This window comes from Ailuropoda melanoleuca, chromosome 2, assembly GCF_002007445.2.
Source record: "Ailuropoda melanoleuca isolate Jingjing chromosome 2, ASM200744v2, whole genome shotgun sequence".
NCBI lineage: Eukaryota > Metazoa > Chordata > Mammalia > Carnivora > Ursidae > Ailuropoda > Ailuropoda melanoleuca.
The window spans coordinates 153,098,998-153,171,086 of record NC_048219.1 but is presented as its reverse complement, the minus strand read 5'-3'; the positions used below and the strand labels follow the sequence as shown (position 1 = coordinate 153,171,086).

The 72,089-nt window shown below is 37.4% G+C and overlaps 1 protein-coding gene across 1 annotated transcript; it reads right to left on the bottom strand.

The window, feature by feature from the left end:
• Positions 1–41,960: 41,960 nt before the first annotated feature.
• Positions 41,961–61,612, bottom strand: ZC3H15 (zinc finger CCCH-type containing 15). The gene is made up of 10 exons (XM_002929166.4): positions 61,384–61,612; positions 54,436–54,537; positions 49,844–49,955; positions 48,665–48,817; positions 48,142–48,233; positions 46,776–46,958; positions 45,660–45,806; positions 45,393–45,494; positions 44,516–44,639; positions 41,961–42,774 (listed from the first exon to the last, which is right to left on the bottom strand). Exons 1-10 carry the CDS (start codon positions 61,456–61,458, stop codon positions 42,584–42,586), a joined length of 1,281 nt encoding a protein of 426 aa, XP_002929212.1. The 5' UTR covers positions 61,459–61,612; the 3' UTR covers positions 41,961–42,583.
• Between the last annotated feature and the right edge of the window lie 10,477 nt (positions 61,613–72,089).

The window sequence follows — 72,089 nt, the reverse complement described above, 5'->3', positions numbered from 1 at the left end:
ATTTTCTAAATTAAAAATATTCAGATTTAGCTAATATAAATTTAGTTTCTTCTTTTACCATAGCTTTATGCGTTAGTGCTTTTGATAACAGCAAGAGGTCTTATTTAAAAATGGTGAAATGGTAGGACAGAGTGAAGGACCGAAGAACCTGACAAGCTAGGTACAAGAGTTGAAAATTAAATCACTCTGGGAGAAAGGACTGAGAATATCAGATTGCCTGTAGTTACCAAGCCTGTTGTGAGTCCGTGACAAAGGGGGGTGGCCATCCATCCACACCCGCATCTCTGTTCAGAAATGTGCTACTTGATTTGCCAACTATGTGCAGTATTGAGAAAACAGATCTAAAATGTATTCTTGGAAAGTGGCCTCGGAGGGGCTTAAATAGCAGTGATTCTCTAGAAAAATAGCAGCCTCTGAGTGCAATAGTGGAACGGACCATGAAAATGTCTTTTAATCCATTAACAGAAAATGTGATTACAAGCCCTTGCCTCTTTGCCTGCAGCCTCAAGTTGAAGTGTTTTATATATTTTACTGTATCTAACATTTGCTTTGGAATTTTTTTTCTTTTGGTTTAGACTGAAGGAAAAGTTCGCCAAGGTTTATGTCTTCCTGAGTCAGCAAGTAAATTTCCCATTACTCTCCCAGTTGGGTGAGTCACCAGCCCGGTTTAGGAAAGTCACAGAGGCCTGGCTGTCTGGGCGGGATGAGAAACGTTACAGTCAATCAGTCTAGACAGCTTAGGGGGCAGCCACTTGGCCATTTATGGTATCATTTCCTCTTTTTTACTGGGACAGCCCAGAGAGCAAAGAGACACTCCTGGGAATATATACAGCGTTACCAGATTTTGCAAATAAAAATACAGGATGCCTGTTAAATTTGGATTTCAGACAATGAATACTATTTGTAGTATACATGTGTTCCATGCAATACTTCTGACCCACTTTTACTTTAAAAAAAAATACACCAAAAACATCACTTATCTGAAATTCACGTTTAGCTAGGCATCCTGTATTCTTTCTGGCAACCCTGAACACATGCATCTCACTTCATATCCTCCACCATTTATTACTTTGCAGAATATCATAGAAATGAAAGACTGTTTCCTGAGTTTTAGAGAACAAAAGTTGAGCTATTTTTTCTTTCATGTAATTACTGCCTAACAGCAAGAAAGAAAAAGTTATCAAAGACAAGAATTCTGTAGAACAGTGATTTTCAGACTTGAATGTGCATATAAGACGAGTTGGGATCTTGGCAAAACTGAGATTCCAATTCTGCAGGTGGGGCCTGAGATTCTGCTTTCCTAACAAGCTCCCAGCTGATAGCAATGATGCTGGGCCGCGGACCCCCCTTCTCAGTAGCGAGGTTTTCCGCTGTTTCTCAAACTTGGCTGCATATTCGAATTACCTGGGGAGCTTTGAAAACTCTTAATGCCCAAACCGCATCCCATCCAAGCTGAATCCAAATCGCTAGAGGTGGGAGCCAGGTCTCAGTATTTTTAAAGCCCCCCAGTTGCCTCCAGCACACGGTTAATGGTGAGAACCACTGTCTTTGAAGAATCCACTTTGCGCAGGTTAATGTCTACTGTCACTTGACCGGGAAGAAAAGTCTTTCCAAAAAAAAAAAAAAATCAGCAGAGTGGTTATTACACATTACCTGTAATCTTGAGAAACTGAAATGTGAAGAATTGCCACCATGGTCTTTTCAATGTGCCCACTTTCAGTTATGCTTTCTAAGCAATTGAGAAAAGCAATAGATTTTATTATCTTAACTGTTAGATCACTAAATATTTTCCAAATTTGGAAATTTTATGTCTGTAGGACACATTTTTCTGTGAGTCTAAAATAATTTATTTCTCTTAATGTTTCTAATAAAAACCAAACCACCACACCTCAGAGTCAGTCTGGCTTGGAAACACTGGAATTTATCATCTGTTACTCTTTGTGAGGCTTGGCTAGAGTCAAGGAATGTGACTTAAGGAAGAAAATAAAATCTTTACATTCTTGTTTCTTAAGTAAAGACATGTCAACAAAAAGAAAAGCTGCTGATAAAAATATAGCATGTATATAACACATATTTACAGAAACTAGGGGCTAACATAAAGTTAGCTGCGGGAAGTTTCTACAAAAGCCTTCCTAGCCAAATACCTCCCTTTTTTGTCGTCTAGTTTGTCACATTTATGTCATCCACTTTTATCCCATCTTCCCTTAAATCACAATATTTTCTGCAGTATTGCTAAGCCTGAAGAATGCTTTTGGGTTTTCCTGAACTTCACACTGGAGTGTTATCCCACAGGCTTTTGTTTTTTGTTTTTTTGCTTTTTTTTACTTTTTCCTTTCTGTTTTGTTCCGTTTTTGTCCATGTCATTCCTCACGCATTTTTCTTTCTGTTCATGCCCACCTACACCCTCCATCACTACTCTGCTCAATTTCCTACCTTGTGTCCAAACATTCTAGAGTCTATGACTAGAATTTTCACTTTACCAGCCTCCCTCACCATGCCCTGGGAAACAACCTTAAGAAGCTCACATGTCCCTGACCCTGGGTGGCCTGAGCAGCCGGTTGAAAGGCTGCCAGCATGAACAGTTGGCTCAGAAGAGGCACAACAAGACCATTAGGGGGTGGATGGCAAATTGTTCTGCAAACATTTAGCTGTGGGTTCTCTCCTTAGTGTGCCCTTTCAGAGAACCTAGGAGAGCAGCTCTTAGGCAACAGAAGTCTCCCATGAGGAGGAAGTTAATCTGATCTGTCCAGCATACAAAGTAGCCATCTAAAAATATTTTTGTTCTGAGTAATGGTAGTTTACTCTTCCTGTCACGAGAGGCTTATACACATTTTCTTAAAACTTAGTCTATCGTATAGCAGTGTACAATATAAAAAAACAGGAACTGAGCTAATGTTTATAAAGCACTATATGTTTTTATATGCATTAGTCCTTTTTCTTTTGAGAAGCAGGGAGAGAGGGGCAAAGGGAGAGGGAGAGAGAATCTTAAGCAGGATCCATGCCCAGTGAAGAGCCCACTCCATTTCACAACCCTGAGATCACGACCTGAGCCGAAATCAAGAGTCAGACACTTAATTGACTGAACTACCCAGGTGCCCCTGCATTAGGCCTTTAATTCTTTGTAACCAACCCCAACTCTGATTTTAAAGATGAAGAAATTGAAGGGGTGCTTGACCGGCTCTTGATCTCAGGGTTGTGAGTTCAAGCCCCATGTTGGGCATGGAGCCTACTTTAAATAAATAAATAGATATGGAACCACAAAAGACTCCAAATAGCCAAAGCAATCCTGAAAAAGAAAGCAAAGCTGAAGGCATCACAATTCTGGACTTCAAGCTATAGTACAAAGCTGTAGTCATTAAGACAATATGGTACTGGCACAAAAACAGACACATAGATCAATAGAACAAAATAGAAAACCCAGAAATGAACATACCACGATATGGGCAATTAATCTTTGACAAAGCAGGAAAGAATATCCAGTGGGAAAAAGACAGTCTCTTCAACAAATGGTGTTGGGAAACCTGGATAACAACATGCGAAAGAATGAAATTGGACCACTTTCTTACACCACACACAAAAATAAATTCAAAATGGATGAGAAACCTAACTGTGAGACAGGAAACCATAAAAATCCTAGAGGAGAACACAGGCAGTAACCTCTTTGACATTGGCTGTAGCAACTTCTTACTGGATATGTCTCCTGAGACAAGGGAAACGAAAGTAAAAATGAACAACTGGGACTTCACCAAAATAAAAACTTCTTCACAGCAAAGGACACAATCAACAAAACTAAAAGGCAACCTATGGGATGGGGAAGATATTTGCAAATGACACATCTGATAAAGGGTTAGTATCCACAAGTAAATAAAGAACTGGTAAAACTGAACACCCAAAGAACAAATAAACCAGTTTAAAAATGGGCAGAAGACATGAATAGATATTTTTCCAAAGAAGACATCCAGATGGCCAACAGACACGTGAAAAGATGTTCAACATCGCTCATCATCAGGGAAATGCAAATCAACACTACAATGAGATATCACCTCACACCTGTCAGAATGGCTAAAATGAGCAACACAGGAAACAGTAGGTGCTGGCACGGATGTGGAGAAAGGGGAACCCTCATGCACTGTTGGTAGGAATGCAAACTGGTGCAGCCACTCTGGAAAACAGTATGGAGGTTCCTCAAAAAGTTAAAAATAGAACTACCCTATGATCCAGCAATTGTACTACAAAAAGATACAAAAACGCTGATTTGAAGGAATACATACACCCCAATGTTTATAGCAGCATTATCACCAGTAGCCAAATTATGGAAAGAGCCCAAATGTCTAGCAACCGATGAATGGATGAAGAGGTGGTATTTACACACGCTGGAATAGTACTCGGCCATCAAAAGGAACGAAATCTTGCCCTTTGCCATGATGTGGACGGAGCTAGAGAGTATTATGCTAAGCAAAATAAGTCAGAGAAAGACAAATACCATATGATTTCACTCATATGTGGAATTTAAGAAACAAAACAAATGAACATTGCGGAAATGGCAAACCATAAAACAGACTCTTAACTATAGAGAACAAACTGATGGTTACTGGAGGGAAGGTGGGGGGGATGGGTTCAATAGGTGATGGGTATTAGGGATGAGCATAGGGGATTGTATGTAACTGATGAATCACTAAATTCTGTACCTGAAACTAATACTGCACTCTATGTTACTAGCTATAATTTAAATAAAAATTTGGAGGAAAAAAAAGAAGCCTATTGGGGGGGGGAGGAAAATAAATAGATGGATGGATGGATGAATGAATAAATAAATAAATAAATAAAAAAGAAAGAAACTGAAACTTAGAGAATGGTGACTTGCCCATAGTCAGACAGATAATTGGTAGTAAAGCCAGGATGTGGATCCAAAAAAAATCAAGTTAGAGGGGAAAACCCTGAGTAGTTTAGCTACCATGTATTTGAATATATCCAGGGCCTCTGCTATGCCATACCACCTCTTACAGTTCTTGTAGGGAATAACAGGGTCCTAAAGGACTTTAATTTTAAGTACTAATCATAATAAATGCAGTAACTGTAGTAGTTTTCTCCAAACTGAACCAGTGGTTCAAGAGGTTATTAGACGTGTTAAATAAGTGAATTACAGTAATAATTTTATTTCCTTTTCAATTTTCTTTCCGTTTTTCTGATTATAAGAAAAATCAAGTCTCAGATTGGTGCTAATTTGTATTAACATCCCCAGTCATATTTGCTAATCTTCCCTTTTTTTAAAAAAGATTTTACTTATTTGAGAGAGAGAGCACAAGCAGGGGAAAAGGCAGAGGGAGAGGGCAGATTTCCTGCTGAGAGCAGAACCCTATCCAGGGGCTCCATTCCAGGACCCCAAGATCAGGACCGGAGCAAAAGTCAGACGCTTAACCCACTGAGCCCCCCAGGCGCCCCACTAATCTTCCTTTTTAACAAAGAAGGGTGGGCCTTGGAGTAGGGCTATTTAGTAGACAATAATATCTACTGAAAATTTAGTAACATGGTTTATATTCATTGCAAGGTTACCTTCTACTTATGGCAAATGATTCTGTTTTTCTTTTCTTTTGTTTTCCATTTATGGCAGGAATGTATATGATCTTATAATAAAACTTAAATACCTTTTTTTTAAAGTAAGTAATAGAATAGATATGCAGATACGTTAAAAATCACACCATTGGTACTTCAACTGCTGAAGTCTGGAATACTTTAAACAAAATAAGAAAAAAACAAAAACAAATAGATTCTGCAGTCTTATTTCCACTAGCTGCATGAAAATGTTTGTTAATTCCTAGCCCTAAAGTCAGAATATTAACTGCTTTTGAATTTCCCTAGTCTCTAGACTTTAGGGTTCTACACTATGGAAAAGTTAATTATTCCTCCCTCGTTCTGTGCTTTAAGGCTGTATTGTACTGTAGAAAGAGCTTTGACTCACGTTCAGAGGCGACAGGTTGGGTCCAAGCTCTGCCACTAACCTTAGGCAGGTCCTAATAATTTCTCCTTGAATTCAGTTTCTCAATCAAGAGATAAAGGCCCAAATTAAATTATTTCTTCTAGCCTTTTTTTTTTTAATTTCAAGTTTTTATTTAAAGTCTAGTTCGTTAACAGATATGGTAAAATCGTCTTCTAGCCTTTTAATCTGTGATGCTGTAGTCAATGTACTTTCAGTGATCTGAACAGGTATTTGCCTTTATTCTGTGAAAATTAATAAAGGGAAACCTCACTAAAGTGAGAGGAGAAGGGGGAACTATTCCACTCAACTGTCAATTACAGGAAGAATTGTCAGTTACGGACTCCAAGGAGATAGTCATCAACAGGAAAGAATCACCGATGACAGGCGAACAGGCAAAGATACACATCGAAACTTCGACAAGAAATCCACTGCTTAGCAACTCTTCTGAGAAAACGCCAACGGACTTTTCATTCTAAACAACCCCTCCCAACTTCTTCTCCTTGACAGTCCTCTCCTTTGTTTGCTGGACTTGCTTAACCTTTTTGCCATAGCTTTTATGTCCCAAATTACAATTGTATGCTATTCCCAAATAAGACCATTTTTGCTGGTAAAATAAATGTTTTAAAGATTAACCCTTCCAAAGTGCCTATCCAAGCGGATCATTGTGTAGGTCTGTACCAACAACTCACGCTTTTTGAGAGGATATAAACAACATTAATGCTTCATTTTGTCAAGCCTCCATTTTTATCAAAAATTACCAAATTTGAAGACTCATTTGGAGGTGAGAGGAGGGTGCTGTGACAGGTCAGGTGCCTGTTATAACCCGATATTATTCTGGGAGGAAGTGAGGCTTTCACTTCCTTTACACCGTTCAAAGAAACTCGCCTAAATTCCAAGAATGCCAGCAGCATTTACCAGACACTGTGCTTCTCCCTGTGTTTGTTTATTTTTACGTTGGGCACAAAGTACAATTAATTACCACTGGTCACCGGAACAGCATGTAATTATCGCCTGGAAGCATGACCAAACGGCCTTCTCTTTTTGAACGAGTAACTGCTGAGAGGCCCTTTTCCAGAGCTGCTTGTCTGCGTGGTCAGCTCAGCCTGTTGCTGAGTGTGTTCTGGATTAGATGGCCCAATTTTACTGAGTGCCCTGAAATCTGCCAGATTCTGGTCACCTGACAAAAACTAAAATCAGATTATGTGCTGAAAATACAAAAAGGCAGCTAACACAAAACCAGTCCTTATTAGCTGTGTGAGATCATAAACCCCTAGTTGTACCATTCAGATTTCAGTCAACACCTTTGTGAAAGTTGTAGCGTAGGTGGAAGAGAGAGACACACTCTGGCCTATCATTAGGCATGCGTTAGAAAGAGGGATACATTATGTTTATTTCTTTACAGTTCGCCACCTGGCATCAACCCCCTAATTCTCCCATTCTATTCTTCTTTGTGTTCACTAACATTTTGAGCACTTGATGTCTGAGATGGCTTTCACGAGACATGGAAAGTGATGAAAGAACAGAATGAGACTTGGCTGCATTGAGATCCTGGGAACACAGATAAATACCTGCAAAATAACGCTAACCTAACAAGAAGGGCAAGATAATGCCCTTTTCATTAACAATAACCTTTATAGTTCCTTGCACTGGAAACTATCTTACTTGAAAACAATGAAGGATTTGATAAATGTCCCATACGACAAACCTCATAAGAAAAGTCTGATATAAGAAATCTAGCTCCGTGACCTGGATATGGCACAGCGTTAACAGTGTTTCCGTAATTGGGTGATTGCCAGGCCTCTGGAGCAATCAACCTGAGCTAACCCTCCGTTGCCATTGTTGTTCAGTTTGGAGTAAACATCTGTAAATTGCCTGTTTGTCCGGATTGGTGGAATAGTTAGGGAGGAGAAGAGAGCTAACTGGAGCAGAATCTCCCAGCAATCTCCCCCCGACTCCTCCCCCACTCATTCAAACAACCACATAGACCAATGACAAGCCGTTCAGAAACTTACAGTGAATGGGTTGTGTCATTCACGGTTAAAGCCACTGATGAATCTCGTTGTACTTCCCTTTTTTTTTTTTTTAAGATTTTATTTATTTATTTGACAGAGATAGACACAGCCAGTGAGAGAGGGAACACAAGCAGGGGGAGTGGGAGAGGAAGAAGCAGGCTCACAGCAGAGGAGCCTGATGTGGGGCTCGATCCCATAACGCCGGGATCACGCCCTGAGCCGAAGGCAGACGCCCAACCGCTGTGCCACCCAGGCGCCCCTATACTTCCCTCTTAATGCCTGGCGGTTTCCCATTCTTTTTTTGCAAGGTTACCTAAATGTTCAAAAATAATTTGTTTTATTTTGTCTTATGGTGTTGGTAGGAAGGGCTCTTATTATTTAGTCCTCCATAACATCAGAACTGTGTTCCTACCTCTTGAAACCTGGATATCTATGTATGAGAAATAGGAATAATGAGGGCACATGCCCTGCATGGTTTTGGTAAAAATTAAATGAGATGAGGATTAAAGTGCTTAGGCAGGTGCCAGGTACACAGGTAACTGCATAATAAATGTAAGCCTTTAGTGGCTGAATGTCATCGTTGGTATCGTCAGGATTCACCTGGGACCGATCTCTGTATGACTGTTGACACTTGATGAGTTCAACAATTTGATAGGTCTATTGCAATCCACCAAATTAACTTGGTGGTTCTCCCTCTCTGCTAGATGTAACAGCGTCTTTGGTTGTCATGGTTGGCTGAGAATCCAGGCAGACAGTGCCACTGAGGTGTCATTCAGGAGAAAGCTAACAAACAGACAAGATTTAGGCATCAAGCAAAAGCCTGAAATCCACAATGTCAGAGGGGAGGGTATGAAATTGAACACAGGTGGTAAATCATGAAGGGACACACTGCACTGCTGTGGGAATAGGAGGTTACCCAGGTCCTCCTCTTAGGGATACCTCTAAAGGCATTCAGTTTATTCAGACCCAATTTAACATTCTTTATAAAATAGCCTGATATGAAGAAACCAGAAACCTGAGAAGTGTGAGTCTTGGTAGAAAATGATGTGTGTAATAATCAAACTTGAGTGTGGAATACTTTCTATGTATGGCTTAGAATGACAATTAAATGAAAGAAAGTTTGTAAACATCTGAAAACCGGGCCCCACGTGGTTAAATCATGGCTCACTTAGGCAATGGAATATAATGGTGGCATTAAAAATATAATCACAAAGACTTTTAATAATTTCAAAATGCTCTTGGTTGATGCTGTTTTCCCTCTCCCACAATAGCTTGAGTTCTTCCTTTCCAACCGGAATCCAGATGAACGGCTCGGAAAAAGAAGGGTGGAGAGAAAAGAAGGTCATTCTGCTATCAAGGAGGCAGTGACTGGAGAATCCACCAGCCACATTCACAGGCACATCCCTGCAGTGGGCTTCCAGAGGCGTGCCTCATGGGCACTCAAAGAGATCCAGAAATTTGCCAGGAAGGAGATGGGGAACTCCAGAAATACCCTTTGGCACCAAGGCTCAACAAAGCTATCTGGGCTAAAGGAATAAAGAATTTCCATGCCATATCCAAATGCAGTTTTCTAGAAATGTAACAGGATGAAGATGCACACAGAAAGCTGTATAGCTGCTTACCTATGTACCTTTCACCACTGTCAGAAATCTACTGGCAGTTAATTTGGATGAGAGCTAACAGCTGACTGTCAATTAAAGTTATAAAACTGCATAAAACAAGCTTTGCTATGTCAAGTGGATAAAGGAGATTCTTTACAGAATTAGAAGTTTTATCCATTAGAAATTGTGTTCAACTGCTAGTACTAAAGAACTAAAATGTCGGTCCTTAGACAAGAGAGAAATTTGCATTTCTCTCACACAAAATAAATCCATGGCAAAGGAGTTCCGTAGTGGTCAGGCACCCCGTCTCTTTCTATAATCTTCAAAGTTGGCTCAAAATAGTTGCCCATGCTTGGCCCTTGTGTCCATGCTACAGGCAGAAAGCAGAAGAAAAGAAGAGCAAAAAAGTTCATGCTAACGGCATGTCCTCTTTTAAAGGGGTGTTTCCAGAAGTCTCACTGTTTTAGTTCGAATTAAATTGGGTAGAAAGTAAAAGGTGCTCAGAACAACAGTGGCTTAAGTACAGTCAAAGCTTATTTCCTTGAGGAGTTTGGCAGCCTTGGGTCGATATGGCACCTCAGCTCCAAATCACCCCCAGGGACTCCGGCTCCTTCTGTCTTGTTGCATATGTCTTGGCAACTTCCATTCCAGGATCACCTCATGGATCAAAATAGCTGCTCCAGCTCCAGCCACATGTGATATTGTGACTTGTAATAAGAGATATATATTTGGTCTTCACGGTTTCTAGGACAGAGCTTCTAAAACCCTTGGAAATTCCTAAGTGATCACGTGCTCAATATAGGTGTCTTTTGTTATTCTTAACAAACACCTTTCAACCACCCCACAGTTTATGTAATGAGGTATTTTCTGAAAACTCGTAAAGATGGGGGCTTATTGGAGGGGAACCAACCATAATTAGGTGCTGGGAGAGTAGCTGCTCAGAGAAAACCTGAGGTCTACACCCCTTCCCTATACCTTGCCCTATGCACTTCTTCCATTTGGCTGTTCCTCAGTTATATCCTTTTATAATAAACTGTTAATCTAGTAAGTACACTATTTTCCTGAGTTCCATGAGCCACCCTAGCAAATTAATCGAGCCCAAGGAGTGTGTTTTGTGAACCTCTGATTTATAGTCATCTGTCAGAAGCACAGGTGACAATCTGAGCTTTCAACTGCCATCTAAAATGGGTGGGTTGGGGGGCAGACTTAGGGGACTGAGCCCTGAACATGTGGGATCTGGTACTATCTGCAGGCAGCTATTCGCAGAGTTGAGTTACATTGCAGAACACCCAGCTGCTGTTGCAGAATTGCTCGGTGTGTGGAAAATCCACACATCTGGTGTCAGAAGTGTTTTGAGTGCGGTGTTCCGAGTGGAGGCAGAGTACTGAGAGCAGAGAGACACAGAGTGACAGGAGTGTTTTTCCCTTCACATACCATATCTACAATCCACCCAGAGGAAGTGAGAAAGAGATATGGAAGAATAACAGGCAAACAGCTCACAGTACATGCCTTTTCGGGAAGTTTCCTGGAAGCTCCCATACAACCTTTCTGCTTATCTCTCATCTGTTAGAGCTTAGTCATGTGGCCACACCTAACTTCAACGGAGATGGAGAAACATAGTATATTAGCCAAGTGCACTAATAAATCAAGTAAAATCAAGATTCTATTACTGTGGAAGAAGGGACCATAGATATCAGCTAGGCAGTTGGCTGTCTTTGCCCCATCAATATACTATGATCATAACTATATGATTTTATTTTATTTTTTTTAAAGATTTTATTTATTTATTTGACAGAGATAGAGACAGCCAGCGAGAGAGGGAACACAAGCAGGGGGAGTGGGAGAGGAAGAAGCAGGCTCATAGCGGAGGAGCCTGATGTGGGGCTCGATCCCATAACGCCGGGATCACGCCCTGAGCCGAAGGCAGACGCTTAACCGCTGTGCCACCCAGGCGCCCCTCATAAATATATGATTTTAAAACAGAAAAGGCTTGTGGAGTGAGACAGAGACATAAAGACATATACGTGTTGATTAGAACCTGGGATTGGAGAATGACCCAGAGCTTGGGAAAAGGGCAAGGAAGGGCAGGCTGGCTTAGGCAGTATGTTGGGTGGGCTATGGGCATTCATAAAAGTGTTGAGAAGATTGGAATAAGAAAGGAAGGAATAAAGGGAAGTGTCTCAACTGGAACAAATGCTGGGACTGAGGGTTGGAACAAATGTGCTCCAAATATATATCTTTTTTTTTTCTTTCTCTTTTGCTTAGCCTCCCTCACCGGCCATTTCTCCCACTATAGACTCTCACAGGGGTGACCACCATCTCTCTTTAGAAACACTTATTTCAACTGTGAGTTAGCACTTCTTCGTGCAACGTATAGATCGACGGCATAAGCTTCATTAAAGCAGGCACGCTGAACTTGTTTGCCAATGATTATATCTCCATGCCCGGCATAGCACGTGGTATATAATAAAAAAGCAAAAAAAAAAAATTTGCTGAATTAATGAAAGGAATATGTAGAAGACACAGTGATAGGAAAAGAACGCTGATAGAATGCATAATGACAAGGTCTGGAACAGTGCCTTTCAAAGATAAAAGATACACGAATCTGCGAGGCATCTTTCCAGAATAGTCTTTGCTATAAGCAATTGCAAATTGGAAGATGACAATTTCCTTGTAATTACACATTATTCTGTTCTTTTCTACCAAAAGATAGAGCTTACATGTATTCTTTTACTTTACTTGAATCATCTAGTCTCTGCCAGACCCTGGGCTCATTCTCTCCTACCCAGCCCCAGTCCTGTGACATACATGAATTAAACATTACCTGACTAGAGTCCAAAACAGCACTGCCAAGATTCACAGGAGGAGGTAATATTCCTTCCCATCTTACATTAGTGCTACTGATCTATGCCTCTGTTTCCTGATCTGTAAAGTGGGAATCATAAACTCACACATCAGATTGCTAAAGGGATTGTATGAGGTAATCCATGTAAAGCTCTTGGCAGTAACTGTCTCCTCACTTGCATTCAGCATATGTTAACAATTATTACTTGGTCCGGAAACAGAATGGTAGGAGATGATGCTCACACTTTCCATGGGTAGGCAAGACCCTTCTCCACAATAGCCACACAAGAGAACTCCTGGGAGAAAGGACCGTAGCGGAGGGGACAGTGAGAAGGGAGGAGACGGTGGAGGCATGGAAAGGGTTTTCCAAAGTCTCATGGTGGCAGTACCATGAGATGGGAAGGAGGGAGAGGGTGATAGAGTTCCACCCATACTGGCTCTTGGGGAACTTCCAGGGTTAAGTGGATGGTAGACAAAATCTGACTTAAAAATTTCCTCACAGAGGGAGCAACAACCCTAGCTGTAACCACGTGAGTCATGGGTTCTGGAGAAAAAACAGCACTGACTCAATGGATTGAAGAGAAAGGGAGTTTCCTTAAGGACTAGCTCCTGAATCAGCCATTGTTTGGCTATGATAAAATACACTGCACTTGCAGGTTGTGGTAGCAAACACAAAACACATAAAACTCTCAAACACAGACTTGTTGAAGAAAGGAATTTGCTGGTGCACATAACTGGAAAATCCAGGGGTAAGAAATTTTTTGTTGTTGTTGTTAAGGTTTTATTTATTTATTTGAGAGAAAGAGAGGGAGACAGCGTGAGCTGGGGGGAGGGGCAGAGGGAGAGGGAGAAGCATACTCTCTGCTAAGCAGGGAGCCCGACACGGGGCTCCATCCCAGGACCCCGAGATCATGGCCTGAGCCGAAGGCAGAGGCTTAACCGACTGAGCCACTCAGGTGCCCCAGAAGCTCTTGACTTCTCTCTTTTTAATCTGCATGTGAAGATCCATGTGTGACATACTCATGTTTCATTCTAAGGCTCCTCGTGGTGACAAGAGATTTGCAGTAGCCCCAGCCTCACAACATGTCTGGTTAGAGTCCAGCATGGAAGAAGACTGCCAACTTGACTGCTCCAGCAAGTCTGGGAGTCTCAGCACGACTGACATACTTGTGAATTAGTAATGGGTACCATATAAAATAATGCTCTGGCCAAGTCTGGGTTACATGACACACTCCAGAGCTGAAAGTGGAATTAACTGCATGGCAACCACATGGACTGAGAGTGGGGAGGGGGTCAATCCCCAAACATAATTCGTGGGCATTCACCGGAAGTAGGGTAAATAGATGTTTGCTGGGCAGCCAGAAAAAATGCTTCCCACACTACCTATTGCCACATGTCACAGGCACTGTAAGACACTACTGTATGGTATACAGTGGGAATCCTGAGAAAGCATACCCTTGCTTTGGCATTAGGTATAAAATTCCCTTAGGAGTTAAATTACCAGTAATTGTTTCACACTCCAGCTGAGAGATGCTTAGCAAGGCTGTCCTACTCACTGCCATGTGATTCCGGCTGTTTTTCATGGTGATGCTATTGTCCCTCACCAACAGCTTTGTCTCCCTCTCAGCCTGCGAGCCGCTAGAAGGCTGGGGTCTACCCAGTCAGCTCTGTGATGTCAGTATCAATACGTGGTTTTGTTCAGTGATTCATTGACTTCAGGCTTCTGTTTCCAGTCAGGTCTGATACAGTCAGAAGCATTTGAGCTTCTGTTGGCTTCAAAACAGGAATTATAATTATTTTTGGCAAGTGTGAAATCATCATAATTCATGTTCTGTGGAAACACATTTTGAACAACATCCTGCTGACTGGAAAGATGTATACAATCCCTCCACAGAGCAATTGCTCATTCAACAGTTACATTTTAAATGGAAACAAAATTTCAAGTAATTAATTTGGATCGTTTGCCAATTGGTTTTTAGCAATTAGGCCCATGCTACCTTTCTTTTGAACATGGACAGTTTTTCTGGAGCAGGAAAATGAACTTTTTCCCCTTTCAGTTGTAATTAGGTGTCAATTAGTTAATGTAAAGCTTGAAAAGCATCTACTTAAATTTGAGGCACTTGAACCTGAACTCTGATCCTGGAAATGGGGTGGAGGGGGGGGGTGTTTGAGAGATAGAAAGATAGAGACAGAGAGACAGGGAAAGAGAATGATCAAAATCGATCAATTATCTGGGGAACGTGGGGTTCACGGTGATATAAGAACATGCTAAGAAGCAAAATCAAAGTCTGACCAAATTATGAATCTAAGAGAAATAAGCAGAGAGGCTGAATGCAAGCAAGAGGCAATAGGAAGTAAGATTAATACTAATACTACTACTACTAATATCATACATAATATATTAATAATAATACCTGTATGATTCTACATAATTATGAGGTAAGAACCATCTAAGGGCTTCACACAGGAATGTATATTCTCTATTCTAGGCTACAGGTTTAATGAGGGTAGAGAATGTATTTATTTTTTGTAGGGCCCTTTGCTCAATAAATATTGGTGAATAAAGTGAGACTGGACTTGCCCACAGAAGACAAGTGGGGTAAGGCACGGAGGATCGGGGCGGATACAGGGACTTTCACTGAGCAGCTAACTGAAATAGCTGGCTCTTCCGCAGGGTGTCCCAGGCTTGAACAGCCCCTTGGCTGTGGAGGAGCTGTTCAAGCGCGTTAGAGCATATCAGACTCTACCAGATTTTGTCCATGTTCCAAAGATAGTTTAAACTTTGATTTTCATTTAAGCAGCCATCAAAAGGCAACTAACTGAATGTCTGTGACATTATAAAATCAGTCTGTGTGTGTTGCTTTCTTTACCTTACCTTGCGTCTCCTCACTAACCTCCCCTAACCTCCACATGCATCCCCAGGGTATTCTGGGAATTCTAAAGTGAGTGCACTGCATCTCTGCTTGAGTCACGCTGGGCAGAGTTTGTTATCTGGTATTAGGCTTGTGTGGGGGTGTTTTTCTGGAGCTTCGTACTGGTAGCAGCAATGGAGGCAACTGTGCTCAGTAACTGAGTGTTGTATCTACCTACTTCTTTTCATACGCATTGCTCTTGATTCATGCTAACTCAGCACGTCCCAAGAGACAATCAGTTTAGTCTGCCAGGCCTGCATTTAATCAGCAAGGAATTTTTTATTCCCATGCAAATGCCTTCATGTCACACAGACTCTATCGTGTTTTCTTAGCTAAACAAAGTGTCTTAGTAGTAAACTGAGCTTTTTAAAGAAAATACAACACATTCTTGGGTTGGGGGAATAGGAGGGAGGGAAAAGAGGCATCTCTAGACAAGAGACTATCACTTAAATACATATTTACAATGGAAAAACAAGTCAATGGAAAATGAAACAACTGAAGGATTCCAGAAGGCCATCTAGATTCCGGAAAGTAATCTGGGATTTCATTATTGATGCAACCATATAATGGTTTGATCACACAATAACAGATAGTTTTCATTTGCAGGCTACCAAACCAATAATAACCTATTTGTGACAAAGAGAGACCCTGAGTTGTTGAAATTACTAGGGATGGGGAAGTGGAGTATGAGTTGGGAAGGTTTCAATAGCAAAGCAATATGAAAAGGGCCATTAATATTTTTCACCTTATGAAGAGTTGGCTTCTAGAGAGAGGCTGTGTGTAAATTCCAGCTCTACGACATAGTAGCTGTGTGAGTTTGGATGAATTTTTATAATTCTCTGTATCCCAGTGGAAATGATATTAGTTCATGCTTCATAGAGTTATTGGAATGATAATTGAATTAATACAATGAAAAATTTTGGAACAATGCCCTAACTCATTGTAAAATTCAGTGAATATTGCCATGAGTGCTATCATTATTATTACATACACGTACGTCTCTAAATTCCTCCATGTAAATCATTTCTCTTCTATTCCTTGTTTCATGACTCTGATTGGGTGTTAGTTGAAGACAGACTATCCTTTTAGATTTCATCATCTTCGTCAAGGCCAATCCTCATGTTACCAAGTGGAGGGAATTCAGCTGGTCTCAAATATCTCGGGTCTCTGCCTTGTAATTCATTTCTGCCCCGGGAGGGCTTGGGAGAAGGACCTAGGCTGTGTGGTCCATGCATCTGTCATATGCTGAATTGTTACATTCTGGTCTGGCTCTCCACCAGTCAGACTTGGTCTTGTGGGGAAGATTTGAACTTATCTAGCTCTTCCATGAAAGGGTAGATGATAAGCCTACTATTTTAGAGGTATAATATCAAGTCACTTGGTCATATTTTCTAATCTAGTTTTTATCAATAACGAAGCTGATATTTCTCCACTAAAATGACTTCAATGTCTTTTTCTCGGTTGGGTTTGAGTCGCAGAGAGAATAAAACATTATTTATTGGATCCCCTAATTCTTAAAACCTATTATGTGTAAGGTTCTAGGAGGTTACTGTAGGCAATACATTGATGATTAAGATACCTTCCTTCTCTTCCTTAGGGAGTTTGAAATCTAGTAAAAGTAATGACAACTTTTCATAAATAACTATAACACAAGATTAATACTTAAAATAATAAAAGCAATTTTTATGGGCAATTCAAACGAGGCAGAAATCACTTCCATCTGGAGACATAAAAAAAAAGGAAGAGACAGTATTTAATGTGATTTTTACTTTGGCAGATCGCACTGGGGAAGAGGAGAGAATTTTAAGCAAACAGCAATGCCATGAAGGCAGAAAATCATGAGTGTGTGTGTCAGGAGAGGGAGGGTGGTGAGGAGATACCTGTGGAGAAACAACAAATCGTTTATTCTGGCTGAAATTTAGAGTGTAAGTGAGGAAGTAGGGGAAGAAGCTGGGCATGCACGGGCCATATAGTGGAAGCCCATGGCAAGGTTTTCAATGCGACACTAACTTTAGACGTGCATTTAATGAAGATTAATCAGGCAATGATACATAAGGCAGATTCAATTCAAAGGTTGAAGAATGGGAGTAATTGGAGCAGAGCTTATTCCCTATTTGTTTGACTCTAAGCCTTGGTTTATCAAAATCAAGCATATAGCAAAGATTTATGTTAGAGGGATAAGATAATTAGCTCAGACTCGGATACTGAGTTTGAGATGCCACAGGAACATTCAAATGAATTACTCTAGTCACTTCTGGATCCATTCTATCCTCCAAGTGAAAGGAAAACAGACTTCATCTCTTGATGGCAGGAAGTACAAAGGATTTGTTGCCACTTTTAATCAATTACACCAATTCTGCAATTTATTAGCTCCATAACTTAGGGCTTTTAAAACTTTCTCAGCCTTTGTTTCTTAATATGTCAAAAGGAAAACCTCATAGACTTCTGGAAGTAAGAGAAGATAACACATGGACATACCTTGCATAGGTCCTGGAATGGGTAGGTTGCTAAGAAATGGTAGTTATCACTATCATCATCATACTTACAGTCAGGTTCAAATATTGGCTCTGTCATTTACTAGCTGTGTGATTATTTTGCCTCTTTAAACCTTGGTTTGCTCATCAGGGATGTCTGAGCTTTAGGTATGTATTTTAGAATAATATGCATAGAGATAATACCCAGAGAGAGTATAGGGAGAATCCAGAGGGAGTATAGGAAGAAAGGAGGGCTGTTGATTCTCACTAGGTGTTTGCTTATAGCACATAGGAGGAAGAAGAGAAGCCAGAAAAAGGCATATAAGGAAAGATTAATGATCTAAAAGGAGAATGTTACTAGTCACAGTCCCAAGGAAGGAGAAAGTTACACAAAGAGAGAGATGTCCAAGGCTGCTAAATGGTTCATAAAAGCTTGAGAAAAATTGTAGGCCTCGCTAATTATGTGGTAACTGGCGATGTTGAAAGAACAGTTTTAGAAAAAGAATCAAGGATGGAATCCAAATTCCAAGGAACTGAAGAATGAGTGGGTAGTGGGAAAAATGGAAGCTACAATGGTAGCCTATTTTGAAAGATGTTTTGCAAAGGAGAGAAGGAAAAAAACAGAGTAGCAACCTAGGCAGTTGTAAAGTCAAGGGAAAGATCTTTATAAGAAGGGAGAATATACATGGGAATTCAAACAGGGAAAGTAATTGAAAACACCATCAAGAAAGGTCCTTGATGAAATAAGATCCTAAAGGAAACAAGGAGGAATGGATAGAGCTTTATAAAGGCAGACACAACTTTCTTGGAGGCAAGAGTAAAGAAAGGAGTGGGCAGATTAAAATTGCCAAGTAATATTGAGATAAAGCAAATGGAATTGCATGAGGTTTGCACCAGATATCTTAGATCTTACTGGTAAATGAGAAAGTGACTGGTATATTTTGAGAGATTGCCAGGAATGAGGTGGGAGCTGAAGGGCAAGGGGAGCCATGTGGAAGAGCTGCTGTGGAGCGTTGACTGTAGCTGAATGTAATAAATTCTGGGCAGCAATGAGAGTTTAGTTGAGACTAGATACATTAAATTGCTGTAGACCCAACCTACTGACTTTCCCTAGAAACGTTTCATGTCCAAGGAATCTGAGCAGACAAAGGTTGTTTTGCATGATGTTAAGCCTGATAAGGCAGGAATGAAAAGATAAACATGACAAGAACACCACGTGGTGGCTAATAGTATATTCCCCACATGGCTTCGTATATTATTGACACAACAAGTAAATACAGAAAAGAGAGGATAAATTGAAGAAAAGAGAGAGTTCAGGACACACATGGATACCATTAGGATTAAAAACAAGTTAAGATCATGAAGAAATGGAAGGACCTGAAGTTAAGGTTAGAATGTGGGTTTTCAGGGTTCAAGATCTTAGAAGTGGAGCAACATCGAGTAAGATGAAGTCGAACAGAACTTGTGGAGTAGAACTTTGCTTTAGGAAGTCCAGCAAGCAGTGAGGAAAGGCAGTGTAAGAATATGATCCAGTGGGTCAGTGAGAGTGGCCTGGCCCAAGTCTGACCTACTCTCTAGTTAGGTGACCTCGTGGACGTTATAAGCCTTTCCGCATCTGTTTTCTCATTGGAAAATGGGAGACATATTATTACCCAACTTTTAGAATTGTTGTGAGGACTAAATGCAACAATATATATAAGGTGTCTTACATCTGACTCCTAATAAGTGTTTGAAGTATAGTTTTTATTAATATTTAGTGTTACTTTCCTATAGTGTCATGAATCATACATCAGTTGTCTATCTTTGGGAGGATGACACGGCTTAAGGTGAAGAGGAAGACTATGAATCGAGCACTGAAGTCAATGAAGAAAATACCAGGTTTGGCGATAAGTGGATAATTGGGTAAGGAAGGTTAGAAAGCCCAACAAAAAATGCCTTTTACAATAGGGATTGACTACCTCAAAACAAGAAATTTCCAGGTAGAACTGCTCCAAAGGTTAGTGCCACTGGCTTAATGATATCCCATAAGATCTAGATTCCGTCTCTTCTTATTAGCTTGTCTTCTCAGGCTATTTTCCATCATGTCCCCAGTATTGGCAGCTTCAGCTTCAGGTATTTTTAGGAAATGAATTTGAGGGATCATTAGTGGATCTCTTTAGGATGCGAGGGGGTTAGCACCTATTGATTTCAGATTGGGCAATAAGACAACAGAGAAGCACCATCTCATATTTTGTTATACAAGTGACACTGTAATGAGCACCCTTATAGGTGCCTCAACTACATGTGTGAAGTATTTGCTAGGATGATTAGGGAGATACAGTATTTCAAAGAGGACACATTTTAATGTCAAATCTTACAGATGGCCTTACTGCTTTACTCTTCACTCTCATTAGTGGCATATAAAAGTAAAAATGTCCATACTTCGCACCCAAAGTTTGATAAAATCAGACTTTTAGATATTTGCTACTCATGCAATGAAAAACGTGTTTGATTGCTCTTTCAATGTGCATTTTCCTGGGTACAAATGAAGTTGACCATCCTTTCAAATGTTTCTGGGTCAATTTTCTATTAGTTCCTCTTCATAACTTTTGCTTGCTTTTCTGTCGGGTTGTTCATGTTTTCTCAATTTATATAAATTCTTTATATAGTCTGGAAACTACGTAGCAATCCTTTGATTGCTATTTCTTTCTTTCTTTCTTTCTTTTTTTTTTTTAAGTAGGGTCCATGCCCAGCATGGAGCCCAGTGTGGAGTCCAACATGGAGCCCAATGTGGAGCCTAATGTGGAACCCAACATGGGGCATGAACTCACAACCCTGAGGTCAAGACCTAAACTGAGATCAAGAGTTGGAGGCTTAACCAGCTGAGCCACCAAGGTACCTGTAATTGCTATTTCTATCTTTTGTCTTTTCGCTTTGTTGAAGGTGTCTATGGCAGGAAACAACTTTTCATTTATTCAGAACTTTTTGCACTCTTAGGTTGTTAGGCTGTTTTGCTGGCAGTAGCTAGTTATTTCATCTTTAGGATGAACCCTACCCAAAGTCAATCCAGGAAGCTCCCTACAGATTGTTACTTGAAGGGTAAGGAGAGAAAGACTCAACTGCTTAAATGTATTTCAACCCCTGACTCTGATGCCATCAAAAGTCCCCCCATGAGTCACTCCCAAGGGACTTTCTGGAAACTTGGATTTTAACTGAGCAAAGGGTGTTATTATCCTGTTCAGACATATTAAACTAATAACATACTAACATTGATTGTGTTTTCTGGTTACATGTCTGCCAATTGTTTTTATTGGAGGGAGCAAGGTGTACAGGGAAAGTAAAGAACATCTGAAACACAGTGCCTGGCCCATGTTATGAAGCACTTTTATGGAGGGCTTGGATAGCGAGAGGCAGTTTTAAGGCACATTTTCTCTTTGTCAGGTAGGGAGAAAGGAGAAAGACAAAAGGGAATATTCTCAAAACAAACTATGATTTTTTTTCTCCCTTTAGCCAAAGTTCTTTTTCTCTTCTAATAACTGGGGTACTTGCTAGGTCAGTATCAAAATGTGATAGTTTTCCACTGAAATTAGATGGTATTTTGATTATTCTCTTAGTAAAACAAACTTAAATAAGCAGTTGTATAGTTATGACTTAATAGATCCTTTAGAATATTCCTTACAAGAGTTCTACGATAGACAATCATTTGAGATTAAAAATGAGGGGACTACAAAGAAAGTGGCATAAAATGTTTGTCTTTTGCCATGTGTTAAGCTGCAAGAATTTATCCCATCCTTGTAAGTGATTTTAGTCTCTGAGAGAAAAATATTTAAAGAAAGCAGATGTTGGTGAGTCACATTTAATCTCTTATAGTTTGAAACACATGTTTTATTTGTATATAGAGCTGTTGTTTAGAAGGTGGTTAGCTGAAGTCCTCAACGAAAACCCTAAATGGTGGATTTTCCTGCAGCGTAAACACCGAAGAAGCTGGTGTTAGATGATCTCTGAGAACACTCCCAACTCCTATATCCTACACTTCATGAGCTTTACGCCTTTTTTGCTTTTGCCCCCATTATGTAGCTAACAGATGATATTGCCCCCCCCCCGCCCCCCGACCCTTATTTCCTCTCACTCCTTCTTTAAGTCACTGTTCAACCTTTAACAGTGAGGGACTTAGGAAGAAAGAGAAACTTTCAAAGTTGGAGAAGGGGAGCAATTCCTTCACTGTTTAATAAATACTTAGAGATTTCTTACCATGTGTTGGACTAACCACAAGTAGACAGACTAACTAAATCATCATAAGTACGACTGTAGACAAAGATTAGTGCTAGGACATTTCCCTATAATGAAGGACTGAGGACCTGACGGAGGACTCCCGACAAGCTTCTCTCAGGAAGGATCCACACCTGAGCTGAGGTCTAAGGAGGAGGAGGGGTTGCAAAGTGAAAGAAGGTGGGTGGGCAAAAGCATTCCAGGCAGAAAGACAAGCCCACAAGCCTTCGCAAGGGTCGTGTAGCAGGAGGAAGCATGGTGTGTTCAGGAGCCTGAAGGCAAGGGGATACATGCCCCGAGGTAGTTAGGAGAAAATGGACAGGACTTGGTAGTGATTTGGGTAACTGGAGATAGCTCTCTCAGATTCCTTGCTACTCTCTTCCTCCCTCTTTCTTTCCTCGCAGAGAACACTTCAGCTAGGCATTGTTTTAAGCACTTTATATGTATTAACTCAACAATAACCCAAGGAGTATGTGGTAGAATACGTGAACTCATGACCCTATTTGAAAACCTCCTCTTAGACCTTTTCTGTCCCTCTTATACTGAGCTATCCTTGAGATAGCAGACAGTTTTCTTAGGGACAAGCCCAGGGTTATCTGAGAAAAGAAATAAACAAAGAAGATAGGGGTATGCAAATGTGTTTTGCTCATGCTGAGTCCCAAGGCATGCGACGTAGGGAGAAAACTACTGAAAACCACAATCCGTTCATGTGTTATTTATTTAATTGTGATGTATAATATTTTTCGAGTGCATATTTTTTTTTTAAAGATTTTATTTATTTATTTGACAGAGAGAGAGACAGCCAGCGAGAGAGGGAACACAAGCAGGGGGAGTGGGAGAGGAAGAAGCAGGCTCATAGCGGAGGAGCCTGATGTGGGGCTCGATCCCACAACGCCGGGATCACGCCCTGAGCCGAAGGCAGACGCTTAACCGCTGTGCCACCCAGGCGCCCCTTTTCGAGTGCATATTGTGCCAGGTACTGTTCTGAACACTTTCAAATATTCGTTTAGCTAATCTCCACACTTATGTTATTATTCCGGCCATTTTACAAATGAGAAAACCAAGAGAAATCTCCAAGATGTGCAGCTATTAGCAGTGATGGGAGCGGGAGCAGTTCCCATCACGGGGCAGTCTGTCTTCCGACGCCACACCCTTATGCACTAGGCATTGTTTGCTCATTTGCATGACTGCCAAAGCCTTGCTACCTCCTAAAATTATTCTCTTCTTCCTTCTCTGGAAGACTCCTTATTTACATTAGAAAAGAAAGATCTTCATGACAAACATAACATAGTCACTGAATTAACAGGGAAACTCCGGTGGACCTCTCTGTAAGAACAACTACTGAAATTGCCTTTTCTTCAACAAATGAGAATATGGAAGTCATTTTGTGGCTGGTGAATATAAAATACTTAAGATATGCACAAAGCCACCATGTAACTTTAGATTCCTGAAATTGGTAGTATAGAAACAGCTCCAAGGCAGCTTTTGAGCAGGGATTATAGTCAAACCTACACCACTAAAGTAATTACAGTAGAAAAAAGAAGGACCGTTTTCAATAAAGTTGCAGAATTTCTCTGATTTGCATTAAGCATTTGTCATTTTCTTGGCATATGCTTTTCCTTTCATCACCGAACTGTATGAGAAATCCTGTGTTTCAGGTCTGCCTCACTCTCATTTGGGTTCAGATCAAATTCCACAGAGTTCTTTTGGAAGAAGGGGTTTCCCAGAAGCTGAGGAGTTTCCTCCACTTCTGTTGAGATCTAAAGAAGCAGGATTTCAGTTCCTCTCATCGCGTTAATCACTTTCTTGTTACTTTCTTCCTCCATCGGACTCCCCCCCAGCAGATAATAAAGCATTTCTGTTGTACTTTCTATGTGCCAACCACTGTTCTAACACTGCACGCCTACCGACCCAAGTTGAAGTCAACTCTGGAAATAAATTTTTTTTCATTTTAATGTTGAATATATGACATAACTCAGGAATAAATGTATCCAACATATTGTATCCAAAAAATGGAACGAATGGATTCATTAAATGGCTAAGTTCTTGCTTAGAAGTTCACTGGTATTATTGCAAAATCATTTGGGTCCCAGGGTTCAGTATTCATTCTGAATGGATCTGCTGTGCCTTGGACCAATTAATTCATCTTGCAGATCAACTGCCCAGAAGTGAGTAGTTGAATAGACTCAGATATTCTTCTAATTAAATCATGGTAATGTTGGTTTTTATATTGATAATCACAATAGCCCCACAGTATACTAGCTGAGGTTAAAAATAAAGAACTATTCATAAAATAATGTCAAAAGACTGACTGAGATTTGATTCTGCTTCTGACAGTGGCTATTTGACATTTTCTTTTTTTTTTTTTCTTTAAAGATTTATTTATTTATTTGAGAGAGCTTGAGAGAGAGAGCATGACTGGGAGCACCAGAGGGACAGGAAGAGAGGATCTCAAGCAGACCCCACTGAGCATGGGGCTCGATCTCACAACCCTGAGATCACGACCTCAGCTGAAACCAAGAGTTGGATGCCTAACCAACTCTGCCACCCAGGTGCCCCAGGGACATTTTCTTAACTTATCTGGGACTCATTCGCTTTTTATGGAACAGAGGGATAAGAGTACTCAGCTCACAGAGTTCTTGTGAGGAATACATGAGATTAGCATGCAAAGAATTTAGCATAATGCCTGGTACAAAGTAAGTGCTCAATAGACACAAAGTGCTATCATCATCATCATTACTCTTACTGCCTCTATATGTGAGTGTTATCATGTCGGTTTTGTTCCTCCTCAACTCTATAGGGTTTGAACCCCAAGTAGAGGAAAATCAAATCTAAATTTAGTAATTAACAAAATTCCAATAAGTTAAAAAATCCTTCACAGTACTTTTAAGTATCCAGTAAACAATTCTAACATCTTGTTTTTTATAATTTTAATGTATTTATAATAAAATATAAATCTAAATATGTATTTATTTATATATACACTTTGTAAATATTTTAGGAATTTAGGCATGTCTCATGAAAAGGAAACTTAGTGCCACTCAACCTTTTGAAATGATGTGAAAATAGGGTTTTTTAAAGTTCATTTTTTTAGTAATCTCTACATTCAACATGGGGCTCAAACTCATGACAATCAGCAGACACGTACTTTTCTGACTGAAAATAGTTTCTAAGACAAGAAAATACTTCAATTGATGCAGAATAAGCATTTGACATAAATCAATACCCTTTCATGATAAAAATGAGGAATAAAAGGAAAGTATTTCAACATATTAAAAGCCATATATGAAAAATTCACAGTTAACATCATACTCAACCATGAAAGACTGAAAATTTTTCTTCTAAGAAAGAACAAGGCAAAGATGCCCACTCTGGCCACTACTACTCAATATAGTACTGGATGTCTAGGCAGGGCAGTTAGACAAGAAAAATAAATAAAGGCATCCAAATTGTAAAGCAAGAAGTAAAATTATCTTTGTTCTCAGATGACATGTAGAAATGCATGTATATATAGAAAATTCTAAGTACTTAACACACAAAAAATGTTAAAACTAAAAAACTATTTTGGCAAAGTTGTAGGATACAAAATCAACATGCAAAATTCAGTTGCATTTCTATACAATAATGATGACCAATCTGAAGACGAAATTAAGTAAACAGTCCCATTTATAAGAGCATCAAAAAGGATAAAATATTAGGAATAAACTTAATTAAGGGGGTGAAAGACTTATATACCAAAAACTATAAAACATTGCTTAAATAAATGGAACGAGATACCAAAATACTTGAAAACTTTGTAAGACTTACCATTGTTAAAATGTCCATACTACCCCAAGAAGCTGCAGGTTTAGGAAATCCTTATCAAAATCCCAACAATATCCTTTGAAGAAATAGAAAAAAAACCTAAAATTCATATGTAATCCCATGGGACCCTGACTAACCAAAACAATCTAAAAGAACAAAGTTGGAGTCCTCACACCTCCTTACTTCAAAATATACTACAAAGCAACAGTAATGGCATATACATACAATGGAATATGATAGAGTCTTTAAAGAGAAGAAAATACTGTCACATGCTCCAACAGTGATGAACCTGGAGGACGTTAAGCTAAAAGAAATAAGCCAGTCACAAAAAGACCACCTACTATATGATTCCACTCATATGAAGCATCGGAAGTAGCCAAAATCATAGAAACAGAAAGTAGAAAGGTGGCTTCCCAGGGCTTGGGTCAGGGGAAAGGAGAAAGGAGAAATTAGTGTTTCAGTTTTGCAAGATGAGAAAGTTCTAGAGATCTGTTGAACAACAGTGTGAATATACTTAATACTACTGAGCTGTTATACTTAAAAATGGTTAAGATGGTAAATTTAATGTTATGTGGGGTTTTTTTGCTACACACAGACACACACACACACAAATCTGAAAGTCAAGGGTCTCTGTAACTGCACTCTCCCCCTACTAAGATTATACTACATAATAACCATAATACAAAGACAACTACTGTTAACAGGTTTATAGTTTCAACACCTTTTCTTTTTAACAAGATACAGACAATACACTTTTAAATAGTGTTCTCAGACTTGTCTTTTTTTTTTTTTCAATAGTCAACATAGTATCACGGTCATCTGTTAGTACGTTGAAAAATCTACTTTATTCTTTTTTTTTTTAAGATTTTATTTTTAAGTAATCTCTACACCCAAAGTGGGGCTTGAACTCACAACTCCATGATCAAGAGTCACACTCTCTATTGACTAAGCCAGCCAGGTGCCCCTGTACTTCAGTCTTTTAAACAGCTGCATAGTACTGCATTGTACGGATGTGCCATATTTGACAAATGTAGAAACATAGGCCTCAGAGACTTATGTTTCCTAAAGAATGAGCAGTTTAATGATAAAAATTTTAATAATGAATAAATATTCATTGCCTAAAAGCACAGCACTGGGGGGAGTGCTAAAATTAATGAGAGTTCCTGTCCTGAAGCAAATAATACTCTATTATGGAAGCAAAGATATATACATTAATAAACAATGTAGAAAGATTGGAATGTGAATTTTAGACCACCAATATGGGGAGAACCAAAGGTGGTTTCAAGGGAATGTGTCTTCAGAATATTCAAGGATAGGAAGGTTTTAGGAATGTGGAGATTGGGAGACTAGAGAAGAGCAAGAGAATACTTCACAAAGTAGGAACAGGTAGATAAGACATACAAAATTACCATACAATAACACAATAGCTACCAATTCCTCAGCACCTGTGTACTAAGTATTTGATACCAAGTACTAAGTACATACGTACCAAGCTACATTCTTTACATATAATATCATATTTTAGCCTCACAACTGAGGAATATTTTATGCCCATCATACTAGTGAGGTAACTCAGGATCAGGAAAGGTAAGCATTAACATTTCAAGTCATTTGACTAAAGAAATGATAATATTGTGACAATATGCATGGCCCTTGAGGGCATCATGATAAAGAAATAACTCAGAAGAAGACACTATACGATCTCACTTATATGTGGTATCTAAAAAAACCCACTCATTGAAAAACGGTCATATATCTTGTTACCAGATGTGAGGGTGGGGATGGGGAAATTGTATAAAAGTGGCCAAAAAGTACAAATTTCCAGTTAGAAGATAAGTACGAGGGATTTAATGTACATGATGACTATAGTTAACACTCGTATATTATACTTGAAAGTTATAAGATGAACAGCAACATGCAAAAGAATGAAACTGGACCATGTTTCCTATGCCATACACAAAAATAAATTCAAAATGGATGAAAGACCCAAATGTGAGACAAGATACCATAAATATCCTAGAGGGGAACACAGGCAGTCACCTCCGACATGAGCCATAGCAACTTCCTTCTAGATATGTCTCCTGAGGCAAGGGAAACAAAAGGAAAATAAACTATCGGGACCATACTAAAACAAAAAGCTTCTGCACAGTAAAGGAAACAATCAACGAAACTAAAAGGCAACCTCAGAATGAGAGAAAATATTTGCAAATGACATATCTAATAAAGGGTTAGTATCCACGAATATGTAAATAACTGGTAAAACTAAACACCCCCAAAACGAATAATCCACTTAAAAAATGGGCAGAAGACATGACTAGGCATTTCTCCAAAGAAGACATACAGATGTCCAACAGACACATGAAAAGAAGCTCAACATTTCTGATCATTGGGGAAATACAAATCAAAACTACAAGGAGATATCACCTCACACCTGTCAGAATGGTTAAAGTCAATAACACAAGAAACAAGTGACGGTGAGGGTGTGGAGAAAAAGAAACCCTCTTGCACGGTTGGTGGGAGTGCAAACTGGTGCAGCCACTCTGGAAAACAGTCTGGAGGTTCCTTAAAAAGTTAAAAACAGAACTACCTGTGATCCAGCAATTGTACTACTAGGTATTTACCCAAAGAATACAAAAATACTAATTCGAAGGGATACATGCACCCCAATGTTTATAGCACCATTATCACCAACAGCCAAACTATGGAAAAAGCCCAAATGGCCTTCGACTGATTAATGGGTAAAGAAGTGAGATACACACACACACACACACATGAATATTACTCAGTCATAAAAAAGAACAAAATCCTGCCATTTGCAATGACGTCGATGGAGCTAGAGAGTATTACACTAAACAAAATAAGTCAGAGAAAGACAAATAACATATGATTTCATTCATACATGGAATTTAAGAAACAAAACAAATGAGCAAAGGAAAAGAGAAAAAGAGAGAGAGAGGGAGAGAGATAAACCAAGAAAAGACTCTTTAACTATAAAGAACAAACTGAGGACTACCAGAAGGGAGGTGGGTTAAGTAGGTGATGAGGATTAAGGAAGGCACTTGTCCTAATAAGCACCAGGTGTTGTATGAAAGTGCTGAATCACTATATTGTACACCTGAAACTAATATTATACTGGATGTTCACTGGAATTTAAATAAAAACTTAAAAAAGAGAAAGTTATAAGAGAGTAGATCCTAAAAGTTCTCATTACAAGAAAAAAAATCAAGAAAATTTTTATATCTATGTAAGATGATGGATGTTAACTTATTGTGGTAATAATTTCACAATATATTTAAGTGAAGTCATTATGCTGTATACCTTAAGCTAATACAGTGCTGTATGTCAGTTATACCTCAATAAAACTGGGGGAAAAAAAAGAAATGATAATGTAGGAGAGGGAAGCTGGAACCAGACCAAAGCAGACTTGGAAGATCATGCCTGAATTTTTAGGTTTTTTTTTTTTTTAGACAATTTAGAGCCACTTTAGAATTAGGAAGATGGAAGCCTCCTGATTAAAGCAATGCTTTAAGAAGGTAAGTCTGCTAGTGCTTGGGATTATTAGTTATAGGAAGGAAAGGAAATAACCTATCTAATACATTAATTAGATTAATTAGAGCACAGTGACCATATGCTCAGGTTTGTAAAGGGCAGTTTCAATGAATATCAGTTGTCCCAGTATAAGTATTGAAAGAGTTTCTTCACTTCCCATGATGTCTTTTTCACACTCAAAAATGTCCCAGTTTGGAAGATAAATAACATAATTATGAAGGCAGTAGAGCCTTCATAATACACACAGAGTAGTAATAGAGGATAGTAAATAGAAAGGAGGACGGACGTGAGAGAATCTTGTGTGGTAGAATAATCGATAGGTATTTTTTAGTTCAAGTAGATGGGTAGTAAAATCTCAATAACAAGGAGGAAAAAAGAGAGAAGAAAGAGAGAGAAGAAAAGATTTGGGAGAGAAAATGATGATTTAGCTTGGAATCTGAGGCGGTGGCAGGATAGTCACGTTGAGCTGTGCAGTGTCTTACCGGAAATGTGAGGCTGGAGATACAGTTGCCCGTATGGACATGGTTATTGAAATCATGAAAGTGAACGAAATTGCCAAAGAACAGGGAATAATTAAAGATGGCAAAGAGGCCCGGAGGACCTCAAGGAAGGCCCATCTAGAAAAACTCTCAAATTGTAAATACCAAACAAAGCTAATAGAGTTAATAGCTAATTCTGCAATTACCTGATCATCTTGAGCCTCGTCAAAATGATCCACCACCGCCCGCGTGGAATGATGAGTTTGAAAGTAGCTGGTCAAGAAACCAAAGGGCGACTTCACAAACTTTCCCACTTGTTATCACTTAGTGACATTTGCATCAGCATTTTTCTTGTGAATGTGAATTCCTCCCAAGTATTACATTATAACCATGACACATATTCTTAGCCCAGGACTAGAGAGATTATATGCAGGTGAAGAAAACGTTTCCCTTCTTCCCTTCTAGGTTTTTTGGCTGGTCTCATTATTAAATTGGCATAAAACAGATTAACAGGAGAAAAATGAATTTAATTTCATACTCGTGGGAGCCCCAAAGATAAGAGACTTCAAAAAGTGACCAAAGCAGGTCGCTTTTATAGCTTTCGGACAAAAACAGTATTTGTGAAGATTTGACAAAGCAAAGAGGTTTGGGCTTGAGGTTAACGAATTAATGAAGAAGTAACAAAGTTTGCTTATCCAGCCTTGTTTGCCTTGAATTCCCTATCTCCGGCAATAAAGATGCTTTCTACTTTCCTGGTACAGGAAGGATACCTTCACATGGGAGGTTTATTTCCTGCTTCAGGGGGACAAAGAAGGATGAGAGTGTCCTTTTTACACTAGCTATTTCTTAAGTAAGTTTAATTCAAAATAATCAATATGCCAAAGGGGCATATTTTGCTCCCCTTCAGATATAAGAAGGTAAATATTGCAGTAGGTGATGGGGCCACTTAAGTGTCTACATTCTCTGTCACTCACTTTCCTCAACATGACTCAAGAACAGAATTCATCTCTGTATTATCAGTGCCTTCAGAACTACAGGGTACATTGGCAAATCGCTTAGCATTCACATGTAAAAGCCCACGACTTAACTGTTTCATTTATACCTAGAGAAGTAAATCCCACCCAGGAAAGACCAGGTACACCTTAAAATTACTATATGGAATCGATAAACATATAAAAAAAGATTTGAATTTAAAGATTACTTTGAAAATTGAGAAAAAGGTGCCTTAAAAATATTCACATTTTATAGGGCAAATTCATATTCTTTTGCCCTTAAAACAAAGCCATATGAAAGCACTTCAAATGCAAAACTTCATGTACTGTGCAGGAAGTTAAAATTGAACATGAGTACCCCGTGGTTTTTAGTTTGTGTCTTTAAAAACAAACAAACAAACTTTGATGTTTCAGTAAGTACCAACAACATTTATAATTAACTACAAGTCTAACTGAGAACAGAGACTTTGCAGTCGCAATGCTCTTTCCCTTTATTTAACGAAATTCACTTTTTGGAGTAAAAACAGTTTTAAAGTAAACTACATATTTTTCCATATACCTGTAAACAAATGGCAGTCAACTGGAGTTAATTTATGAGGAAGAAAATAAAGGAGTATAATGAATCTTTCCAAGCAATTTCAATACGTTCCAAATCTTAACCTACTGTCAAAAAGACAAATAGTGCACAACTCTGCTAAGGCTCTCTGAAAAGCAATGTGTTTTTAATACCTGCTTGGGGAAAAAAAAATGTATGTATCCAGTTAAGAATTCAGATTCTTTGCCAGTATCGTGAAATGAATTCAGGCAGTATGGTTGTCTGCAATATGCAGGGTTCATTACTCATCAATGCAACCAATTTTTCCAGATTGGTATTAGGATTTCCACATGTAAAACTGAAAATTTTTAATACGGTCATCATGGGAAGCTTGTGCCTAATGGTAAAACACATTCAGTAATAAGTTGTAAACAGTCAATTAATGGCTAGAATCTAGCCAGACACTATGTTGTTTGATATCATTAATGGCTTCATCTTTGTTTTGTTTTGAAAAAGGATTAAAATATTCACATTAAGAAAAAATCTGTAAACCATTTTTGGCAATATGTTTAGTAAAGAAGAGCCTATGCAGAGGCTGAGAAGTTTTCTCTTTCCCAGGATTATACAGCTAAACTATTACATCCATGATATTTTCAGAGGATGAGGCAAAATAAACCGCTGTCTTGTACATTCCCTGAATTTCCAGAGCCTAGTTTTTAAACTGGAGATCTTGAACAGGTTGTTACTACCACTTCAAATGCTTTCCCCATTTTTAGGATGGTGTTAACCTCAGTCTTCATCACTAACATATAGGCAAGTAAATGAACCAAGAAACCAAAAGTGGTCAAATGTGTCAAAATATTTCTTGAGATCCAATTTAAAGCAACAGCTTTTAACCTAAACATATGGAAATAAAAACAAAGCATGAAGATATATATGTATCATCTCTGAGAAGGTAATCCACTGAATATTTTAGCTTCTATAAATTTATATAGTTGTAAAGAATTTGTTAGTTATTGTGGGTTTTACATAAAGAAGTCTTAGGAAAGAGAAAGCAGTAATTTGGGAGAAACTTTTTTGTTTCACATATTATTTAAATACAGATACATCTTTTTAACAGTGAATTCAAAAGAAGTATGTACTGTAACAAGATCATTCTTTCAGCCACTCAGTAGATCTCTTTATTAATTTCCCCTGAAGTTCTTGACATTTACTTATATTATACCTGAGCTGTTCTCATGAGATTTTAATATTTCATACTATAATCACACACAGATAATTTCTACTCAAATGTTTAATCATTAAAAAGAATCTTAATAGAATAAAGCAAATTGTTCTTTCTTGAAAATGAACATTCTTAATATTTACAAAGCTATTTCTGCCAAGTAGATTTTATAAGTAGTACTAACTAAAAACATAAGCTACCTGGGTAAACATAAGGATCTGTGGTGAAGAATTATTGGGGGGGGTTTTGGTACTTTGTGAACCCCCACACTTCTGCAAGATTTTGAAGGTTCAGTCAAATATCTCCTGTTTGAAAGAAGTAGTGCAAATCTAAATTTAGACTTCACTTTCACTTTTGGCCAAGATATCACAATGATCAGATTTACCTCCTTCTTGAAACAATTAAAAAAGATGTAATATATAAAAAAATGGTTTTCAAGGCACTGAATATCAGACAACAGGTAGTGATCCCTATTGGACGGAAAACAAAGGTGAGCCCAGTGATTGCTCCCAGCTAACTGTGTGGAGTTTCCAGGCCATAGGGCCGGAAGGGGAAACCCAGGAGGAGATGGAGTTTAGGAAGGTCAGGGCAACTACAGCTTGCAAGACGGTGTACCAGACAGAAGAAAGACACACACAAAGCCACTCTAGATATATTTAGAGGGTGTCTTCAACTGAGTACTACTGACAAGCCCATGCATTTCAGGAAACTATCCAAGGCTGGAGAAAAAAAAAAAACATCTAAAAGTTTTAGAATAATACTCAAAGCTCAGACAGCAGCCAGAATAGTTCCTGCTCTCACCAGAGAGGAAGATCTCATAATTCATGGGGCATCTGGCACAGTACTCAGAAAGGTTTTGCCTCACTTGTGAGGAAAATTATACCTAGACTAAATCTGTTCCTAAGTAACTTAAGTACATACAAAACTCAAGTATATTTACAGAAATACAAAAATAAATATCTAGCACTAAACAAAGAAAAGTTCAAAATGTTTAATCATCCAATTGAAAATTATCAGGTGAAAGAAGCAGGAAAATATAACCCATAATGAGAAGAAAAACTCAACCAATCAAAATTAACACAAATTACAGCTAATAAGTGAAAAGAAATAGAATGAAATCATATATATTCAATCTAAAAACAAGGTAGTAAAAGGAAAAAGGGACACAAAGAACAAACAGAAACAAGAGCAAGATGATAGACTTTAACCCAATCAGATGTGTAATCATATCATATGTAAATGGTCTAAGCACCCCAATTAAAAGGCACAGATTATTAGATTAGATAAAAAGCAGGACCCAACTACATGTTGTCTAAAAGAAACCCACTTTAAAGACACAAATAGGATAAATGTAAAAGGATGGAAAAGATATGCCATGCTAGCACTGTATCAGTAAAGACACAAAGGACTGAAAAACACTATTGACCCCTTGACCTAATAAACATTTATAGAACAACCAACAACAGCAGAAACGCACGTGGGACATTCATCAAGATTAACCATACTCTGGGTCATAAAACAAATCTCAATTATTTTAAAAGGATCCAAGCCAAAAAAGTATGTTCTCCAGTCACAACAGAATTAGGAATCAGTAACAGATGATTCTTGGAAAACTTCCAAATATTTGTGAAATAACACATTTCTAAATATCTCACTGGTCAAAGGAAATTAGAAAGTATTTTGATCTGAATAAAAATGCAAATTTATGGGATATAACATATCAAAACTTACAAGATGCAGCCAAAACAGTAATTAGTGGGAAATAAGTAAATGTGTACTAATACATTGAAAACATATGAAATGGCCAAATTCCTTGAGACGCAAACTAACAAAGCTCACACAAAAAGAAATAATCTAAACACCCCTATATCTATTAAAAGATATTGATTTTGTAATTGAAAACCTTTCCACAAAGGTGGTTTCGCTGGTAAATTCTATCATATATCACACAGCACCTTCCAGAAAATCAAGGAGACAAAATATTTCCCAATTCATTCTATAAGAACAATATTACCCTGATCCCAAAACCAAAGACATTATAAGAAAACCAGACTAACTCATCAATTACAAACATAACCATAAATATTCAAAATATAATTTTATCGAATCAAATTTAACAATGCATTAAAAAATACATTAGGATCAAGTAGAGTTTATCTCAGGAATTCAAAGTTGGCTTCACCATATTAACATGTTACAATTAAAAAAAGCCATATGATCACTTCAAAGGATCCAAAAGCCAACACCTGTTCTTGATTACAACAAAACAAAAACCCCTCCAACTCTCAGTAAGTTAGGAATAGAAGGGAACTTGCTCAATCTTACATAAGCAATTTATGAAAAATCTAACAGCTAACATTACTTACTGGTGAAAGACTGAATGCTTTTCACTTAAAATCATGAACAAAGTAAAAATGTTTGCTTTTACCACTTCTATTCAATACCTTACTAAAGGTTCTAGCCAGTGCATTAAGGCAGTTTGGCCTTTTTAAAAATTAATTTTTAAACATTTTTTAATAAAGGGTCAGGTAGTAAATAAGTCAGGCTTTGTGGGGCTGTTTCATCTTTGCGGTAATGACTAAACTCTATTATTGTAGTATGAAAGCAGGCAAGATAATACATAAGCATAGGTATTTGAGTAAAACTTCATTTACAAAAACAGGTTTGCCAACTCATGCACAATAATGCAATTATGCCAGAAAGAAAGAAAGAGAGAGAGAGAGAGAGAGAAAGAAAGAAAGAAAAAGAAAGAAAGAAAGAAAGAAAGAAAGAAAGAAAGAAAGAAAGAAAGAAAGAGAAAGAAAACATATCCAGATTGGAAAGGAAGAAAACTGTCTTTATTCACATATGACCTCAGATGATCATCTATGTGGAAGACTGAAATCTACAAAAGGAGCTACTAGAATAAGTGAGTTTAGCAAGGTTGCAGAATACAATCAAAATGCAAAACCAATTGTGTTTCTATTAACCACCAGTAACTGTAAACTGAAATTTTAAAAAATACCATTTATAACAACATCAAAAATATGAAATACTTCAGGATAAATATGACAAAAGATGTATAAGAACTGCATACTGAAAACCACAAAGCATTGAAATTCAAAAAGACCTAAATAAAATGGAGATATAGCTCATATTCATGGATCAGAAGATTCAATACTGAGATGTCAATTCCTTGCAAATCTGATCTAGATTTAATGCAAGCCTGATAAAAATTCCAGCAGTATTTTGTTTTTGGTAAAAATCGGCACGCTCATTATTCTAAAATGCACAGGGAAATGCGTAGAAACTAAAATAGCCAAAGCAACTTTGTAAAATATTAACAGAGTTGGAGGAATTATTCTACCTCATTTCAAGACTCTATTAGTATAAAGCTACAGCCATGAAGAAAGTATGGGATTGATATAATGATAGTTAAAGAGATAAATGAATCAAAATAGTTAAAAAAAAAGTCAAATTGTCAATTGATGGTCAGTTGATTTTCAACAAAGATGCAAAGGCAATTCAGTGTAGAAGTCTTCCAATAAATGGTGCTGGAATAATCAGATTGTTCACCATGTGCAAAAAAATTAACTTAGATCCATACTCTGGACCACATAAAAAATTAACCCTAAATGGACAACAGACCTAAATTAAAACTGATCACAGCAAGTGTTAGCGAGAATGTGGAGCAAATAGAACTCTTATAAACTGGCTGGTGGAAAAATAACACAGTACAACCACTTAGGAAAACACTGTAGAAATTTCTTAAAAAGTTAAAAATATGAGCTAGACATTCCACGTTTATGTATTTGTCCAAATGAAATGAAATGTCCAAATGAAATGAAACCATATGTTCATACAAAGATGACATGTGAATATTCACAGTAACTTTATAATAACCCCAAACTGGAAATAACCCTAATGTGTACCAACAGATTAATGGATAAACAAGTTGTGTTATATCCATACAAGAAAATACTACCTAGCAACAAAAAAGAATGCACTATTGATACCTCCGACATCATGGATATATCTCCAAATAATTATGCTGAGTTAAAAAATATATATGATTCTATTTACATAAAGTTATAGAAAATGCAGATGAACCTATGGTGATGAGTGCTTGCTTGGAGAGGGAAGGACTAGCAAAGGCATGAGGAATATTCTGGTGGGGATGAATATGTACAATATATCCTAATTGTGATTATGATTTCACAGGTATATACATTTGTCAAACATAAAATTGTATACTTTAAATATGCATAGTTTATTGTGTCAATTTTACCTCAATAAATCTGTTCAGAGGATTAATGAAAAGCCATTTAGTTTTTTTTTTTTTAAGATTTTATTTATTTATTTGAGAGAGAGAGAGAATGACTGGAGGGAGGGGCAGAGGGAGCAGACTCCCCACGGAGCAGGTAGCCCGATGTGGGACCCGATCCCAGGACCTTGGGATAATGACCTGAGCCGAAGGCAGACGCTTAACTGAGCCACCCAGGCACCCCGAAAAGCCATTTAGTTTTATCAGAATAATTCAGACATTTCTATCGATTTGCCTCTGAAATTTGGCTTATTTTAAACCTGTAATGTTAGTAGCTCACTATATAAGCTCACATTTTGAAAAATAAATATCATTTAGAACTGTGGCAAAAATCTCCATGTGAAGGCCATTGCACAGCAAATTCCAATGTGCTATTCTATTTCTCATAGAAAAGCTCATTCTCAGTTTTACAGACAAGTATGTGGAGTCTTCCTTATGTATGAAATTAAATCAGATACAAAAATTATAAGTACAAGAATAAACCTGTTAGCAGCCTAAGTTTGTTGTCAAAGCCTCTGAAATATTATTGGCTCACTTTAATTTTTTCCTATGCTTTCATTGTTTGCCTTTGGACAAGTTTTGACAGATAATTTTGCATTTGGTCTTCTGATCTTCAACTATCAAAGAGAAGAGAAAATGAAAATGAAAAAGATGGACAGGCTTTTGAAAACTGTTAGCACCATTCAACTCTGTTCAGGAAGAATGAACAGTGAGTGATATGCATTATGCATTTAAGATTCTTACTGAAACTTAAAAAAATCTGTACTTATTTTCATTTGGCTTCAAATAAAACTGGCAGCGTTCTAGGCAGCATATAAAACTTGTATTAAATTGTAATAGGTGCAAGGGCGCCTGGGTGGCTCAGTCAGTTAAGCTTCCAACTCTTCATTTCTGCTCAGGTCATGATCTCAGGGTCAGGGTCCTGAGATCCAGCCCCGTGGTCAGGTGCTGAGTGGGGGGAAGTGTTTGGGATTCTCTCTCTCCCTCTGTACTCACCACCCCCCACCACTAAAATAAAGAATTTAAGAGATTAAGAAATTTCTTTCTTCCTTTTATATATTCACGACACACGTAAAGGATGAAGAGATTTATGTTCCTGGCCAGATGAAACCTTTTGAATGCAAATGAATTATCAAGAAAATTGATCCTAAACCATTTCGCTTGTTATTGCATTCCCATATTTTTAATGAGTATTATGTTTGCAGAGTAGCATGCTGTACATGGACATAGGATTCTATGATTAGCATAAAACTACTGTCCCAGTGAATGCCTTTCCAGTCTTCTAAACACTGTTTTCTTACAGACAACTCACCTGTGTTGATAATTCTGTCACTTCTAATAGTGATTGTTTTAGAGTATCAACTTTCATCCTTCAGTTCTTTTATAGATATCACAATCAGAAACCACCTGTGTAATAAACCTCCAAATTAAATATTTTTTTAGTTATCACTAATATTGGATGATTAATAATTAAAAATAATTCTTTGCTGTCAAAAATCTTCTTGGGAAAGGGGAGGGATGGCGTGGGTGTCAACCATGAATGGAGTCTCCTGTATGTAAGCCATTTCACACATCTAAGGGTTCTTGAAGGCTGCAATATTAACTAGCTGAGTCTTCACCCCTCCCATTAAAAGACTGCGGTTGGGGAAAAAAATTAAGACGACCAATCAAGTAATTAAAAAATGGCAATGATTGGGGCGCCTGGGTGGCACAGCAGTTAAGCGTCTGCCTTCGGCTCAGGGCGTGATCCCGGCGTTCTGGGATCAAGCCCCACATCAGGCTCCTCTGCTATGAGACTGCTTCTTCCTCTCCCACTCCCCCTGCTTGTGTTCCCTCTCTCGCTGGCTGTCTCTATCTCTGTCGAATAAATAAATAAAAATCTTTAAAAAAAAATGGCAATGATTAGCTCAAACTAGATGGTATCACAATTCTTTTTAGTCCTGCTTAGAGATAAATAGGCTGAAGCTATTAGCAAGTAATCTCCCCCCCTCCATAGGAGTGGAAGATAGTTCTGGAGTATAGAAGAGATTGTTTACTTCTCCTTCCACGGTGGGTAATCAGTGCAAGAGGTGTAGCAATACCTAATAATTCTTAGCATATTACAAGAAAATGATCCATGGAGTGAACCACCAATGTAGTTAATTAGCTTGAATACAACTGAATGGGTAACAGCTGGTATAGTTATGCATTATCTCCACAAATTAACTGGCTTCTCAATCACATGTTAATTCACGAAATTATCAAAAGGATTGTTACTAAATTCAAGGATGAACATTACTATTAATGCAGTGGATTCTACTCCTACATTGACCTTTTCTAAATGAAATACATACAATATATACAATAATGCACAATTATGGAGTGATCCACGCAATTAGTGTGTTATACACTGTACTTTTAAATTGAGGGGTTTCCATTAACTCAAGCACTTTCAACTATACATTCTTAGACACTCTATGTCTATACATGCTATAAACAGGATTACTCAACATTAATAATTATCAATTAAATATGGAAACATCACAAAATTCTTAAAATAAGTTGAGTAGTGAAAGTGGTACTAAAGACTTTTGTCACTGAAATACACAGAAAAGAACCTTAAGACTTAGATAAACATAGTTCCAAGGATTCACAGGTAGAAATAGCTATACATGTAGAATGATACTGATGTATGTTCCTTTGAGAACACTGGTATAGCCTAGAGATGAACTACCCCAAAAAAGTGGTAAATAGGATAAAAAGAGCATGGGCTGATGAAATCTCCTAGGTATTAAGGAGAAAATGAAAAGTTCTTACATTTGGGAAAATAATCTCATTTTATAGACTACAAGGCTAGTTAAGTGCAAAACCACAGTTCCCCTCCTGTGGAAGGCTTACACTGTTAAGTTTCTTAATGTCTAAAAGCACCTTTATTTTTTATTTTATTTTTTAAAAGATTTTATTTATTTATTTATTTATTTATTTATTTATTTATTTATTTATTTGACAGGGAGAGAGCAAGCGAGAGTGGGAACACAAGCAGGGGGAGTGGGAGAGGAAGAAGCAGGCTCTCAGCAGAGGAGCCTGATGCGGGGGCTCGATCCCAGAATGCCAGGATCACGCCCTGAGCCGAAGGCAGACACTTAACGACTGAGCCACCCAGCCGCCCCTAAAAGCACCTTTAATATGAAGCTAAGTCACATAACTGAAATGAGATCACAGAGATATACTATGTTAACAATGGGAATTATATAAAAGAACAATTTGTAAGAAAAAACTATGTAAAGTTATGTGTAAATGGGTTTGAAAAGAGGAGCCAATTTCAGATTCACCGTACTAATATACAGTAACTGTACTGTGAACAATACAAAATTGTATTGATTGGCCTCTGAAATATACTATGTGTTATTTTGGAAGAGTTAATTTTACATTTTGATTTTCTCATATTAAACTGTTTTTGCATTTTCTTTTTTTTTTTAATTTTATTTATTTGATAGAGACAGCCAGCGAGAGAGGGAACACAAGCAGGGGGAGTGGGAGAGGAAGAAGCAGGCTCCCAGCGGTGGAGCCTGATGTGGGGCTTGATCCCAGAACGCCTGGATCACGCCCTGAGCCAAAGGCAGACGCCCAACGACTGCACCACCCAGGCGCCCCTGTTTTTGCATTTTCTGAGCATATATTGGTTGTATTTATAATGGAAGAAACCTAAGGGCAAGATAGGTGAAGGCCATCTTAAAGAATTGTAGGTATCAAAAATTACCTCTACTGTAGCATTTCCCTTTGACTCACTTATTGAAGAAAATTTGGATTTTCAAAATCACATATTTGCTGTAAGGTAGTAATACTTTAAAGAACTAAAAGCCTTCAGCATACTTTTGTTTAAATAGGTCTTCCATATACATTTAAATAAAACCACACACACAACTTAGGGTCTAAAGTAAATGGACGAAAGTTAGGGTCTAAAGTAAATACAATTATTTGGAAACGTTTTAGATGGTTTCAAAAGTGAAAAAGAAAAAGATTGCTTGGGTTATAGCTTTAGAAAGATTTAAACTCTTTGGAGTATTTTGAAAATGTTTCATTATTAAATAACTAGTAACATTTAAAACTTTTTATAAAGAACGAAACAAATCTTTCATAGATCAAAAATTTTTAAACTCAAGCCGTCTTTATACACAAATTTAAGTACGCTTTCATTGCATATGGGAAATAAAGTTGGTTCACGTTCTACATTTGAAAAGTGTCAATTACAGTACAAGTATTGAACAGATAGGAAGTCAATTTCACTATCAACTTTGATATTATCATTTGACAAGATTTACAATCATGTTTTCTTAGGTTTTACAACTGAGAAGCACTTTAACTGCTATATGCAGATGAAGAAACTAAGATTCAGATTTAAAAATCATATAATTTATCTAAGGCAGAAATGAAATTAGGGCCCAAGTTACCTGACATGTTCATACTATTATCTTAGTCTAATATTTTAAAATCCATTTTTATTTGCAGGTAACAAAAGAAACACGGTAGTAATATTTGAAAATGACAAAAAGGTGCTAGCACAAATTAACATTTGTAAATTATGTCCATTTAAAATGTTTCACCCTAATTTTTCAGTAGAACTCAATGACAAAGACCCTCAGCTCAGTTTTCTGATGGACTTGTTTACACTTTCATAGTAATCAAACTTTAGCATGTATTATTGTTAACACCATGGATCTCCACAATGATGTTTAAGTAGTAGTTAGCTCTGTAGGTGATATTTACTTAGGCTGATATCTACCAATTAGGGAACTACTCTTTCCTATAGCATTACCTATAGTCTCTTTTTAAAGCCAAATTCATAGTTTACTGAATTCATAGTAGTACTGTCAGTATTCTACATAGTTTCATAACCAGTTAAGAGAATCCTTTAAATGTCTGTGCCTTCTGTGGTAACTATAAGAGATAATATTTAGTTAAAATTCTCTAACTATAAATTCTAAGAAAATATTCATATAAAAACTTAAAGAAAAAAAGGACCATATTTGGATTTTAATGTATGATGGTCTTTATTTACAACTTTATTGGCAAAAAAGATGAGGGAAACATTTAAAACAGTTTAACACCGGGCATTGCAGCTGATTCTGTCAGGTTAAAGAAGTTTCCTTTTAAATGTCCATCTAATTGTCCAAAGATATACAATACTGAATCTGCATATGCAGTTTCCTTTATGAAATACAGTGCTCATATTTTAGGCAGTCTTTGAAACATAAATACAAAGGAAATGAAATCACTCATTAAAAACTGCGTTAAATGAAGGATATTTTAAATTTAAATTTATGTTGTTCTTATAATACATGCCCAATGAAAATCAAAAGCTGGAAAAGCAGTTATACTTCCTACTTGAATGGACAGTTATAACAATCATTTTCTGCAATGACCATTAGATTTTCAATTTATCATGAACTACTCTGAACTTACTATGAGATGTAGCCAAAGTCAGAAGACAAGATGTAGGGAGAATATTCCTTTTTTGGAGGAAAGTAAGCCCTCCAGAATCAGCATGGGAAATAAACATCCTGTTGAAGAATTCTAGGTGGAAAAAAATTACTGTAGTCAATTTCAACTCATGCTGAGCTGGCTTAATTTTTTCAGACTTGTTTGGTGTCATTCTTCTAAATCAAGTGTGTTTAATTCTTCTTCTAGTTCATCCAAATCTTCCCCAGTAAAAAGATTTTCATCAACAGGAACAGCATCGATGGCTCCATTTTCCTGTCCCTCCCCTTCGTTGTCCTCTTCCAAATCACTTCTTTCACCATTTTCAGCCCTACCTCCAGAAGCTTCACTTAATTTGTTTTCTAAAAATAAACATTGAAATCAATTAGGCCAAGAAACAGAAAACACTATTCCATTACTGACAGTCACAGACAGACACGTTTCTTTTCCTTTTTCCATGAAAGCTTTCCCTGAGATTACTTCAACAAGAATTGATCTTTTTCTAAGTTTAACAAAGCTTAAGCTATACCTGTACCTAGTGCAAGTATGTCTTTGCAAGTATTTGATCACTTAACGGTTTATACACTTGAAAGCAAGATTTATCATATACAATTTTGTGTTTCCTACACGATCCAGCAATTTGGTTTTTAAACAACTTCCACATAGTATTTTGAATAAATGATTATGGAATCAAGAAATGTTTATTAGCAGCTACTTAGCTTTTGATTTGGGGAACAGTAGTTAAATCACACTAGTTATAATGCTGCAAATAGATGTGAAACCAAAAAATTTCACCTTATCATCAAATTGTGAAAAAAGAACCTAGGGCTATGCAGCTACTTTTCTTTACAGGCTAGAAAGGATTGAGAAAACAAAAACACTGTCTTTTTATGTTCCAAGACACCAATATTTACACAAAGACAATTTTTAATAGCTTAATTTAGATTTTAACTATTTCAAACATCTTTGATGACAAAAGTCTTGGGGGATTATAGACTCTGAAGTACTTGTAATTTTGCCTACTGTCACCAAAGTCCTACTTCTAAAAGGAACAAATCCAGTCTTCAGATTGGCATTAAGACAGCACTCAGATCTCAGGAGGGCAAGCCAGTTTTTCAAGTTATAACTTGCATTCCTTTATTGTAAAAATAAGGTTAGTTTTTGCTCTCTCAAACTTTGCCTTGATTAGTATTCTACCTCCTTCTCTCATACTAACGATGCCAAACGTTCACTTCCCTTTAAACTCTTCGGTTAAGGCACCATTAGATATAAATTTTATCAACAAGGCTTACTACCCAGCCTTTCCTCCATTCTCACTCTTAACTAAACCCGTTATTTGTATTTCCAGATCTTGTTTCTAAAACTAATATCCTTTCATCTTCCATTTCTCTTCTTCTCCTGGATCTTTTTTTCCCTGACGTACAAGCCCTTCCCATGACCATGTCTCCCCCTCAAACAAAGTTTGTTAGCGTCATCTGCGCTTACATTTTTCTCCTCATTCCTTTTATCATTGCAGTCCTGATGAAAACTTGCACCCTAATTCCTACAGCTTCTTTCTTACTGCAACTAAAGAATTATTTCCAGTTCTTACCCTACTTAATTTTTCTGAAACTCTTTTTTCTTTCCCTTTGTCCTTCTCATTGTCTTTCCCAAGCTTTCCCTCTTTTGACTACTCTAACTGATGTTTGCAGTGTATTCCACAATATTCTCATGGTTAAGTATTGAGCCTGGGTGAGTTAATTCACTCTGAGCTACCAAATGAAAATGACTTTCAAAAGTTTTCCTCCTGTGAATGTCTACACAGTATCCTAGACACTGCCACTTTTGATAATTAAAATATCTCAATATCACGAGGTTCCGAACTGATTAGCTACATCTCCAAATTCGTTCTGTCCCCTTCTACTTTCAGTTAATGGGTTCCAAATCTACCTAGCCACCCATTCTACAGCTTCCACGACTCACTACTTCTATATACAGCCAAACCACACATATTTATGTTACTGGTCTGGTACCTGCAGACATCAAAGTTTGCCAGTCTGGTCTAACTGTCCCTCGTCCCCCTTTAGACAGCTTCCCACTTCACAAAAAAGTCAGTGTACTTACCATCCTTTTCTGAAGTATACGTGCTGAATCTTTCAAGACTGGCTACAGTAATACCTGTCTCATCCACATCTCTCGGGATATACAGACTTAAATCTATGTCATTTACACTCACTGAATCATCAACCTTTAAAAACATAGAAAAGAAAGTTGTTACCTATGAGAACAGTTTTCATAAATTACTTACCTTCTACCTCCGACATTTATCCTAGTGAAACAAAATTATTACTAATGCCAAATGAAAACACTGACAAGAGCCAAAATTCACTGCTTTTCCTAAACTTCTTAGGAAAAAGAAATAGCAATGTCATATTTCAAGTTTCTTCCTCTGACATACAGAATAAGACGTTTTTATTTTCAACTCAGAGAGAGTGGTTGGAATTTTATACCATACAAAATAATGAATAATCAGCTATGCTTGCCTGTAACTAAGTGATTCTGCTGTTGTCTCCTATTCCCTACTCTGTACTTTTTCCCCCTACTCTATACTTCTTTAGTCTCTGTCCCTTTTTTTTTTCAGTATAAAATATTAAACAAAAAAAAACTGTTTTCCTTTTAGAAGGAGAATAAAACACATACTTTGTAGCTAATACATATAAGCACTTAACTCTACCCCAGTCACTGTTCTACTTTCTTTATAAAGAACTATAATATAATTTCATTAATTCATTTAATTCTCACAAGTAGCCTGCATGTTTAGATTATCAGTACATCTTTATTACAGATGAGGGTAGAGACCTACAGTATAGGTGATTTCCCAGGTTAGAGTCAGGATTTGAACCGAGGCCCCGAGTTGGTACCCTTAACCATGCTACTCTATTGTTATTCTCTACTGTTTCTCTCCATCAACATGAGATGAGATGCCAAAGCTGCTTCTTACCTCGTCACCACCTGTTCCCTGGGTGTAACGGGTATCATCTGCTTCCTCATCATCATCATCAACCAGTTCAGGACGAAATTCAAACACCTCACGACCACTAATCTATTCAAAATACACAAATATATCAACTCAGGGTAAAATTCAAACATTTCTTGGTCACTGATTTCAGACATAAATATGATTAAATTACAATAATTCTTGCGTGACACAGAAATTATAAAATGAAAGAATGAATAAAGAATCTGTTCAGGTGAGTTTGGGACATACCACTAATGCTTTCCCTGCTTTGAAGTCTGCTTTCCTTCTTTCCATATCTTGCTCAAGTTTATCAATCTTTTCTTGTCTTTTTCTTTTCTTCCATGCAAGAAAAGATTCTAGAGTGATTTTGGTAACATTTGGACCTAGGGCAGAACGCTGCAAAGACAAGAGTTGGTTTTTTCCTCAGATCACCTATAACAATATTTAATAGTTTTCTTTTAATGCAATTAAGTCCTTACCTATGACTGTTAAGACATCAAATTTAGAATAAACAGATTTATTTTCATATTATATGGCAATGAGCAAAATGAATGTCCAGAGATACAAACATTTCTAAACACAGTAAAATATATTATTCTGAGCCGAACTTCTTTTTAAAACTGAAGGTGCATAAAACTTGTCACATGAGAAATGGTTTTAACATAAGTCAATTGCTGAAAACAAAAATAGGAAAAGCACCATGACAATATCCGAGTTTCATTTGTGTTCCTCAGGAAATGAGGAAAAAAAACTAGGCAAAAACACCATCTGCTCCTCAGAGCCAATAATCAAGTAATAAATGGATGGAAAAATAATACTTGCTGAACATCTGCCAGGCATTCAATATTAAATGCTTTCTACACATATCCTAACACACCGATCTCCACAAATAAGCAAACAGAAAGAGATGGGAAATTTACCAAGGTTAACACCTAATCTGTGGTAGAAGTAGGATACAAACAATCCCAAATATACCTGACTGTAGGAGCTGTCTCCTTCACATATTACTGATTAGTAAAATGGCTAAAAAATAAGACATCAGGGGAAACATGTAAAACTTCAAGTTCAATCAATCTGAAATATCATTTTAATGAATATACTAGTATATTAATCTTATGGAAAGAATTTGATAAAGCAGTGGCATAAAAAATTGTTTCATAATCCTAAAATTAATGTCATGATGGGCTAGTAATTATGGTTAGGTTTACATTCTAGACATACAAGAATAAAGAAAAAGTAAGGCGACTTTGGGAAAAGGTCATATTTTTCCCCCTTTCATAACATGCTATTGCCCCCAAGTGGTAAATATTATAATTTCACAATAAATACTGCTTTAGTTTTATAGTAGGAAAAAATTCTAGTTACCTCTCTTTCAATTAGATCTTCTAATGAAATTTCATCTTCTTTCTCTTCTTTTTTCTTATCTTTTTTCAATACAAATCCAGGAGGAAGTGCATGACGATACATGCAAATATCACCACCTCCAGGGCATACCCAAAACCAGCCATATTTGTTGTTTTCAATAGCTTCAAGGAAATGCTTGCACACCTACAGAGACAATATTATTCACAAGTAGTGGCTCAGTGTAGTCCATTTCCAAGGTAAATGCTTAAGTATATGGAACAAGTACATTCTTACTCACATTCTTAGGCCATTCATTTTTCAGAGCACCCTTTGTGCAGAAATGTACATACAAATTAATCTTAAAATAGTTAACATGATGGTAAATTTCCTTTAGAGAGGATCTATATAAAATTTCTATTTTCAACATTGTTTCAAATTCTGAATTACACAAAAGGACATGCCTCAGTTTTAGCCTTTGTAAATGTAATACAAGTCTGATTTTTAAATAAGTGAAAAAATATAAAAATGTTATAAAAAACTAAAACCAATGATTTTGCTTTGGTTTGATCTCTCCTAAAAACTCCTCAAATGCAATCATGATACAAATACTACTTGAATTACCTGAAATTAGAGGCAATTTCTCACATCTAAGAAGGGAGGAAAAAAAGCAAGGCACAAAAGGAACACAAATGATAGTGACTTTTGGTGCAAAATATAATTGTATTGAAGCCTCAGGTAATAAACTTTAAAAATAGCAGTAAAAATTAACTAATAAACAATATTCTTTTCCTGAAAAAATACAACGTATATAAGAAAACTAGTGTTTAGAAATTTTCTAGCACACCAAGGTTATTCACTCTAACTGCACTATAGGTAAATATGTGGATGTGAATGCTGGATCTGAGAAATATGGTACCAATTTTTAAAAGTACATTTCCTGGAATACTAGAGCCATTACCAATCCAAAACTCATTCTGCAATTCATAATTGTGACAATATTTTCATCTTTTTGATTTAAAATCTCCCTACCATTAAAACAGAGTAGGTGTTTATCAATTCTCCCTCCATTCATTTTGCACAAAAAAATAAGGAAAGAATTCTTTCTTGTCTGAATGTGACTGTGTTGATCCATATTTGAGAGAAAGTAAAATCACCTCAGAAAATGGCACTTGAGGACTTTAGTCACATGCTTTTCAAAGGCTACTTTTGAATAAGAATCTAATTTTGTATAACTTACACTTGCAAATTCCAAAACAAACCTTGATGCACTTTATGAAAAGCTCCAATAATTTAAAATAATCCAGTAAAAAATAGCAGCAAATACCTTGCCACATAATTCTCCCTAATGATAAATATCACAGCAACTCAATTCAAGAAAAGGACATACTATTTGAGTTTTTGGTTTTTTCTTTTCCGCCTCACCGTGCTTCTTGTTCACTACTTCTTCCAGTTTTTTCTCATCCCAATTATCCATAGTATCTAAATAAAAAGAGATACGAAGACTAAATACTGTAAGTTTATTTACTGTTTGCGAGACATATTGCATATCTCCTTAGACAGGAAAGCTGCATCGTAAGACTTATGATCTAACACATTTTCTTTAAATGACACCAAAGATAGGAATAAACAGTGTTATGAAATTATTCACCAAAATCCCAAGTAGTTTAGGCAAATGAGAAGGGAGTACTGGAAGAAAGGGTGAGACAAGTCCAAATTAAGTAACTGGTTTTTATACATGTTCATTTACTTAATCAAAGGACATGATGTTGTCAATTCAGATTTTATGAAAAGAATTATTTTTTTTTTTTTTTTTACAAACACAGCCTTCCTAAGACCAAAATATTCTTCAAGTACTAAATATCTTACTAACAATCAAAAGATATTTTTAAGAACATGTCTTTAAAAAGTACCTTTTTCAAGTTCTTCATCTCTTGCATCAATGTAAACACTTCGCTTTTCACACTTTCTCTCCAGAGTCAAGTCATGAGAGAACTTACACTTATCTCCTTTAGTACACTGTCCTTGCTTAAAGAATGCACATACCACGGATTTGGGATCTGCACCTATGTCAAACAGCACATGGTATTTGTATTACAATCTGCCAGATCACAAAGTATAGCTTTTATCTGAGATAAAATTACCATTGGTGAACTTGTTATTTTCCATTCACCGATGTGAGAGGAAAATACCACTTACAAGTGATTGTTAAGACATTTCTTTAAAGTTCCTTCTACAGCATTTTATATCTATTTTTGTTTTATTCTTACCATTATTCCTTCCATTCTCACTCTTATCTCCAGGGGTGGGAAACCAAACAAACTCACAGGCTATTCCATAGTAACTTGTCTAGTTTGAGTCAATGAGGCAGAGGCACAAGAGAAATATAAATATACATGGAGACACACTGCCAAGAGTTTGGAACTTACAATTTATAGAACCATAGGTTTGTCTTGGCTATCACCAAAGAATAGATATTATAAGTCAACTAGCAGACTGTCTAAATCCTTAATTTTGCCTTCACTGGGGGCTAGTGGCTAGAGTTACAGTTGTACAATCACATAGTTGAGCACATATATAGAGGAACCATAAGAAAGTCACTGATATAGTTTAATTTTGACAAAGGAGTATCATCTCCATAGCAGACACACTGGTTTACAACATGAAGAAAATATACATCAAAACAAATTGAGAATTTTTTAAATCGAAGTGTAGTTGACACACAATGTTACATTAGTTTCAGGAGTACAACACAGCGATTTGACAAGTCTATATGCTATCCTCACCACAAGTGTAGCTACCATCTGTCACCATGCAATGCTATTACAATACCATTTACTATACTCCCTATGCTGTACCTTTTATCCTCATGACTTATTCATTCCATAACTGGAAGCCTGCACCTCCCTTCTCCCCTTCATCCTTTTGCCCATCCCAGGCCCCTAATCCCCTCCTCTCTGGCAAACCATCAGTTTATTCTCTGTATTTATAGGTCTGTTTGTGCTTTTTTATGCATTCATAAAACAAATTAAGAGGTTTTTAAACATGAATTACACTTAATAAAAATAATACTTCTGACATTTAAAGTTTACCTTTACTTATTTTTTGAGCAGCAACTACAGGTTTGAACAGCTCATTTAGTTCTTGCAGTTCTTTCTTCTTGTCATCTTTCTTCAATTTCTTTTCAGCTTCACTTTGTGCTACCTATAATATTCCCAGGTATAATATGTAAATTTGATTTCATATAATAAAACTGTTCTCATTATACAATAGTACATATAGCATCACTAACATAACAAAAACATTTGCACGTTTGTGTGTATATAGTCCGTACCTCTTAGTATCAGTGTTACAATGGCCTTTCAGTATATATTAAATGATGTGGTTAAACTATTAAATGAAACTGCGAAATCTTATATCAGTTGACTTAAATAAATGTATAAATTGTACCATGCCAAGTAAAAAGCATATTCAAAAGCTTACAGCAATAAGCATTTATTAAGCATTTGCTACATGCCCAGCACTTTTAGTAAATGGTTTTCACCTGGGATTTTCTTCTTATGACAACCACCCACTCCCCAGAAATATGAGGGTGCCTTTTGAAGATCAGAAATGCAAACACCTGGAAATGCGCAGTCCCACACAATAAAGAACTGTACCACCCAAAATACCTATTACCCTTGTGGAAAAACACTGAGCTAGGTCAATGTGGGAGATTAAACAAAACAAATATGACATATGACATAGTTCCAGGCACACGATTTACATACCTAATACGATTAGAGGATTCATCCAAACATTTATATGTCAGGTCCTATGTTAGATGACAGGGAATACAAAGATGAAAAGATAAAGATGCTTATTTAAAGAAGCTCAGAATCTAGTGGGAAGACAGACATGTCAACAACTATAACATAATACACGGTTCTCTGGGAACAAGGAATGCCTATTTGCCTATGAAAATTAGACTGAGCCAATACTTTATGGATGAATTTTTCTGATGGGTAAGAAAAGGAATGTGGAGAGTCAGACAACGCAAAGATAAAGGGACCAGAAGGAACAAGGTATGAGAAACATCAATGAAAAGTTTGGACTGTATCAGTAGGTGACAGGTAAAACTCCATGGCTTAAAGTAACTCAATGACACAATCAGACCGCATTTTATAAAGATCACAATGGCAACTGTGTGAAAAGTGGACTAGAAAGTGCCCAAGAACAGCAAGGAAAAAATTAAGAGGCTAATGCAATTACTGTAGGCAAGAAAATACAAGAGCTTAAAATAGGCATTAGTAGCAAGGACGGAGAAAAGAAGCGAGAGACAGCTCTTAAGGAGGTAGAACTGATAGTAATAAGTGACTGACTGACTGACATAAGTATAAAAGAGAGGGTGGGGTTTAGGATTATCACATGTATGGTTAGTGCTGTTAAACAAGACAGGGTATACAGGAGTAACAGGTTTCAGGGTAGAAGGCGGAGATGAGCTCAGTTTTAGACATACTGTGTACAAGATGCTTACAGAGCATCTGAATGGAGCTATTTAGAAGGCAAGTGGACAGAGATCTTAATACCTGGAGCGTCTGCTTTAAAATAAAGATTTTAGAAACAGCTTACAGATAATAACTTATTAAAACTTTGAGTGTGTATGACATTACTCAAGAACAGCAGAAAGAAGTAATTAAAAAATAAAAGAGTGACAAGAGCAGAAGACAGTTCCTTGAAGAATACCAATATTAGATGAGCCAATACAACCTTAAAAAGCCCATAAAAGGGTCCAAGAAACACCAAAGATACAGGTAGAAATCCAGCACAAAAAAAGTACTTAAGGAAGGGGAAATTTTAGGAAGGGACTGGCCGGACACTGTAAGGTTAAAGACATCCCAAATCCTGACTTTGATCATACGGTAAGATGTGTTTAAATGGAAAAATGGGAAGCATTTTTTAAAAAGAAAAATTTAAGTCATTTTATCTATGATAAAAGTATCTTTTGCTCATTAGGCTCATCTCAAGCATTTATGGGCCCAGAGCAAGGATACAATGGAAGCCCATAAACCATTTTTGTAAATATTAGTAAGTTAGAAATCAAACTAATGCTAAATAAAATATGGTTTGTACCTCTACTTGACAAATATACCTTATAACCTGGAAGGACGGGTTCAAATTTAAAATCTCAGGTTCCATGGAGTTCTACACTGGAGCACAGCAGTAAAACAAGAGTCCATGCCTGGCTCCTCCTCTTCCCATCCTGAGTTTCATCCCACCATGTATGTGCATGAAGGTGAAAGGTGTGGGGAAGGACATGGTACGGAGTCAGATCTGTCCACACTCACAGCTCACACCCTTCTTTTTTTGAATATGTGCTGCTGAAGTGAACACACAACCTTCCTTTGACGACTTCAGGCATATTGGCAGTACAGTATGCCCTAAGATAAATACAAGTAACATGACCTTTGCAGGCCGTGAAGTGGAGAGGGAAGGTATAAATTCCCTTTACCTCAATGATTCCTTGCCTGTGGGAGAGCTATGTCTGGAAGAGACAGAGTAGGGTCATCCTCTACAACACAGGACCTAGAGTGGGGTGCCTACTGCCTGGCTCTAACAGCAGGACAGCTGCTCATTTTACAGGTAAAAGCCAAGTAACCAAGAAATTATCAAAAATTATAATACTGAATGTACTATCAATCCTAACCGCCACCACCACCACCAATTTTATGGCTTTCTCGGGTCTATGAAATACAGAATTACCAGTCATATACTTCCCACTAGAAGAAAAAAAGGGAGAGAACAGGATTGAGAAAAGGAATAAGGGAAGAAAAGTAAATTCTTTTCACACACCTATATTCACCAGAAGATTCACATTATCTTCTCATTTAACCCACAGGTACTTTACAAGGGTAATTACCTTTCCATTGTATAGATAAGCGTTGCTAAATAATTTAAATTTGGGTAACGAATAAGATGACTCCAAGGTCTGAGCATACATTTTTATTAAACCAGGCTACTAAATTAGCGGCATGGAAGACCAATAGTTTTTGGCCCTAGAATCAAGCTGGGTGTAAGAAAAGAAAAATGTTGGAGGCACTAACCTGTAGACAACATGTGAAAGAAATCTGTTTCAGATTGGGGTCACAAATATGTATTCTGATATTCTCAGATAAAAAAAGTATTTCCAAAAGTTAAGAAAAAGGACAGAATGGCAAAAAAAGTACTTTTTAAAATAAAGATGCATGCCTTAAACTCAAGAAAGTGAAAGATCTAAAGAACATGAAGAAACGGAGCTTTTTTGAATGCATTGCCAATGGATAAAATAATTTTAAAATTCATATGGAAGGATAAACGCCTAAGAATAAGTCAAGAAAAATATAAAATAAGTAACATTTGGGGGAAAGGACTTCCTTTAATAGCTAACAGAATATGTTACTAGGCCACTGTAATCAAAATCAATGTGATACTGGTTTAGGGACAGACAATAAATAGAACAGAAAAAGAGAATCCAGAAATAGATCCTAACGTATTCGAGACTTTACTATATGTCAACAATGGTATTTCAATTCAGTGGGATAAATGATGCTGGTATAAGTGGCTATTCATTTGAAAGAAAATTAACTTAGTGACATATGAAATAAATTTATCACAAATTATAGACTGTAAAAATACAATAGAAATCTAGGAAAAACACATAATCTAGTGGTGCAGGAAACTTCTTAACTATATTTTAAAAAAGCTAGACATATCTGACAATACAAAAAGTAAAAATTGTTGTACAGCAAATAAAACAGAAACATCACAAATTATCTGTAATGCAGACAAACGGTGTCTCTCATAAACTGACAAGAAAAAGACAAATAACCAGAAAAGCAAAGGATATGAATAGGCAAGTCAGAGAAGTATAAACCCAGATAGCCAACAACCATATGAAAAGATACTCAAAACAAAATATAACAAAACAAAACAAAAGATACTCAAACTTACTAGTAGAGAGGGAAACAAAGTAAAAAAAGTGAGGTTTCAATTTATACTTAACACACTGGAAAACATTAAAAAGAACTTTAGTACCTATAACTCATGCACTGCAAATGAAAATGTGAAGGATTACAATCTCTACAGAAAGTAATCTATAAAAATCAGAAATCCAGGGTGCCTGGGTGGCTCAACTGGTTAAGCATCAGACTCTTGATTTCCACTCAGGTGATGAGGTAGAGCCCTGGGTCAGCTCTGAGCTAATTGGGATTCTCTCCTCCCCGCCCAGCTGGAGCTTGCACACTCTCTCTTTAAAAAACAAATAAATGAAAAAGAAATCCATTTCCCTTGATCTAGAAATGCGTCACAATTTATGCCACAGAAATAAAAGCACAAATGCCTGTAAGAACACGTGTGCAAGGACATTTCTTGTAGAATTGTTCTAATGTCAAAAAGCTAGAAACAAGTGATCACTCACAGTGAAATGGATGGATATAGTACATTCACATTGTAGAACAGTATGAAGCTATTAGAATAAACTAGAGCTATATCAAAATGGCTTGGAGGAATATCTAAGACATATTGCTGAGCAACAAAGGCAAGACGCAGAAAAGTTTTAGAGTAGGATTCCATTTTGCAATACAATTATCATACCAAATACTTCTATCTGTAACAGATGCCTTATTACACCCATATGAAGAAAATGCAGAAATTTTAAGTTATTTACCTGACGTGGATTTTGTTGACCAAACTTAACCTGATGAGTGACAGCCTTAATAAACTTCTGTTGTTTTGCTCCTTTCTTATTCTTCAGACCGAAAGTTTTGTCCTGAATGAAAAAGAGTATAGAAATATTATAGTAATTTATATTAATTTCTTATCTATTTTTTCAATCATATCTAAAAATCACTCTTTCATTAACTTACTGGTAAGAAAACTATTCTTTCTTATGCTGTATAAACATTAAAAAACACTAAAACTTCAAGTAAAGCCACCATTTGACCCATGGGTTCTTTACAATTCAATACATTCTTACAACTATTGTTATTAAACCTGTTACTCTATGATGCTTTTTCCAAAGTGTGTTTCAAAATATAATTTCTACAGGATGTGCAGGGTTGTAATACAGTACAAGATGACCTATAGTCATATAAGTTTAGGAAAATGCTTGGCTAACAGTGTTTTTAATTCTTAAGCGTAAGATACCTTACTTAGAGCCTTTACCAGAAGGGATGCAGTATGTAGCAATTTTAAATCTTTTTTTTTTTTTTACTTCAGAATGCATTCTTCTCAGAGTACCCTAAGGGATTATGTACTATTGAACACATTTTGGGGAATACTGCATAAGATAAACCACTGCACTGTTTTTTGTTAAGAGAATTATCTTCTCAAAATAATTTAAAAAAAATTTTTAAAGATTTATTTAAGGGTGCTTGGGTGGCTCAGTAGTTTGAGATCTGTTCTTCTACTGAGCCAGTTACCAACTTATTCATACACTATCAATCTTTGTAGATTGACACTCAGAGAGATGTTTAATTTTATCTTTTTTTTAAAATGTATTTATTTATTTTTAAAGTAGGCTCCATGCCCAATATGGGGGTTGAACTCATGAACTCGTGATCAAGAACTGCATGCTCAGGGCACCTGGGTGGCTCAGCTGGTTAAGTATCTGCCTTTGGTTCAGGTCATGATCCCAAGGGTCCTGGGTTCAAGTCCCATATCTGGTTCCTTGCCCAGCAGGAGCCTGCTGCTCCCCCTGCCTGCTGCTCCCCCTGCTTGTGCTCTCTCTGACAAAAAAAATAAAATCTAAAAAAATAAATAAATAAAATAAAATAAATTGCATGCTCTACCAACTGAGCCAACTAGTTGCCCCTAGATATTTAATTTTAAAATGGGAGTTTGCATCTCTTTCTTATTCTCTTGTTGATGGGTGGGTCTGAGAAAGGAAGAAGAGGCAAAAAGGTCTATACTTTTGAAAGGAAGCGGAGACCCTCTGAAAGGAATTTAGTCTAAAATAAACTATTTTAAAGCCTTAATTTTGGTTATTATTTCTGAGGGAAGGGACAAGGTAATAGGAAGGAAATATTATAGCTACAGAATACCTATGTGGACATGCTGGAAATGAAAAACAGTATTGATATGATTAGTATTTGAAAACATCCAACATGACATAAACTTATAGAATCTCAAAATCAATAAAACAGGTCTTTCAATTTTCTTAAAATTTGCAAAGTTCAAGACAGTTTTAGCTCTAGAAGGTTCTCATTGAAAAGTATCTTTTTATTAATTCATCACTTCTATATCCATCCATATACCAAAATTTCACTTTCCCCTACTTAAATTTCTATTCTTGTTTTAATATCCCATATTTTAAAATTCTACATGAATTTTCTATTATCTACGCATGTAAAAAAAAGTAGGATGTATGTACATGTTGAACTTGAGTTATTTATGGCTGGTGTCCCATATTTTTATAGGTAAGAGAGTTTAACATTCAATTCAGTAAGAAGAAAAGATGGTCAAGTATAATGTGATATATGAAGAGAAATGAGCACATGAAGCAACTGGGTGTGAAATGCCACCTTCCTTTTACAAAAAGTGAGTTCTCATGGGAGGCAGGGAAGATGGAAAATCCTAGATAAAAATATCAAGATCAAAGTGCAATAGCATCTACATAAGCCTCGCCAGAGAAGTGTGTAATAAGGGTTCAAACCATGCCACGTTAACCAGAGAATAAGCAAACTATGAATAAACAAGGCCAAATAGCAAGGTAGCTACTGACATATTAAGATTTAGGAAAGAAGAAAGTACTCTAAGGGGACCTGGCCAGCTAGAAAAAAGTACTCGTGACAACAGCTTCTGATAGAGGTATATAAGCTCCAGATCCCAGAAGAAAAACAGTTTTTCAGGTTTAATTACATTGCTTTAGCACATAATTAACCAGCCTAAAAGAGATAATGAATGAGTTGTGTTTTTAAAGTCTCTAATTAGGTTAGAGCTCAGAAATTATTATTTTTTCCACAGAGACAGGGGACACATCTATTCAGCATTCATGAAACCTAAACTCAACATATATTTTATTGAATCCTCGTAACAATCTTACGATGCATTTCCTCACTCTCTAAATGTTATACTGAAGCTGAGAACTGTTCAACAATTCTGAAGGTAGACTGTAGAGTGTAATGATTTAAGAGTATAAGCTCTAGAGTCAGACTGCCAAAGTTCTAAGCTCAAACAGAACTGGGCAAATTACCTTCTTTGCCACAGTTTTCTTATTTGTAAAGTGGGTCTCACTCTAACCTTTTAGGATTGTTGTGAAAGTTAAAAGATTTACTACAAAGAAGTAGTAGAGCACATTGGTTAACAGTAAGGGGTCTGGGGGCGCCTGGATGACTCGGTGTTAAGCATCTGCCTTTGGCCCTGGTCCTGGGATTGAGCCCTGTATCCAGCTCCCTGTTCAGCAGGAAGCCTGCTTCTCCCTCTCCCACTCCCCCTGCTTGTGTTCCCTCTCTCACTGTCTCTCTCGGGCAAATGGATAAATAAAATCTTAAAAAAAAAAAAAACAAAAAAACAACAGAACAAAACAGTAAGGGGTCTGCAGCCACACTTCCTGGGTCTGCCAATTTCCAGTTTAGTAATCTTGGGCAAGTTATTTAACCTCTGTGACTGTTTCCTTAATTACAAAAAGGGTGATAATACCTCACTGAGAAAATGAAAGAAGCTGTATAAATTTATCATTGTACATGGCTTGTCTTTTCTCCTTTCTCAACACACTGATAACTGTGTCTGGCTCATTAAGTGTTAACTATTGAGTGACACAGATGATATCTGAACCAAGGTATATTTGACTCCAAGCAAAGTCTTTGTTCTTTCCACCATGAAAAACTAATTTTCCAGAGAAACCTAGTTAGATTACCGTGCAGGCTGGTACACAAAAAGCTTTCTGAATACCATATTGTTGATCTGGGATACCAACAACACCTACTGATAATAGGATGGTTTATAATTTGGAATGCTTCCAAAGGGCTTTCTCCCTTTTTCTTGAATTTAGGACAAACACTTGAAGATTAACCTGGATTTGGCGGTGGGGAGATATGAGGCAGGAAGACTGGAGGTTACAATCAAACCCAAATCATGGTTAAAATAAAACTGGGAAATCGTAGTCCTCATTGGATCAATAAGGTCCCAAAGATTAGGTATAAGGAAGGAACAGTGTGTGTGTGTTTCAGACTTGGGAAACTGAATACAAAGGAGTTTAGAAAACAAGTTTTTTGTTCTTTTTTTTTTAAAGGATGGCTCCCTGAAGCTCCAAGAGCCTTAACAGTCAATGAACTCCAGACTTCACTTAAAACTGACCCTTTCTTCCCCTTCCCATCCCATTAAGTAATCATGCTTCTTTTACAGCCAGCCTCCACTCCTTAAATAAGATGTCTGGAAAAAAAAACCAAAACGGTGGGGGGAGCGGTTGGGAGAGCAGGTCAATAGTACTTGGAATAGTAGTACTCCAAGACAACTAGAGACTACCTTTTGGGACACTAGGGTAAGCAGAAACTAGGGCTGTTTTATTTCGTTATTTGTGTTGCTTCCCCCGCCCACCACATGCACTATCTAATGTATTTTTGTTCTCCTCCCATGCAATGGATATTCTGCAGCTGGTTAATCTAACTTCAAGTAATTAACAATTGACCTTGACTGAAGTTTTTCACTGGCAACCAATCATTTCTCTTTCTCCATCCTTTACACATCTGGATCCCAACTCTATAGGTGTCTTATTACCACTTCCTTGCTGTTACAAGTAAAGCTGGACATCCTTTATTTGCGTGCCCTACAACCCAAGGATTGTTTCTCTTTCCATAACCAAATCTATTTCTAAAAGTTGACTTCAGTTTATTAAATGTTAGCTATCAGAAAGCAAACGGTATATGCCGTTTGGGACAACTGCATGAATGTCTAACAGAACCATAACATCTTTTGATGTACTTATGTCAGAAAGAAAATACCTATTAATCTAAATCAGTTAATAAATTTTGGAAGGTTTAAAGAAGGAAAGAAGGAAATTATTTCAAGTGACAGAAAGTAAACCCTATATAGACAGCACAGGTCAGTCCGATTATTTCCCCTAACTAGTTCTTTTTTTTTTTTAATAATAAATAATAGCAGCTGCCACTTATTAACTATATATATGTCAAGTATTTTACAAATTCATCTCATTTAACCCACATATTTGTAATATAGGAATTAGCTCCATTTTATGGATGAGAAGTACATCAGTCTTTGCTCCCAGCTCCTCAATCAATTTTCATCCTTAATGTCATACACTAGCCATCAAGACATGCTAGGGTTTTGGGGAAGTAAAAAAAAAAAAAAAGCCACCTATAATATTTAATAGAGGAATATATTGTTTCCTAACCAGGTTGAGTAATGGAATTTTCTCTATAAATCTCATCTCACAACAAATGATAAAACACTACATTCACACCATAGTTGTACCTCTCCACTGGCAGCAAATATCCATGCAGCACACTTGAGTCTATAAAACCTTACTATCATTAAAAAAAAAAAAAAAGCTCATCATATATGATAAACGGGGCGGTGGGGGGAACCAGGCTAATATCACCACTCTGTTAGGGTATTTTTGGTCAGTTAAAGAATGCAGCTGTCTTATTTTGCATTTTTCTTTGGTTAAGTCTTCATTAATGAAACTAAGGTTGCTTTCTCTTTACCTTAAGAATGACTGTATACAAGGTGAATAAAGCCATTATATACCTACACTTTCAGTTGATAAACACTATCAATAACTTTCATGTACAATTCCTTAAAACAAAAATACCACTCCTACCAATTTAAAATAAATAACTGCATATAGTCAAAGTTCAATAATGTAGGAGGTATACTTTGTCAGGTAACATTTACTATCATGTCTATAAGGAAATTTCACTTTGTATCATGTTAATTCAATCTTAATAAAGGAAACTAACAAGTAAAGTGTGATCCCTAAAATGGCCCTGGTTTACATAGCACTGACTGCTATGAGATCACCATTCCCAGAGATCTAGTTAAGTGTCAGTAGTCCAGATTGTTCAAAAAGGTGACAGACACACGTGTGAAGAAGACAGTCATTTGCTTTTAAAGTTCTGGCTAATCTGCTTCATCACAGTTCTAAACAGTACAAATTGGCAAACAGAATACAGGTTCTGGGGGGCGTCTGACTCTTGACATTGGCTCAGGCCTTGATTTCGGGGTCATGAGGTCAAGCCCCACATTGGGTTCCAAGTGGAGCCTACTAGGAAGGAAGGAAGGAAGGAAGGAAGGAAGGAAGGAAGGAAGGAAGGAAGAAAAAAGAATACAGGTTCTGCTTCAGAGTTGGAAGTTGGCAAAGATTACTAGAATTCTTTATAAGCAATGTTAAACCAGCAGACTTTAAAAATTATGTAAAAATCGATAGACAAGTTCTGATTAGGTTTAGACTATGAAGCCCTGAGGGCTTTTCATTGCTGTTTTTCAAGGATGTAAATACCAAATATTAAAAATAGTAATCATTGAGGTATGCCTGGGTGGCTCAGTCAGTTAAGCGTCTGCCTTCGGCTCAGGTCATGATCCCAGGGTCCTGGGATCCAGTCTTACATTGGGCTTCTTGTTCAGTGGGGAACCTGCTTCTCCCTTTGTCTGCTGCTCCCCGTGCTTGTGTGCTTTCTCTCTCTGTGACAAATAAAATCTTTGAAAAACAAAGAAAACCAGTAATAATTTATAAATAAACTTCTCATTTCAAAATACCCAACATGCATTTTGGGTGTAACAATTCCACAAAGGCTGTCCATTAATCAGGCAGGAAAATGGCCATGGCTTTTTCCAATTACATCCAAAGAACACGAAGCAGTGTTTAAAAGTCACTGATGGTTCACTCTCAGGAAACTCACTGGTACAGTCATTGGAAGGCAAATATACTCAAGAACGTCAATAGTGCTTGTTCCTCGGCCATAAAGAGCTACAGGCTCAGTGCACTAAATACATAAATAAATATATATCCGTGTGTGTGTGTATAAATAAAAACATTCGCGTACAGCACTTAACACAGCTAGTGACACTGACACAATCTCTTTTAAAGCAGAGTCGATGTAATTCACAATGTATATATATCATGAGCTATGTACAAACGGTGAGCTGCGACCTTAAAGAAACCTCCACTCTCTATGGAAATCGTAATGAACCCACGAAGTGGTAATCTGTTGGCTCGAAAGTACTACTACTTCTAAGTGATGAGTAAAAATGTAACACAAAGGATCGTCACGAACCAACCCCCTAGAAAGAGTCTGGCCCAAGCCCATTCAGCGTACTTTTTAAAAACACCAGCCTAGAAACGTCTCCAATTTTAAGGACCAGCGAAGAACAAAACCCTGAAGCGGGCAGGGGTAGCTGAGTGCCCTTTCGCACCGGGGTCGGTGAAGACGGGCATGTGGGCGGAGAAGCAAAGGCTGGGTGCGGGGGCGCCAGGAGCGTCACTATAGCGATGAGAGGCAGCGAGCGTCATCACGGGGCTGGAGAAGGGGCAGTGGGCCACAGAGGCAGAAGAGGACACGTCGCTCTGGAAGACGCGAGCAGGAGCCGTGGAGCGGGGAAACAGGAGGTGCTTCCCCTAGAGCTCGAAGCATGAGTGGGGGAGGGGGTGGGTACTCACTTCAATAATCTTCTCCTTCTTTTTCTGCTCCGCCTTTTTGCTGCCCCCCGCCTGAGCTTGTTTCTTGGGGGGCATTGCGGAGACAGGTGGCACCGGCCAGACTTAAGCGCAGCTGGACACCGTCAGGGAATCTGGCCCCGCGGCAGGAGGAAAAGGACACGGGCCTCCGCCGCCGCCGCCGCACCGCACGGAAAGCAAGGCGCTCATTCGCCGCCGAAACGCGGCCTTTGCGACAGGTCGCTGCTGCAGAGCATTGTGGGTAGCGGGAAGAGGCGCCCGGAAGCGGAGCTGCGCGTGCGCTTCTGCCGAGGCCGGCCGGGAGGGGGCAGGGAAGGGACGTGGGAAAATGCCTTGGCATCGCTTGTGATGTCGGTCATCCACCTGGTCCTTTCTAGGTTGTGTTGGGCCTCAGGATCAATGGGGCGAGGTGATCGGCGCCCGCTGCGCTTTGGTCCTCCCTTCACGTTCTTTTTTGCTGAGGATGGGCGATTCTTTTGTCCTGCCTGCTCGGTTAATGGTTGCCCTTATCATCCCCGTCCTGAATGATCACTGAGCAGCTGTCGCAACCTAAGGGCTGTTAGAGGGCCACGGTACTCAGTTACTTTCTTCTTGTGCACAGATTGAACAGGGCCGGCGAATACAGGATGCTTCAGGTTTCTACAGAGCTTTCTTAAGACATGGAAAAAGTTTCATTTGAAGGACGCCAGGGGTGGCTGCCTAGAGAAGGGAGAACTTGAACTCTTTTGATGTACAATACTTACCAAGTTATTTTCAGATTTTAGGAAAGTGTCTAGATGATTCCTAAAAACCCATTTATAATGGGAAATTAACCAACCCTAGTTTGGGGGTGGAGAGCACATCTCAACAGCTTTCATTAAGTTCTTGAAAGTCTGGAAACTACTTGATACATTACACACATTATTTCATTTTGTTATCACAAGGACTTTGGGGTAGGAATTGTTACTATTTGCATTTTATAGATGAAACACAAAGAAACATGCCCAAGGTTATATTAAAGGCTGAGCCAGGGATTTAAACTTTGGCAGTCTCATTCCTATCTAAATTCCTATCACTAATATTAGAAAAATAGTCCTGTTTGAAAAAGGACGTGAATGAATGGTTGGCGCCTGTTAATATTTCTGCAAACCGAAATACTATTTTTTTAAATGTAATGCTTGGTTGCAATTTGTGTTCTATGATTATTATTTAAACTTTTTCTGTTAGGAAGTATTGTAGGGCCTAGAGTCATCTTAATAGACAAAGGTTTTATTCTCTCATTATTTTGGATAAGAAGAGAACTAGGAGTTCCTTTAATTAGTGCAATTGATTATTTGAGTAGTAGCTTTCTACGTAAGACAGATAATGCCAAAGAATCCCAAGTTTGGGTGTGTGTGCTTGTGTGTATGTGTTTGTGTATATACAGATCTTTGGAACTTATGATGGGTTATGTCCTGTTAAAACCGTGGTAAGTTGAAAATACTGATAAGTCAAAATGCAATTAATATATTTAATCTACTGAGCATCATAGCTTAGCCTAGCCTACCTTAAACATGATCGGAACACTCATATTAGCTTACAGTTGGGCAAAATTATCTAATGTAAAGCCTATTTTATAATGAAGTATTGAATAGCTCATGTACTTTATTGAATGTTGTACTGAAAGCAAAAACAGAATGTCAGTATGGGTAAAGAATGGTTATGGGTCTGTTGGTTGTTTACCCTTGTGATCATGTCACTGACTAGGAGCTGTGGCTGCTGCTTTTGCCCAGCATTAGGAGAGAGTATCTTACATGTATCAGTAGCCTGGGAAAAGATCAAAATTCAAAATTTGAAGTATGGTTTCTACTGAATGCATATCACCTTTGTATCATCAGAAAATCAAAAAATTTTAAGTCAAACCTTCATAAGTCAGGGACTGTCTGTATACACACTCATGAAATTTACTTCATTTGGGCTCCTGTCCCAGATTGATGGACCACCCGCTCTTTTACTTACTTACGTACTTCCTTCCTTATTTACTTCCTTGTTTATCTTTTGTTATTTTTGTAGTTGTTGCCATCTGTAAGCCAAGGAGAGAGGCCTCAGAAGAAACTAACACCTTGATCTTGGATTGCTAGCTTCCAGAATCATACGAACAGAATTTTCTGTTGGTTAAGCCACGCATCTGTGATATTTTGTTACGGCTGATAAAGGACCAATCTCTGCTGTGGATGTTGCTATTCTGGTGAGGAGGGGCAAGACTGCTAGCTTATCTAACTAAATTCTTGTCATAAAGACAAGACCAATCTAGTCATGTAAGTCACTGATGCATTTTATGAGCTGAGGCACTACGTATTAGAAAGTATGTTGATTTAAATATAAATACTGGATTCTTCAAAATGCTTCTGACATGTAGGCAGTTTCCTTTAAGACATTTTTTTCTCTCCAAAATAATAAACTATTACAAAAGATTTGCCAGTGTTTCAATAGAGCATGTAAAATCTCTTTTAACTTGTCAGTTTGAGTTTCAATTCTGTAAACCTTCACTTCAATCTACACTGACATAAAATTTTCTTAAATGGGTGACTTATGTGGGTGACTTATCTGTTGCTATTTGAAATATTTCTTGGTGCCATTTTGATAATAGTTATTATGGCATTTGTCAAGATATCAAGATGTACAATTTCCAAATATTTTTTGCTTCATTGAAGTTAAAACCATTTTCCATCAATCATGTCGTTTCCCTAGTAATAATTTTCTGATAGTTTCCCATGCCCCTTTGAATTCAATACAAAGGATTCTATACTTTCCTCAGCCCAGTAATGTCTCCTTTTTATCTGGTTATTTCAGTTCATACTCTCCATTTTAGGGAATCTTTTCCTATCCTCTCTGTACCCCACATACAAGACTCCACACCCTTTGAGTTTTTCATAAATAGCTTCATGTATACAACAGAAACTGTCTACCTTTCATCTAGGTACCATAAATAGAAACTCTGATGAGTCATCTTCGATTCTTCCTTAAGCTTCCAAATCTAGTCAAGTCCTAATTACTCTACCTCTTTTTTAAAAAGAGATTTTTTTTATTTTAGAGAGAGAGAAAAAGAGAGAAAGAGAGAGTGAGCGGGGGGGGGGGGGGAGGGGTAGAGGAAGAGGGAGACAAAGCCTCAAGCAGACTCCACACTGAGCGGAGGAGCCCGATGCGGGGCTTGATCCCATGACCTTGAAATCATGACCTGAGCCAAAACCAAGAGCGGGGATGCTCAACTGACTGCGCCATGCAGATGCCCCCTAATTACTCTACCTTTTAAGTATTTTTCAAATTATACCCTTCCTACCTCACTACTTTATTTCCAGGCCACATCTCTTGCTTGAGCTATTGAAAAAAACTCATATTCTCAATTTCAATCTTTCTACTTCACATGCGTTCTTAAAAAGTTAGTAGATTGCTAACATTTTTAGTTAGCAGATCATCAAACAAGTGAACAAAGAGGAAACAAGCAGTAATGGATAAAATACTTCGTGTGACTTCACATTTTATATGCATTTCAAATAATCTGAGGATATTTTATATAATCTTATATATTGGTAGTCTTATTTTCTGTTTGAAACATATCCAGGTTTTTGTGAAATTAAATGTATATATTTTTTGCTATTGCCCAAATAACACCACAACTTCCAATGTTTGCTACCTGAACACATTTTAGAATAACTAATTTAATTAATCAAATACCATGTCACCTATGTATCTGGATTTAGTGCCAGTTATCCTAGAATGCTAATGTCTTTGAAGTGGTTTTTAAGTTTGTTCCTGGAAAGAACTATCAAGTTAAATGCTTGATTTTTCTTTTAAGAAAGCTAACTTCTACGTCTTTTCCATGATATAGTGTTCATAAGATCAAATTTTAGAGTCAGAAATATGTGGGTTAAATCTCATCCCTTCCACTTCTATAAGTGATTTTAGGCAAATTCCTGAACACCTCTAAGCTTCAGTTTCCTTATATATAAAAGAGAAATAATTAAACTGTTCGTAGCTTATAAAGCTATTGAAAGGATGAAATGACAATGCATCAGACATGACACATGGTAAGCACAGAATTAGTTTATATTATTGTATAATCCAGGTCATAGTATAAAGAACTAAATAATTTAGTGTTAACTCCTTAATTTCTAAAGGAACTTACTCCAAGAAATATTAAGAATGTATAAGGAAGATTGGGTGACTAGGTGTGGGAGCTTAGGGGTAAGAAGTCAGAAAGTAAGGAGAGGATTTCCATGTGTCAAGCATGGCCAAATAATCAGTGGTGATGTTAGGTAGGTTACATCAGTAATGTACAGAGTGTGTGAGCAGGGCAGGGGGTAATGTATCCAGTTTTGGCTCTGTTGAATTTAGGGTGCTAGCAGGACATTCATGTGGAGAAATCCAGGGGCATATGGATATTTGACCTATGGCATATTGGAAACTCAGGAGAGACTTTGGAACATATGGGTGTCAATGGGAATGGACAACTTTGAGGGTGATTATACTGAGCAAAAACAATAGGAATATAGGAGAACAGCAAATACGAAGAACAGCTCAGGTAGGAAAGTGAGAAGAGGCAACTGTGACAGGGATGCTTAATGAGAAGAACCTTTCAGGTAGGAGGTTGTCAACAGGGTAATTTTGACTCTGGAGGTGATTTAAAAATGTGGCTACTCATTTAGAATTAGGATGAATTGTACTGGGCATCCAAAGTAAGACATAAAGGTCTGATATTTGTAGATATTTCAAACTGTCTTGGCCTGTATTTCTTTCCTTATATATGTGGATACTGCCATTATATATATGGATACTGCCATCAGCTGGTAACCTGCCTTTTGTGATTAGGGCACTGTATTTAAGGTATGGTTGCCCTTGTTTCCTCTTTGGGGTATATTCTTCTGCCAGATCTCCACATGACTGGCCCATTTTCATCTCAGAGGTCTCAGCTCAAATACCAATTCCTCCAAATGCCTACCTGTGACCATTATATCTAAAGGGCTTCCATCCCCCACTCCCAGTTAACCTCCATCTCATCACTCATTTCTTTAATAGCATTTACCACTATCTGTAATTACTTTGTGCTTTTGTTTCTTTATTTCTTTATTTCTTAATTCGCCCCAGAATGTAGACTTCATGGGAGCAGGGATCCTAAGTCTCTTGTTTACCACTGCATTAATAGCATCTAACACAACCTGTCTCTTAGTAGTAACTCAATGAATGTGTGTGTGTGTGTGTGTGTGTGTGTGTGTGTTTTAAGTAATTGATGGCTAAGAACTAAGTTGAGAGCTGAGAGTTCCTTCCCATTTGCTCTGTAAAAGTATATTTAGTTTTGGTATTTACCTTATCTTGGGAGATGAATTTATAAAAGCCTCTGGGCCAAGATGTTCTGAGCATCCATTTCCATCTGGGGTATTTTCCAGTAATTATGGGGATGTGCTATATGTCACTAAATGCCAAGATTCCACAAGAGAAGGACAAGATTAATAGGTGAGATTTCTGAGGATAAACATCTTTAATTAGGCATAGAGACACATTTGTAGGCTTCCTTTCTTCCAGTTCTCCTGATGACACCTCAGCTGCTTATTATGAAATGTGGGTTTGTAATGTTATGTTGGGGGTGGTGGGGGATGGGGAATGGGCAATGTGGGGAAGAGTGTAAGCATTACTAAAATATTTACTTGTGCTCTGGTCTTGAAATGACTTTTTGTCTTCTTTAATGATGAGTATTTGCAACATAAAATTTATCTGTGTTCCAAAAATTCTATAAGAGAAAGTGTCTTCCTGCAATAGGTTACTTTGGAATTCCTGGAGGGGACAAGTAGTGTCACTAACAATCAATTTTCTGAATTAAGAAGTGGGAAACGTAGTCTGAATTTTCTGAATTAAAAAGTGGGAAACGTAGTCTGACAAATTTATTCATGTTCTTATAAGGAAATAAAGACAGAACATCTGAAATTGAAGCCATCCTAAAAACATCCATGACATAAGGGTGACAAAGATATGCCAACAGTATATTCAAGATGTATGGTGTGATAAAAATGACTTCTCACCTAGGGAAGTCAGAGAGAGGAGCTTAGAGGAGGTGCTGTTTGAACTCTGAATATAGGAGTTTACAAAGCAGAGTGGAGAGTAGTGGGTATTTCAGACAGAAGATAGCATATGCAAATATATGACTGTGTGAAAGTAATGACATTTTTGGGGAATGCCAGTGATTTGGTGAAGATGTGTTAGGACAGTGACAGAGATGAAGTTAAAAACATTTTAGGATCAGATTTTAAAGGGCCTTATATATCATTTTTAAAGGACTTGGACTTTGAAGTTATTAGTGAGCCATTCAAGGTTTTTATAAAGATATATGATCTCAGATATATATTTTAGCCAAGATAAATCTGACAAAAGATAAATTAGAAAGAGGAGAGACTAGACATAGAGATCAATTATTAGGCTACTGTAGTAGCCTTAGAGAGAAATGATGACAGCTTTACAGAGATAGTGATGATGAAGAGAGGAAATAAATTGAGAGTTATTTAGGAGGTAAAAACAATGAGGATAAATCTATATCAAAGATGATGAGAGGTGAGAGGTAGGAATTGAGGATAATTTTGTGTTTTCTATCTTGGATAACTGGGTTGAAGATCTAGAAGAAAGAGCTGAATGGAGAGCAAAGAGAGGAAAACAAGAATTTGGTTTTGGATAAGCTGAGTTGTCTTTCTGACAGGCAGTTGACAATACAAATATGAGTTTTGGAAGAGAGGTCAGAACTAGAATAGTGAGATTCAATATAGAAGAATATATTCAACAATATAGATGGCATTTGGGACCATGGGAGGAGTTGAGATCACGAAGGAAGAATGAATAAAGTGAGAAAGTAAGAGGCCTGAGATAAGACCCCTAAGAAGAGTCACCTTCAAGGAACACAATGCAGAAGTCAGTGGTAATATAAAAACAAGTCCACAAATTAACTGATACTTTTCAAGAGGTAGAATCTAATTCCTCTCTTGAGTGTCGGGCTGAGCTTAGCAGCTTACTTCCAACAAATAGAATTAAAGTAGAAATGGCAGTGTACAACTGTGACTACTAGGGCATGAAAGCTATTGCAGCTTTTTGTCTGTCTGTCTATCTCTTTGCTTGATCTGGAGGAAGTCATCTGCCACGTCATGAAGACACTCAGGCAGCCTACAGAAAGACCCCTGTAGTTAGGAACTGAGGCTTCTAGCAAACAGCTAGTGAGGAACTGAGACATCTGTAAGAAGCTGGAGAGGAACTGAGGACTTCTGCCAACAGCCACATGGATGAAGTATCATGAAAGAGGGTCCTCCAGCCCCATTCAAGCCTTTAGATGACTGTAGCCCCAGTCAATGTCTTAACTGCACCTTGTCAGCGACCCTGACCCAGAATGGCCCTTTCCCCCAACCCCAAGTTGCTCCTGAATTCCTGATCAACACTTTGAGTGAATTACTATTTGTTGTTTCGAGCCTCTAAGTTTTAGGGTGATTTGTTACAAAGGAATACATAACTGATACAAAGACTTTGAAGAAAAAAGGACAAGGACTTGTCAGAGAGGTAGGAGGAAAACAAGGAAAGAACAGTGTTGAAAAAACCAAGGGAGGAGAGTTTTTAGGAGGGGGGTTGTGTCAAATCCAATAGGTGAAAGTACTACCCTTGGAAAAGACCTTTGGTTCTGGTTAGCAGGGCCTTGGTGATCTAAATGAGATCCATTTTATTAGAGTTTATGGTAGTGAAAGGCACATAGAAAAATCAATTAGTAAGTGGGAATAATAAATATAAATGACATCTTAGGGATACTGGAAATAAAAGGGGGAAAAAGTAGATTGAGGGAATGACAAAAATAAGGAAAGTTCTGTTCAAGGTAGTAGAGAAGCTTAAATGTGTTTATAGATTGAGAGGTCGAAGACAGCCTAGATGTAGCAATTATTTTATTTTTTTAAAAGATTTTATTTGAGAGAGAGAGAGAGAGAGAGAGTGCACAAGCAGGGGGAAGGACTGAAGGAGAGGGACTGGCAGACTCTCCACTGAGCAGGGAGCCCGACATGGGGCTCTATCCTATAACCCTGAGATCATGACCTGAGGTGAAGTCAGATGCTTAACCCACTGAGCCACCCAGGTACCCCTAGATGTAGTGATAATGAGTGAATTAGTCAAAATCAAGGAGGCTGAATATGATTTCATAGAAAACATAGGAAGAAATGCTTTTTTGGGAAAGTTTAGGGAAATACCAGTCTCTATGAAATAATAAGAAACAGAGTATGAGTGGGTACAAATAAAAGTATTTGGAGGTAAAGGTAAAAACAAGTGAGGTTTTTTCCAGTAGTCCACTTAAAGAAAGACCATTGACTAAAAGTAAGGAGAACAGGGTGGATAGGCAGGTAACTTATGACCTCACTGGGAACATTCTGCACCCATTCCAGTTCAGTTTCCTTCCTTGATCTGTCTCTTTCCACAGTGGACCTTTTCCCTCCAGTTCATCTACTATTGAATACTGCTGGAGAAAATCAAAGCTAATTGGTGTTTTTAATGTGTTTAAAATATATTCTTTCCTGTATGTTGTGAGGTAAGGATTTTTCTTTAAATGGAGTAGATTATGTAACTTCCATTAGAGGAAGAAAATGCCAGTTACTTCACTGAGGCCTACAGGGCAGGATATAGGAAGTGACATGCTGATTCACTATCAGTTGTTTTATTGAAGGTTAGAGCCCAATTGTCTGTGCAGCTTTCTGACTCCTACTTGTTACTGCGGATTAATGGCTTAGTAAATCACAGTTTATTATCTGACTTACCTGCACTTTTTTGGTTTTTTTTTTTAACCAACTACAATAAACTCTCAAGTAAATTGGAGGGAGAATTGGGACATATTAATTCAAATGTCAAGTGCCAACAAAATTCAAAGATAAACAGAGCAAACAGACTCCTTCAGTAAATGGTCTCCTTTCTGTATTGTGAGGCAAAGGTAGGTAGCACACACAGATCTGAAAAAGCCATTATGTAAAAGAAAGCACAACAAATGCAGCAAACTTTATTTTATGGCTTTGATCAAGTTATTAATTTCCTATGAAAATGCAACGGATCCTCCAAATGGAGTAACTTTCATATAAAAAAATACGGAAATTTTCTGACATTTATGTGTGAATCCAATGTGTAATTCATGTTTCTTTGCCATATGTCAAGGCTAAAAATCAAAATAATCTTTTTTGTCAGTTAAATAGAAAATAGGTTTTTAAGTTGCTGTAATCTGAAAATTAGTCTTAGTGCTTGTGGTCTGATAGCCTTGCTTGAAAGAGTTAAGAATTGTATAGTGTTTTAAACATTTGCAGAATGCTTTCACTTATGTCACCTAATATGAGTTAATAAAAAAATCTGTTTTTATAGATATAGTTATAATAACCTCCAGTTTTCAAGTAAGAAAATTTAGGGTTATGTAAAACACATTAGTTGTCTAGAGTCACTTATTTAAGTCAAAGAGACAGGAACCCCCTTCTTCAAAGTTTAGGCTTTTAAGTAATTAGGCAGCATGGATTTTATTGGTGTTCAGCTTTCAGTTCAGCCAGTATTTATTGAGAACTACACACTTTTGGTACTGTGCTTTATTTCACTGTGCTTGGTGAAAATGGTTTTTTAAAATGATCAAATTATAAGTCAAATTTTCATCTTGTGGTCTTAAACTAAGTTAGAAAATGACATAGCTCGTTCATAAAGTTTAGTTTTTTACAAAATACTTGTTTTGTGTACTGCATTAGCTTGGTAGTCAATTTTTCTGATTTCAGATAGTAAATCTCTTAGTACTGAAAGAAATAATCAACAAGAAAAATCTCAAATATACAACCTAACCTTGAAGAATGAAAGGCGGGAAAACGGGGGGGAGACAAACCAGGAGAGACTATGAACTCTGGGAAACAAACTGAGGGTTTTAGAGGGGAGGAAGATGGAGGGATGGGCTAGCCCGGTGTTGTGTATTAAGGAGGGCATGTATTGTATGGAGCACTGGGTGTTAAACACAAACAATGAATCATGGAACACTACATCAAAAACTAATGATGTACTGTACGGTGACTAACATAACATGATAAAAAAAAAAAAGAAAGAAAGAAAGGAGCTAGTAAGAGAACAACAAATGAAACCTAAAACCAGCAGAAGAAAGGAAATAATAAAGATTAGAGCAGAAATAGATGAACAGAACTACCCTCCGACCTAGCAATTGAACTACTAGGTATTTATCCAAAGGATACAAGAATACTGATTAGAAGGGATAGATGCACCCCAGTGTTTATTGCAGCGTTATCAATAGCCAAATTATGGAAAGAGCCCAAATGTCCATTGACTGATGAATGGATAAAGAAGAGGTGGTATATATATACAACGGAATATCACTCAGCCATAAAAAGAATGAAGTCTTGCCATGTGCACAATGTGGATGGAACTAAAATGTATTATGCTTAGTAAAATAAATCAGTCAGAGAAAGACAAATACCATATGATTTCACTCATATGTGGAATTTATGAAACAAAACAGATAAACAGGAAGGGAAGGAAAAATAATATAAGATAAAAACAGAGGGAAGCAAATCATAAGAGACTCTCAATATAGGGAACAAATGGAGGGTTGCTATAGGGGAAGCGAGTGGGGGGAATTGGCATTAAGGAAGGCACTTGTGATAAGCACTGGCTGTTGTATGTAAGTGATGAATCAC

Coding starts and splice junctions, on each gene's coding strand:
- ZC3H15 (XM_002929166.4), bottom strand. CDS start 61,458: ATGCCCCCCAAGAAACAAGCTCAGGCGGGGGGCAGCAAAAAGGCGGAG. Junction 54,538..61,383: donor AGAAGGAGAAGATTATTGAA/GTGAGTACCCAC, acceptor TTTTTCATTCAG/GACAAAACTTTCGGTCTGAA. Junction 48,234..48,664: donor AGATGAAGAACTTGAAAAAG/GTACTTTTTAAA, acceptor CTTTTTATTTAG/ATACTATGGATAATTGGGAT.